This window comes from Carica papaya, chromosome 3 (assembly GCF_054855325.1).
Source record: "Carica papaya isolate Zhongbai chromosome 3, ASM5485532v1, whole genome shotgun sequence".
Classification (NCBI taxonomy): domain Eukaryota; kingdom Viridiplantae; phylum Streptophyta; class Magnoliopsida; order Brassicales; family Caricaceae; genus Carica; species Carica papaya.
Window position 1 is genome coordinate 31270588 of NC_142311.1, and position 72089 is coordinate 31342676.

General features: G+C 36.1%; 4 protein-coding genes and 1 long non-coding RNA gene across 9 annotated transcripts; 3 read left to right on the plus strand and 2 right to left on the minus strand.

Moving 5' to 3' along the window:
* Nucleotides 1–7527: 7527 nt before the first annotated feature.
* Nucleotides 7528–22051, plus strand: LOC110819888 (uncharacterized). Of its 5 annotated transcripts, none has more exons than XM_088216498.1 (13): nt 7528–7958; nt 8524–8629; nt 10253–10339; nt 10739–10785; nt 11379–11436; nt 12109–12222; nt 12638–12760; nt 18128–18194; nt 18732–18820; nt 20215–20319; nt 20417–20628; nt 21330–21525; nt 21804–22051. In XM_088216498.1, exons 2-13 carry the CDS (start codon nt 8548–8550, stop codon nt 21854–21856), a joined length of 1233 nt encoding a protein of 410 aa, XP_088072624.1. In that variant the 5' UTR covers nt 7528–7958; nt 8524–8547; the 3' UTR covers nt 21857–22051. The 5 variants fall into 5 exon arrangements, with proteins under 5 accessions (XP_088072624.1, XP_088072625.1, XP_088072628.1 ...); XM_088216499.1 differs by having other exon boundaries at nt 7528–7935; XM_088216500.1 differs by having other exon boundaries at nt 7529–7958; nt 12644–12760.
* Nucleotides 22052–27964: 5913 nt separating this feature from the next.
* Nucleotides 27965–32629, plus strand: LOC110819859 (tubby-like F-box protein 3). Its single transcript, XM_088216503.1, has 6 exons — nt 27965–28422; nt 30065–30152; nt 30394–30523; nt 30627–30806; nt 31026–31512; nt 32206–32629. The coding sequence occupies exons 1-5, from the start codon at nt 28129–28131 to the stop codon at nt 31495–31497; spliced, it is 1164 nt and encodes a 387-aa protein (XP_088072629.1). The 5' UTR covers nt 27965–28128; the 3' UTR covers nt 31498–31512; nt 32206–32629.
* A 324-nt stretch (nt 32630–32953) lies between these two features.
* Nucleotides 32954–34274, plus strand: LOC110819977 (uncharacterized). Its single transcript, XR_002540777.2, has 2 exons — nt 32954–33596; nt 33747–34274. It is a non-coding gene; the product is annotated as an uncharacterized LOC110819977 (long non-coding RNA).
* On the minus strand, nt 33991–37027 carry BMY3 (beta-amylase 3). Its single transcript, XM_022049335.2, has 3 exons — nt 36532–37027; nt 35370–35852; nt 33991–35198 (listed from the first exon to the last, which is right to left on the minus strand). Exons 1-3 carry the CDS (start codon nt 36805–36807, stop codon nt 34317–34319), a joined length of 1641 nt encoding a protein of 546 aa, XP_021905027.2. The 5' UTR covers nt 36808–37027; the 3' UTR covers nt 33991–34316.
* A 19510-nt stretch (nt 37028–56537) lies between these two features.
* On the minus strand, nt 56538–64426 carry LOC110819923 (putative serine/threonine-protein kinase At1g54610). Its single transcript, XM_022049270.2, has 8 exons — nt 63906–64426; nt 63347–63631; nt 62921–63238; nt 60481–60708; nt 59408–59508; nt 59085–59202; nt 56774–57201; nt 56538–56588 (listed from the first exon to the last, which is right to left on the minus strand). The coding sequence occupies exons 1-7, from the start codon at nt 64272–64274 to the stop codon at nt 56896–56898; spliced, it is 1725 nt and encodes a 574-aa protein (XP_021904962.2). The 5' UTR covers nt 64275–64426; the 3' UTR covers nt 56538–56588; nt 56774–56895.
* Nucleotides 64427–72089: the final 7663 nt, after the last annotated feature.

The window sequence follows — 72089 nt, forward strand, 5'->3', positions numbered from 1 at the left end:
ATTAAATGATTGATATATTATTTTTTTATAAAATATTATGATTTTATGTATATTTTTTTGTGTAAATATGTGAATTTATTAAAATAGAATTAAAAAATTTATTCAAACCAAATCGAAGTTGACCCGTTTAACATCTAAATATCACATTCTTTTGGAGATTAATTTGAAAAATGAATAAATAATCTAAAATTGGTGAAATATGAAATTGAAAAACTTTTGACGAGGGACCCACAATTAGGGCGGTGCCAACAAAAGCGCCCAGGGGGGGTTCCCAATCTGATTAAAGGTATGTACGGAAATTATGATGACATGCTGTAGTGACTCGCACACTTTCCTGCCGCGGTCTGCATTTTTGAACCAAAGACAAGACTGGTAGGTACACCAATGTTGCAGTGTATCTTCTCTTTTGGCTTACAAGGTAATCATTACTGTTTATTTACTCCCTACAATTTTATTTTTCTCTTTAAAAATCCAAATATTATAATTAAATTTATTATTTTTGAAGTAGTAGTTTAGTTAATTTGATATAAATTACGGTATTGTTTACATTAAGTGTACTTTTTTTTGTTTAGGTTATTATCTACTGTCATTAATTTTTTTAAATCATGTCAACAAATTTAAAATAAGTAATATAAGATATTGATATTTGACATACATGTAAATTCTTATAATAGATATTACATTATATTATTTGAAATATTATCTCTGGCTCTTTTACTCCTAACCAAATTCTTTACGACTTATGTGGAGTAGATACAATCCGTACTAGTATCTTACAATTTTCTTTGACAAAGTTATTTTGGTTCACGTTCTGATGAAGCATCTAACTCACAGTTTATCAATATTAAATCATATAGATAAGAAATATTATCTATTTATACAATAACATGCATGAAATTTAGATAATCAAATGTGTAAGTAGGTTTTCTCTATTCATTAATAATGATTGATTTATTATATTATTTGCAAGATCAAATTATTGACAAGCAATAAATAATTTTAAGCTACAGATTGCAATAATCGACTAAATATGATTCATCAACATGTCAAGTAAGTAATTGACGTAAGTATAAAATTTTCGAATCCTTATAAAGAGTCATGTAAGTGTTAGTAGTCAAATTAATAGATGATTGACATATTTATTAAATTTTTTGAAAGTGATTTCAATAATGTAAAAAAATAAACACTTCATTATTAACATTTTCGGTTGTTATTACTTTTTTTGTCTTACAAATTTACTTAAACACTCTCTCTATATCCATTTAAATGAACAATAAACATGTAATACATTTGATTATGAAATATTTATACTAAATATATTTTGTTGCTAACTTTTACGAAAAGTGAATGCTTGGTTCTCAATAAGTTATTGACCTAAATTATAAAACTGACTATTTATTTAAATATGAACTATTTATTTTAAGTAACTTAAAGTATCTTAGTATTTAAATATATTTTTTAAAACAATTTTAAACATATTATAAGTGTTGCTCTTGTAGATTAATTGAACTTTTATGTGCATTATACCTTATTCTTTTTGTTCCTCTTAATTTCCATGTCTATAACAAGATAGTATTTAAATCTTGAAATCTTTTAAAAGTTTTTAAAGATAAGGTATTATCATTTTTTCCATATATGGCAAAAAAATTTATGATTGTTTTGATGAATTGAGCCAATTCATTAATTTTTATTTGTAACTTCTGTTACGAGTTCCTCATGTTGGAAGAAATTATATACTTTGAGATGTTATCTTTATAATTTATGTGATACATTTATTTAAATTAAAAACTAGCATATTGTATTAATAACTAGTAGACTAAATCTTATATAAAATAATAGACAATCAAGAAAAAAATTAAAGAAGATTGAACATAATTATACTAAATCCCTCAATAATTACAAACTTGAACATATATCATTGAGGAATATTTCATTTTAGTGTATATTGAATTTTACTATAAATTAAAACTGTAACACCCCGATTTTTTTTTTCATGCCGTTACGATTACCTTGTTAACATACGTGGTATAATATACATCATCCCAAAAATAATTTCGGCCATCCATATAGAAAATGTTCAACACAAATCATTCAAATTATTAAATCCATTGTATATCTTTCAATATGGTAGCTTACAATTTCACAACTTTTTGTTTCAAATGAGTTACTTACTACTAATTATGTAAGTATTTCTTTTCCCTATCCATACTCCCTGCTTCGTCGTCTCTACCTGTTAAGTTCGGAAGTATGTAGCTCTGGTTCAGCTTTCGGTATTGCATCATCTGTAAATGATAGGAAATGAGTATACAAAAACTCAGTAAAGTAAACTCAAATTATAGACAAGGTACAAAAACTAGTTAAATGCCTATCCCCCTAGATCTCCACTTCCATTGGTCACGCCATATTTCCTACCCACACTCTTATCTCCTTGTTCGCCTACCCTTATTGTACCTACATCATCTCCTCAAAGAGAAACACCAACTCTCACACTTCTTACCATGTGAGGTCACCATGTTAGACCATCTCAACACTTCCCACGTACCTGTCCACACGACCCTGGTTCGACCACCCACCCACACAATCACTCCCAGATAAGCCCCTCCCTGTAACACCTCGTTTTTTTTTTCCTTAATGACATAAGATAAAGCACTCCTACGACTCGACACGCAAATCCCATGTCATTCTAATTATGCATAAGAGAAACTTGTCCACATCTCATTATTCCAAACTAAATGTACATACAATTCTACCTCTACATCACATGGCAACACAATATCATACATTTTCAGAAATCAATATCCATACTAAGACAACTTTTACAAACTACTTTACGCCACAAATAAAACTTGTGCCCTAGGGCACTATAGAGTGGGCTATGTTACCAGTAGCTCGGATTCCGACTTCGTTCCTACTCCATCTGTAAATGATGAGAAGTGAGTTCACATAACTCAATACGATAAAAATCAAGTTGCAGGTGTAGTATGCACTGACAAGAAATTCAGAAATGTCTATATGCAATTATCCTACCCAACCCAAAACAAATTATAGAACTCCCCTACAACTAGCCATCAAGATCCTACCCCAAAAGAACAATTCGGGCAATCAATAGCACACACACAACAACAATCCAACACCTCACATCATCAACATCGGCTACCCACACTCACCACACTACTTCACAACCTTACTAGGCCACCCACACACACAAGTATCATTAGCTCACGTCACCAACATCGGCGACTCATACTCTCTCATCCACCGCTCGACCTCATGAGGCCACGCACACACACAAGTACCTTCATTTCACGTCACCAATATCGGCGACCCATATTCTCTCATCCACCTCTCAACCTAAGTAGGCCACGCACACACACAAGTACCATCATCTCACGTCACCAACATTGGCGACTCATACTCACTCCTCCACTTCTCGACCTCATTAGGCCATGCACACACACAAGTACCATCATCTCACGTCACCAACATCGGCGACTCATACTCACTCCTTCACCTCTCGACCTTATTAGGCCACACACACACACAAGTACCATAATCTCACGTCACCAACATCGGCGACTCATATTCACTCCTTCACCTCTCGACCTCATTAGGCCACGCACACACACAAGTATCATCATCTCACGTCACCAACATCAGCGACTCATACTCTCTCATCCACTTCTCGACCTCATTAGGCCACGCACACACACAAAGTGCCATCATCTCACGTCACCAACATCGGCGACTCATACTCTCTCATCCACCTCTCGACCTCATTAGGCCACGCACTCACACAAGTACCACCATCTCATGTCACCAACATCGGCGACTCACACTACACCTCACCGACATGCCCCTACTCTCCCATCCTAAACCACACGTTACCATCTACTCTTGCGCCATTCTAATCCCAAGCAACTACACTCTCCGCCCCCTCCAACTTACCTCCCCTTACTGTTATGTTACACCTCCTCCCTCATCCGAACCTCATCACTCCCCGATTTCTATATCCTAGTCCTCTTCACCGTACGATCCAGTACTCTTCTCTCACCCACCGCCCTCACGCTCCACTTCCCCTATCCTTCTGCCTCCTTCCGTTTCCTTTATACTTTTGCCTCCCTAGGGCGGTTAGAAACCTCTCGACTCACTCCGTCTCAATCCTTACACTCACCCCTTCCACTGTACGCTCACTGAATACGTCGCCTTCCGCTCACGACTCCCTCTGTGCCTCCACCCAAGCACACACCTCTTCCTGTCATCTCAGATTTCCCCCCCGCACTCACTAGATTTCTCACTCACTCTTCCTCCCAGTGGTCCTCCTTCTGTGCTACTCGCACAACCTCCATTTTCGCCCACGGTTCCCCATACGCCCCAAACATCGCCATCCTCTCACTTCCCATGGCCTCCTCCGCAAACGTGCGAAATAATCCCACACTCGACCGCCTACCTCCACCTCTCAGCTCCGTCACACCACCTACGGACTCCGTAACCTGCAAATAGTTCACAACTCACACCACACTAAAGCAACTGAAATTTTCACCGTACATCCCATTTCCATCTTCCTTCCTTCTGCCGGTATCGTCGTCTGTCCACGACCTTCTTCCCTCTCCCTTCTCGCTCCCCTCCGCTCCGACTCTCTTCTCTCTCTTTCTGGAACCTTCATTCCCTTCTTCTTTTCCTCATTCTCGCTCTCTTCTTTCTCTCTTTTTCTTTTTTTTTTCTTTTCTCTTCTCCCTTTCCCGACCTCTCTTTATACCCTACCAGCTTACTCAAAACGATGTCGTTTTCCTCCATCCCAAAACGACGTCGTTTCCCCCCTTTCAAAACGACGTAGTCTTTTCCCCTCTTTAAAACGGCGTCATTTCCTACCTATATTTTTTATTTTATTTTATTTTATTTATTTATTTTTATTTTTATTTATTTATTTTTTGTTCTAATCACTACACCCCCACAGCTGTCACCAATATCGGCGACTCTTATTTGTCACCACTCGACCCCCAACCGGCCACTCACTCATAACCTTATCCATTTCTTCCCTCACTAATATCAGCGACTCAACTCATCCCCAATCTCATCAATCTGCAATCATAAACTAGTCACACACTCACACCGTTACCTTTCCGGTAACTCCCAATCCGTCACCAACATCGACGACTCAACTCATCCCCGATATCATCAATCCACGACTATAAACTGGTCAGACACTCACACCGTTACCTTTCCGGTAACCCCCAAATCATCGCCAACATCGGCGACTCAACTCATCCCCAATCTCATCAATCCACAACCATAAACTGGTCACACACACTCACATTGTTACCTTCCCGACAATCCCGAATCTATCACTAACATCGGTGACCCCAATCACCCCCAGTACCAATAACCAGCAATAACTCAACATTGACTTATTCAGCCACCAACAATATCACCAGTAGAGTTATACAATTTCCACAACAATAGTTCAACAACACACATACACGCATATTCAACAAATATAAAGATAATTCATACAAATATACATATTCAAAAAGTACATCAACTAGTTCATACTAACATCCACATACATGTTAATTCAACAGAAACCACATATACACTCATTATCCTCATCATATAACTTATACATACTCATATCCTCTCATTGTATCACCCTCTTATCTCTCCCAATTGCCCCTCCCGGGCCATACACACACACATTTTCTCTCATTTATCTATCTCTTCTCTCTTATCCCCTCTATGTGTCCCTCTTGGGCTACTCGCTCACACTAGTATAATTTCTTCTCACTCTCACTGTCATCTCTCTCTCTCTTATCCCCTCCAAGTGTCCCTTTCGGCTATTCTCTCATACTAGTATAATTCCCTCTCACTCTTACTGTCATATCTCTCTTTCAACTCATTCCAGTGTCCATCTTGAACTACTCCATCTCACTCATAACTCTCTCTCACGATTTCCCCAATTGTTCCTCTCAAACTGCCCTTACATTCACAATCGCCGGTATTAGTCCACTCCCAGCCTTACCTCAGAGGTCCTTAAATCTCCTCTCTCCTTGGCGATAAATATTCACCTATGCGTTTATTTTTACCTTTCCTAGCCTAAACTCTACGTTAATCGAACTTCCTCCCCTGATGGTGACGATATACATAGATTGCACTCCCGTTCGTAATTCCTGCACGGTTTCCTCACCTTAATCGTCTCCTCATTCTCCGGCTTTCTCTCAATCGTCGACCGATTACCTCCTTCCCTCTCTTCTCGTCTCTTCCTTCTCCAACTCCCTCTCAAATTTCTCTCGACTATCTCCTATTTCGACCGATTACCTCTTTCCCTCTCTTCTCGTCTCTTCCTTCTCTGACTCGCTCTCAAATTTCTCTCGATTGTCTCCTATTTTCTTTCCCTTTTCTCTTCTTTTTTTTCCTTTTTTTTTTCTCAATCTTTTTCTTTTTTTTCTTTTCTATTTAAACTTACCCTGCTAAACATCACAACTGTCCAATTCAATTTCCCAACCCTTTAATCTAAACCGTTTCTTCTCACCCCTCCCCCTCTTGCATGCATATATAGATATCATTATTAATATTATTACTTATTATTTATTATATATATATATATATATAACTTAGTTATTACAAAAACCTTCTTGATTGTACTTAAAAGCTATATAAACATAACATAGGGGTTTACAAAATAATACAAATGGGGCAAGATTGAGATGATGAAGCAAGAAGATTTTGATTGAGAGAAAAAGAAGAGATATGAGAGAAAATGAGATATAGTTATGATGATTGAGTTATTTTACAGAGAGAATAAAAATATTTAGATACATAAAAATAATATTATATTTTGATAAATTTTAAGGGTAGCATGTCATATTTGCTGAATTTGTATGATGAACTATATTTTTTGATAGTTGAATTTAATATGAAAAATTAATATTACAAAAGACTAAAATAAAAAAAAAGTGTCATAAATTATTTGTTTTGAAGAATTAGATACTAAAATAAAAAAATATTTAATTTATTATTATATAATATAGTGAAAATATATAGTAATTTATTTATGAGAGAATGACAATTCAGTTATAAATTTATTTTAAGTAGATTTGAATTTTTATGTTGCATTAAATTAAATATAAAATTTTAAATACTTGTTATAAAATAAAGTATTCATTTTAAATATGCCAAGATGAAGAGGTGTTAAAGTGTGTTTTATTTAAACTGTGTTTATGATAAATTTAGATTTTTTTTTTTTTTCAGAATTTATTTTTAAATACTCACTTATTTGAATAAACAATGATAAAATATTGTTTAAATAATAATTTTGATAAGCTTCAATATATTATTCAAAATTTACAGGAAATTAATTAAAATAAATAAAAGATTTTATAATTAGTTACAAAAAAAAAAGCCTTAGCATTTCAGTTTTCCAGCTCATGAAGTGGCAGGCTCAGGCCCATTAAACCGGGTCGAACCGGCTCAATTAGGCCGCAAAATCCATTTGTTTTTGTTTCAAAATTCAAATTAAGATGCTGATAGATTGCGGTGCACCGAAACGCGCACACGTACTGGATGTTACAGATCCCAGAAAAGAATAAAAAGACAGCAAGAGAAAAAGAAAGCCTTACTCCTGCCTCGTTTGCCATTTCCCTCCACCTCTCTTTTCTTCTTCTCCTCCTCGTCAAGGAGAGAGAAGAAGAAGAGTCGTCAGTGTACAGATTGTTCTGTAGATACATGGACGAAGCACGAAGCCGTCTCTTTTGTTGTATAATCTAGGGTTTTCAGTTTTTCACCATTCAATTTTTACTTCTCCTGTTCTTGTTCCCGTCCGGTTTAATGCACATTGTCTCTATACGGACGGCTTCATTCAAGATTGATTCGTATTTCACGGTTTCTCGTTGAAGTTCCGGTCTGAAGGTTTACGGGGCAGAGGATTTTCGCACAGACTGAGTTCGGTGTCTCTCAGTTAATTTGTAGGTTTTGATTTATTTGTGAGGCGATGACATTTAACATTTCCTAAAAAGATTTATTTATCTGTTTAATTTGCTATATGTGATGATTTGATTCTTACTTTTTACGTTTGGAAACTGTTTAATTATTTTTTTTAGTGTTTGACAGACAAAGCAGTTGATAGCTTTGGGTTGCATGGCTATGAAAATAAATATATTTGTGGAATGCATATGATTGTATCACGGTAACGCTGATTTTTTAGTGTTCTGCACACACCGATACACATTGCCTGATATGTAATTTCTTTGGCTTGTTAAGAAAGAGGGACTCAAGACATAACCCGCTGATTCTAGCGGGATGTAATCTATTTACCCCACTGATTCTAGCGGGATGTAATCGATTTACCTGGTGGCTAAGTTTCCACTACCATTATTTTTGGGGTTTTGGTTGGGTTCCGTCTTTGCTTCTGTGTTTCTGCAATTGAATGTGATAGATCTGTTATTGCTGTATGGCAATGTGACTGGTCCTATAGCATATTGTTTGATCATGTTCTCTCTTTTAGCTGATATTATTTGTTCTACTATATAGATAGGCACGTAGTTTATTGTCTCAATGGTATGTTCACTTGAAAGTGGGAGGATGGCGGTCATGGCTAGACTTCTTGAAGCTGGAGGTTTCTCAAAGAACATATCAGGTACCCCCACTCTCTAATAGTGTGGCTCTTTTTCTAGGAGAGAATAATAGAGAAATTTGATGGCCCCAAGCCATATAGGAGTTTAGTCTTTAAGAAATATTATTTAGGTTATTTTCCAGTTCATTATATTTGTTTTTCTAATCTTTTTAATATATAGTATTCCGATTTTGTTAGAAGCAATATTCCTAAATTAGCTTCGAAATTCCTAATATAATTTGGAAATACCTACCTACCACCCTATAAATATGATAATAAACTTTTGAGAGAATCATTCAATTATTTAATAATATATTTTTCAGAAGTTTTTAGCAGATTGTGTGATTCAATCAACTTTTTGGCATGATTACGAACCCTAGGTGTGATATTTAGGTTTTTTTTCCCAAATCTCTAAGTAAACAAATTAATCCTAATTTGTACTACATCAAGTTATTTGTGGATTTTGAGTTATTTACGCTTCTTAGGGTGGTGTTGGTCCTTTTGAGCAAGATATAGTCAAATGGTATCAGCAATTAGGAAGAAATGTGATTAGATTAGAAACTATTGGACAGAGAACATTCAAATTATTGTTTACGGCGATGTGGATGGGTTTAAAAATATAAGAGTTCCTAATCTTTACAATGATTTAATGGTGAAACAATAAATAGCAGGATTTTCAATTTCTTTCCTTTCACTTCTGCATTCCTGGATCAGATAATAGCTGTGCCAGAAACATTTATGTGGTTCCTTCTGATGGGAAAACAAGCTTGTACAAAATAACTCTATATAAAGAATTATTGGAAGTCCATCCACATCATTTCTGGTTTTAACTTATTTTGAAATGAAAATCAATAAAACCTACATGTTATTTCTAATATCTCAGCAGATAACATCTAACTTCCTACTTCATCATCTGTATCTAATTTGTCTGTTTCGCTTTATGCCTGTTGATGCTTAACAGAAACTTTTGGTTCATTTTCAGGAAATACATGAGCTGACAAATCTTTTATTTTATTTTTTGAAATATAAGAAAAGTATTATTATGCACAAAGGTGCCAATGAGGTACCGCACACATAAAATATAGTTATAAATCAATCAAGTGATTCAGGGCATCCCTAAATCATCCCAATCTTTGATGTTATGACATAACAAAATAGAGTAAAAAATGTGAATCCATCTATCTCTAATGTTAGTGAAATTAGTCTCAATATCCTCAAAAGCTCTCGTATTTCTTTCCTTCCACCCAACTCAAAAAATAGTTAGTGGAATAAGAAACAAATGTCTTTTTTTTTTTACAAAAACCCGCCCATGCCGACAGTTCTCTACTATCATTATCAGCCATCATCAAATTTAATCCCTGCAAGCCAAAAACAGTAGTCCTGATGAAGCAAATTTGTGCATAATTTATGTTTTACTGACAAATCTTTTATTTAAGAATCATCTTTAGGAACTTTAAAAATTTATGCCTCTAGGTCCTTACTGTCTTTATCATTGGTCGACTGGATTATTTGTTTATTTTAGTTTCTCTCCCTGAAAGCATCACTGGGTAAAACATGGTTTTTCATTTTCAGTGGCATTAAATTATTGTTTTATTCTATCTGTTGGTTCCCTTAATTCTTTGCTCACATAATTTCTGCCTTCGGCAGAGGAGGTTGGACGTCAGAAACTAGCAGCTCAATATATTTATAAAGAATTATGTCTGGCAGATGAAGCAAATTTGCTTGATGAAGAAGGTGATATAGACATTTATATTTTCCTTTTCCTTTCAACTTTTGTCTATCCTCTAAAAGCATAATGCCCAAGTAAGATGATTGAAGCTTTGCATGACTAATAAGTCGAGTTACGTAGCATATTTGGTTTAAGCTGGTTCACTTTTTGTTATTAGATGTTACAATTGTGGGCTCTTTAATCTAGATGTGTTTTTCTTTTTTTTTTTTTGGTTAATACATGAGGAGATTGTGGTTCTTCTTCCCTTAACAAAGGAAAAGGAGAGAAATTGTGTAAATTGCTGCAGATAAAAGGAGTCTTAGAATAAGGGATTATAACATAAAAATTTTATGTCCTTAATCTTTCTGCTATGCTTAGTGCCATTTTGACTCTATTTTTAATTGCTAGATTATTACTTTTTGCAGATATGCATGTCTTTGGTTTGAAACCTATGGCTGACCCTTTGAAGTTGGTAAGATGTGGTATACTAAAAACTATGGTTTATTTTGGAAATCTCAAAGGAATTTTGTGCAAAGTGGCACTTTTTTTGCAAGTGATATTTTCTTGTCCAACGGTCCTGTTCATTATCTTAGTACAGATCTATGCCTTTTTGACTAGGCTGTGAAATGAACTGGTTGGAAATGATTTCCTGCTAAAAGTCCTGGTGTGAACATGGTGATTGGTTATCAACGTGATCTACTTATTGTGAATATTTGACTTGCTTAAAGGCCACGACTGGTATACCAAGGAGGGTAATCTAAGGAAGTTTCACCCTACCTACAATGGTTTTTACAATAGCTTGAGCAGAGGATTCCACTACTCTACCCAGGCATGGAAATCTAATTCTTCTTTGACAGGGAGAATAAACATTACTCAAGCTGAGTGGTGTAAGCCAAAAACAAAACTACTTTAGTCTATGGCTTTTTTACCTATATTAAAATATATCAATTGTTTACTTTGCCATTTCTGTTATTGCTTATGATTATTTACATGCATCCTTGGTATCTGCAGTAAGCAAGTATTGCTTTGATTTTAATTTTCTGACAGTTCAATGTTACTTTGAAGGTATGCTGCAATGCCTGTAAAAGGCCTGTTAAAGCCAGTCAGTATGCAGCTCATGCAGGTTTGAAGGCTTTTCACCTTTCCTTTTTTCTATTTTGTTTGGTGCAATGTTTTTATAATGTCTTTCTGGGGATGATAACATGGCTAAATATATTCTCCACTGAAAGAAGTAGAAGTACAAAAATATGTGGAGAAATAATTGCAAAATGTTTGTAGTTGAAAATTTGTAATTTGGATGCAATAAATCTATCATAAAGCATCATCTCTTTTACTGTTCTAACTCTAATATGGTGTCAAACATCACTTTTTTTACTCTCAATGAGGGTACAATGTAGATTTTGAAGAGGTTTGGTATAAGGGATCCATTTGTTATTGGTGTTTGTTGGGTTTATATTCCTTTTTAGTTGATATTCTAGAGGTGATGCCTTGGTTCTTCTACTGTTTGTGGCGTGATGGTGTCACTAAAATATCTTATTCTTGGCTCGCATTTTATCTGAAGCATCTTTACTTTTGACTATTAACTATGAAGTCATGTTTTTTCGGTATTTGTTCCTCAAAAATGTTGAGTCTGCATTCATCCCAAGTTGCACATGTTGCTGGTTGATCAATACATTGACCTTCATATGATTGTTGACTGTGAACTGATTATTCACTGGTCCCAGTTTGTGGTGTGATGGTGCCGGTGCTTTGCTGAATTGTTTCTTTCTTTCTTTTCTTTTCCCTTATTTTTCAGAACTTTGTAGATCATTAGATACTGAAGAAGAAGCCATTCTGGACAATGATGGCAGTACTGGGCACAGGAAGCCTCCAAGAAAGGAGAGAAAAAAGTTACTATCTTCTTATAATAGTATCTTTTTCCTTCTGTTATGTTTATTCATTTTGAGTACTCCAGAATCAAGTTTAGATAGATTTGATATTTCAATTGTATGCCCTTCTAACACAAATTTGCTGTCATTGATTATTAATTAACTGAAAATGAACAAAAGGTAATGTAACTAAAAAGAATTTAAATAAGATTTTGTTGTTGCATAAAAGCAGGAACATTAGGAAGATCAAATCTTCAGAACATGGTTTCATTCAATCAAAATCAATGTTCAATATTTTAAGTTTTATAGGAAAGAAGGATGCTACTTTTTAAAAGAAAGTAACTAAAGACTTCATGAATTGACTAAAGGAACTTTCTTATATTTTATCTCACTAGGCACTTAACTTTATTATATTGTTTTTATGACATTTTGTTTGTAGTTCTTAACTTTCAATGGACCAAGCTACACTAGTTGGTGATCAAGAACAATCCAGATCAATAATTGGAGATGATACCACTTTCTCAGAATCTCAAGTGGATGGGCATGTTGAAAATGGTTCCTTCTCCATCAATGCAAAAAGTATCTAAATTAACCTGTTACTTTTTTCTTTTCTGATCTCATGCCTTTTTCCATGTGGAGTTTCAGTGGTAGTCCACTCCTGTTTTATTCTTCTGGCTGTTAATTTTTGTTTTTTCTTTATCAACAATGGATACTTCTAAGTATGTTGGAGAATAATCTTTTATAGGATGTAAATTTGCCTCATCTAAGATTGTTTAAGATAGTTATCAATTTTTGCAGTGTGCTATAGAACAGAAGAGAAATGGCAAACACTTGGGTCATGTTCAGACCCTGAAAATATTTTCCTTTTTTATTCTGTTTTCTGAACTATTTTTAATTGTTAAACAATACAAAATGTGTTTAACTTCAAAAAACTGAAAAGACTTTTTTAGAAGTAAAGATATTGTCACTTAAGTGGGAAATAGAGAAAGTTGTTGTCATTTTTTTCAACTTGACCTGTTTGAAAATCTTACTCTTCTATTTTTTTGAAAGAAAATTTTCGAAGAATTGAACATGATTTTTTATGGGTTTCTTGTTCCCTTGGTAAATTTCCGGGTAAATTCACAACTTTGCATGATTGCTTTTCCTCTTGACTTTATTCTTTCCTCCAAAAGTCCCAACTGGCTCTGAAGTTTTGTTGTAGATGGGAACATTAAGATTGTCTTAATTAAATTGTTAATAATCATATGAGCTTTATGGATTGGTCCTATCTGGATGGGAATGGTTTTAAATATCTTAAATTATGAAGTAACTAGGAATGTTAACTATATTTTGTCTTGGCGTGTAATATAGAGCATATTGGCATTTTCCCCCATTTAAGTGAGGAACTGAAATAGGTTGGTGTTAGGAAGTATATATTATGTAGGAAAGTGTATTTTTGTATAATCTGGGTAAAGAGTATACTAGTGAAATACTCATACATGCAACTAATTGTATATTTCCTTTTATTACCCTAAGAATATGTATATATAGGACCCTCTAATTCAATAATAAGAGAAGACATTCTGTTCTTCCACAAGGCATTAGAACTGTAGGAAAAAATCGTAGCACTTTTTATGAATCCTAATCAAAGACTTTGATAAATAGGGTAGATAGAAGTAGAATGGTAGAAAGTATTGGCGTGTAACTTGGTAGGGGTGTTTGAAACTCAAGGACCTAGGAAGGTATTTTGTAACAAGGTAAGTTTGCAGTTAGAGCAACTTCCCTTCAAAACAATTTTGAAACTTGAGTTGTGAACATAAGGGATTAGACAACTTCCAAAAGATGTCTATTATTCTTTTTGGCTATATTATTTTGTTGAGGGTATCAACACATGACTTTGATGAATAATGTCCTCTTTTTCAAAATACGTACTCAATTCTTTCTAAAGTTTTCTTTTGTTTTGTCTATCTTTGGCATTTGTATTTTTGTTCAGAATTGAGTTTGGACCATATTGTTGAATTTTTTGAATATATGACCAACTTTTGGTTTTTTTTTCATAAGAAATGACCATGTAATTTGTACATGATCATCTACAAAGGATATAAATCATATGGTATTAGTAATATTGTTGTTTGTAGATGGTCTCTTGACATCACTATGTATTATGAGATATATAGTATGAGTATATTTTGATAATTGACATACTTTATAATGATAGTTTTTCGTATTTTTATTTTTGAATAAAGAGGAAAACAATTTTTGAAGATACACAAAGTTTGAGTGTGCTGATCAATAATGCTATAATATGATTGTATTAAAATTGTCAAAGTAAGTTGAAATATCTTGAGACTCAATATAATACTGTATTAGGTGATTTTCTCCTGAAAAATTCATTATTCTTAAAGAGAAAGAGTCCGAAATATAACTTAGCATTGCCAATTGTCCTCCTTGAATCCAAATCCTAAGTTTTAACAACATTTAGCAATACATTTATGATCTTGAGTAAATTTGCTTATTGATAACAAGTTGCAATCTAAAGTAGGTATATAAAGTATTCCCTTTAAGGTTAACTCATTGATATGGAGATATCACATATTTCATACGCTATTGAGTGAGACCCATCCGCTAGTTTTACGGTGAGGTTCTCATTACATAAATTATATTCTTGGAACAATGTTTTGATTTTCAACATGTGGTCGAGTGCCAATGAGTTAATGATCCAAGTATTTTTTACTTTCTTAAATGACATTAAGAGCGCTAAAAGGAATTATCTTTTTGGATTATTATCCCAACTATCTTATGTTGTTATTGATAGAGTTTTAATATAGGAACATTTTTGAAGGATTTTTATATGCTTTTTGCTAAATGGGTATGATTCTTTAGTGGAGACAACTTCATTAATAAAAGCACGATTTCCCTTTATTTGTCTGTGATTGATTTTATTATCTTCAAATTAGCTGGTTTTTCATGAATTTTCTAACAATTGTTTCGAGTATGACTTGGTTTTCTGCAATGATCACACCAATGTGTTCCCTTTCTTTACCGATTGTTAGAGTTGGGTTGAGTGCCCCTGGCAACAAGGTAGTGTTCTGTACTGGAATGAGATAAGCTCTAAAAACTTTACTCTCAGATATAAATGTACTTATTGCATTTAGAAAAAGGATGAGAGAATGCAGACAGCATCCGCTCCACTCAATCTCAAACTTTGTAACATTTGAAAATGGTTTTTGTTTCATAAAAACTTTCTGATGAATCTAAAATATTATCCATTCCTAATATACTGAGGTTCTAACCATTAAGAAACAGTAAAATGCTAAAAAAGTTGAAATGCAGGCTTTGGTGAATAATCAAATGTGGGAAGCGGCAAACCAAAGGGAAAAAACTAGTAGAGTGCAAATGGATATTTATGATACAGTATAAGCTTGATAGATCTAGAGAGATACAAGGCAAGATTGACGACCAAAGGATATATACCAAAACTTATGAGATTGATGCATCGGAGATATTCGGACCACTAGCAAAAATGAATAGGATACATGTCCTATCATTCATCACTACAAATTTTAATTGGCAGTTGCAACGGTTCAATGTGAAGAAGTCCTTCATGCATAGAGAATTAGAAAAAGAAATTTATATGGAAATCCCTTTGAAGTTTATTAGAGGCATAAAGGCAAATCAAATATGCGAGCTAAAAAAGTCACTATATAAGCTCAAACAATCTCCAGGGTATGGCTTGGAAGATTTGAAAGAGTTATGCTAGTTATGGGTTACATGCAGAGTTGGGAAAAAAATCATACCCTGTTTATTAAACATTCTAATTTAGGAGGAGTCACGACCCTTCTTTTGTATGCAGATGACATAATAGTGACAGGTAATGATGCAGGAGAGAGAATAGTGCTCAAGACTAGATAATTTGAAATCACAAAATTAGAAAAGTTGAAGTATAATTTGAAATCACAAAATTAGAAAAGTTGAAGTATAATTTGAAATCACAAAATTAGAAAAGTTGAAGTACTTCCTTGGGATAGAAGTTGCTTACTCTAACTATAAGATATTTATCTCACTATAGAAGTATGTCAAGACCTTTTGAAGGAGACTATCAAGCTAGCATGTAAACCTATTGGTATCACAAAGTGGAATTGACAGAAGAAGACTCGAATATTAACAGGAAAATGTAGCAAAAACTGGTTGGAAAACTAATATAGTTGTCAAACACAAGATTGGATATCATCTAGACAATAAGTGTGATAAGCCAATTCATGCATTAAGTCCAAGGTGGTACACTTGCAAATTGCATATTTGAGCACCTCACAATTTGAAGAGTACACTAGAAAAATGTATTATGTTTAAAAGAAACAATAGGTTGATCATTGAAGTCTACACTGATGCTAATTATGTAAAATCAGTAGTGGACAGAAGATCCACCATTAGTTACTATATTTTTATTGGAGGAAACTTCATCACTTGGAGAAGCAATAAACAAAATGTAGTAGCCCGATAAGTGCAGAGTTAAATTTTTGGGCAATGGCTCAAGGAGTGAGTGAACTTTTATGGCTGAAAATAGTCTTGGATGATTTGAGAATTGAATGTGATGGGCCTACTAAACTTTATTGCACTAACAAGTCAATAATTAGTGTAGTACACAATCTGATACAACATGACAGAACCAGACATATTGAAGTCGACAGACACTTTATCTAGGAAAAACTGGATAGTGGTGTGATTTGTATACTTTACATGCCCACTATCTCACAACTTGCTGATGTGCTGGTTAAGGGTTGAGTAATCCGGGATTTCATATGATAATTATGAAGCTGCAAATAGACAATATTTATTCACCTGCTTGAGGGGAAGTGTTGGAAAGTATATATATTATGTAGAAAAGTGTATCTTTGTATAATCAGGGTAAAAGATATACTAATAAAATACCCATACATATGATGAATTACATGTTCCCTATTATTGTCCTAGGAATGTGTATATATAGAGTCCTCTAACTCAATAATGAGACAGGTCATTCTATTCTTCCACAGTAGGCTGCTTGCTTTAGAAGGTTGTTGCATCATTCTTTGCCGGTCCTTCACGCAAGAAAACTGAAAAACTGGATCCTATCGTGAAAGAGACTCGGAATAAAATGTGCCATGTGCTTTTATAAACTGCCAAATTATGTATTTATTGGGAAAAGAAAAGGGTTGCCATATTTAAAATGTGGGACTTGCTAGTGAATCAGTTTCACTGGATTATTTATTATGTTATTATGGTGTGGTATGACCTGTCAATACGGACCTCCCAAGACTTATGGGCCAATGACCAAGATTTTTTCTTCATTTATTGTTCTTTTTCATGAAGCGCGCATTTCTAAGTCTTAAGAAGTGCAAAAATAACTATTTAGGAATCAATATTAGGTTAGAGCATCATTAATATGCCTAGTGGTAATAATGTTAGAAAATGACAACGTAACACCATGAGATAGTGGTTGCTAGACTACAAAGGGAGAGAATTTTCATTATCAAGGACAGACGGGCTATTTTGTTACACTTGCTGGTATTGCCTATATGCTTAGCATTTGGATCGATCCAATTATCCTTCAGTTGTTTCATGTAAAGACTTCATGCTTAAGGTACTCTAATCAAGTGGAGAAAAACTTAAGCCATTAGAACTTTTAAGAACATTTTCTTTGGCTGAGTTCAAGATCTTCTGTATTTGCTATATAGTGTGAAAAGGCTTTCTGCTGTGAAGCAGCCCACAGGGGAAGGTACCCACAACTGTATATGAACTGTTGCCATTACTTTATAAGTTGAGTTGCACTTCATATCTTCCCTGATTTGCATTTTTTTTCCTGCTGACATTTGTTAAATTTATACAAGTTTCTTGGAGATTTTTACCCAGAAATTTGCTTAATTTGCTACATTCCTATTTCCTTTAGGGAGTTTAATGTGGATGTGGTTTCTATTATGGTTTGTTCAGGAGTTAGTCTTGAGAATACAGACCGTGAAGCCTCTGTCGTGCCGCCTCAGACAAAACGATCTAAACTGTATGTTTTCTTTATTCTTGTGGAGTTACATCAATTCGACTTATAGTTGTCTTCATATTTTCAGAGGACAAGTGAAAATTTGAATTTTGGACATGCATTGTATGTAGCATGCTCATTCTTTTTTTAACCTCTCCTTTCTCCAAGTTGCCATTTGTTTTTTTCTAAGTTCTATAGCATTTTTAAAGGGAAAATCTCTTTCCTCACTTCTGGGGTTGAAACATGGTTTTTGATTAGCTTAATAACTACATACTATTTTTTTGGAAGAGAAGATCAGCAGAAGCTGAGGAGTGACGTTCTTCTCTTCTTCTATAGATTTAGGCATAAAATTCATGGTTAATACTTGCTTTTGTTCTGCCAATACTGCTATCTAGTTCAAGGAAAGCGTGCTTTCATGAGCTTAAAAGTTATAGTTGAAGTTACAAAACTGAGACATATTTTTTGAGACTGAAATAATTGGAACACAAGTGTCAAGGTATTTGTTATTAAAGCGGTCACTTTTGTTCAGTGCATAATTTCATTTGTTCTATTTCCTTGTAGGGAATCGGGGAAATGTCTGCCACTGTCAGAAGAAATGGAAACAGATTCTGGTGTAACAAAAACTATAAGCACTCAGGATATATATATCTGTAAGATGAGATCTTTTTCTTCCTTCTGTTTCTTTCAATTCATGGGCAGGATACACCTAAGAAAGATTAAGCTGAGAGACAATTAACGTTTCTCATTAAGTCTTATAGAATAAGAATCTGCCAACATGTTTTTTGTTGTATCTTGTTGAAATACTTGATCCTGCATGCCTGCCTATAGAGGATATCCTTATTTGATGCACTTAGTTTGATGGTTTAGGACTGAACAGTCTTTGGTCAAATGATGCTGGTAGTGTTGGTAAGGGATGTTGGTAAAGTATTCTGTAACCAATTTGGTAATAATAAGTGATGTTGGTAAAGTGTCTTGTAACCAATTTTCTAATGATAAGTGATGTTTGAATGCAATCCTTCTTTTTGGCAGTTGTCCAATGACCTCCCTACAGCTTCTACTATTATAGCATTTGATTGACTTCTTGAGCAGTATTATTTTTCTACAGCTCATAAGTTGAAAGCATTGTTCAGGTTTGAGTTTGTCATGATCATGCAAAAGTACAGTTTTTTCTCAGGAAAAATGAGCATACAGAAACACAGAAATCTACATCTCAAGCTGTTTTTCCTAGTTCCATGTCATATGGCCATAATTAACTACTGATTTCTGTTAATACTGAGATCTTATGCTGAATTTGGTAAAACATCTCATAGGCGATTATGTAGACGGCTTATAAGTTCTTCATGATGCTTTTACAAGAAAGGGGCTTTTGAAACAGCAACTGCTTGATGGCAGCAAGGCCTTTTGCTTATCTGGAATGAGTGAAAATCGGCAGCTTAATATTTGTGTGTGACTTGTGTTTTGTTTGTATAGGCCACTTTTCATTCTTAGAAAAGTTATCACTGCCTTTCCATTAAACGTTGTCTTTTGAATTTACGCAATATTGGATGAATTGGAGATACAATAAGTTTTGGACCATGTTATTTGTTATAATATAAAATGCTAAAATTTTGTCACTTGTATAAGTTTTGATAATTGGTCCAAAACATGGTCTTAGAGCTAGTATCTTGAGTTCAAATTGCAAGGGCCTTATCTCCTTGCTTTTTTCTGTTTGTTATTAACAATTTGGTGTTTGTTGTGCATGGTCCCTAATTGTGTGTTTAGCTTGTACAATTAGGATTGTGTTCTCATGTAAAACTTATTATGTTGCTTGCATGGAAGATGTGTTCAATATGGAGGGAAGCCTCTTAATGCATGTACTTTTCAATTTATGCACTATATTTAAAGGCAAGGAAAGACTGAAGAACTTATCATACATCAAATAGATGTCTTTCTCACCAGTGGTGAATCACCTATGATATACTGAAAATTTCTAAATACTTATATTGATTACACCATTCCTAGATGTGTCTTTCTGATCTGTAAGCTTTCTTGTACTTTGGTTCAGCAAGGGATATATCAAGACAAACATTTCCAAGAGTTGTAATGCCTAATGATTATGGAGCCTGTAAAAACTCTGGTCGAGTTCAAGAGTGCTGTTTGCCAGCAAAGGGTAATCCCTAAATCTTTTGGAAGGCTTGACTTATATTTTCCAAATGATAATCATCCGAAGAGAATTTGTCAATAACTATCTGATGTTATTCAATCAGATGTTCCTGCTCCTCTTGCTACTAAAATTTACTACTCCCAAAGAAACAATAATCTTAGCTCGGCATTAAGACTTTTGTTCCAGGAGGTAGCAACAAAGGAAATTGGCAACATGGTGAGTCAGCAGTCATCACAGAGAGACACAATGCAATCACAAGCTTCATCTCGGAGAGGCTGTTCATTTGATCGAGTTGGAGATCTTCTTCCTCAGAAGGTACTGCTAGCACCAATCTCAGAAGCTTTCTGCAGTCATTATGATTTGTTGTCATGTATCCTTTACAAAATATTTGGTTCTTGTTGGTGCTGAACCTCTAACACAACATCTCTAGCCCTTGATGTTGTATATGTCATAGTAATGTAATGTTCAGAACTCAGGAATACTTTGCGAGAAAGTGACCAATTAAGACTTTATGCTTGGGGGTTGTTACCATGAAAGATAGAGAAACCCAGCAGCATCAAACATGTTGGACTATTGGACTATCCTGATAAGGGCATGTTTATGATACATTTCTTTTTATTTAGGAAATCAATGTAATTCAGCAAAATTAACTCCTAACGTGGTATATGGGTAGACTAAATTTGTTATCGACCAAATTGTTCCAGTGTTGCCTGTCTTCTATTTCTGCTATAGTCAATTTTTTAATTTCATTGTCAATTAGAACTTTCTTTTATAGTTAAATCACTACGATTCGTGTTAGTTCTACGATTCGTGTTAGTTCTTATATTGGAATTTTCGCTTTCACTACTATTTCCACTTTCACTACAAATGTAATTATAAATGTAACTGTCATTGTAATTATCACTACCACTTAAAATATAACTATCAATACAGATTTGAGAACGAAGATAAGAGTCAATGCAACTATTAATGTGATTAGTCGTATTTGTTGGAGTATCTATGTTACTTAAATGCAGGAAGATCCTTCTACCTGGAAAGATGATCAATTTCTTGTGCAGAATTCAGAGGCATGCTCGGGTGCATCTGGAGAATGCTTGCAGGATTTCTCGAATCAGTTTTCTGTTGATGATGTTCCAGGGCCTCAGGTTGCATCCATAGGATTGATGAGAAGCCAGTATCTTTCAGATCCTTATTCCTTTTCAGGGAATTCAGGTAATTGATTAATTTTTTTTTTTACTTGTTCAACTATTTTTGCTGTTTACATTTTCTTTATGAGGTAAGCTTAAGAATTGGTCAATTCAGTACTTTGTTCATCTAAAGGATTTCAGCACTTAGTGATATTAGATGTCTCAAGATGGTAATGGAATTATTATAAAATGATATGGTAACTTCCACTGGCACTTGTTCATCTTATGAAGTTGTTTATTTTTCTACTTAATGTCTGCTAAATAAGTACATCATACACATGAATGTTGTCTCCGGTTTTGTAGGAAAACTGCTGGGGACTGTGCAGCAGCAAAATGAAAGTGTTCATGTTGTATAGAAGCCCCAGTGGGGATTTTTCGCTAGATGAAGATGTATTTAACCCTATACATGAGGTTAGGATCCATTTTTGAAATTGCGGGAGCACATTACTGCAATTGTTCATTCTGGCCCTCATTAATGTTGTTCATCTGAAGTTACAACAGTCTGCTGTTTGTACAGTACGAAAGTAGAAGAAATCTTTATCTTACTCTAATACTTGTATGAGCAGCATTGTCTTTATACTATTAACTTATTATACGGTTTTGGATATCTTGAGGTCTAATAGTAGAGTCTTAGATCGGAAGATGACCTGGAGTTTAAGATCCTTTTTTTGGATAGGAAAAGAAGTGTTACTAGGAGAGGAAGAAAGTAGTTTAAGTGGATGATAAGACATCTTCCTCGAAGCTTCAAACAGAAGAATCGAAAAAAATAAACAATAACTTAAAAATACAAAAGACCAAGCAGAGGGGTGTAGACTCCAAAACCCTTGTCACTGCAAGATTACCGGCTCCCAATCCCTCATTAGGGTTGAATGACCAGTACAGTGGTAAAGAGTGGAGAAGGGTAAGTGTTGGGACTAACATGATCTAATTTCTCGATTTGTAATTGATGGTATGTGACAACTGAAAAGAGATTTATTAGATATGTCCCTTGACTGTTGTGGCTGTCGAAGGTTGGTGAGAATGGGACATGGTGCTCCAATTCAACAAGATATCAAGTGAGAACTTCCACTGGGTGGACCTGCTAGAGTCCCCACCAGCAAATGCCAATTATGCAGTGTAACAGTCCATACGTGATAGCAACAGAATTGGACACCTTAGTCGTTGTGGACAGGGTTTATTCACTTATACTTATTCGTACATATATTTGGTATTCAACAAAAAAAAAAAAAAAGAAGTAATTCCCATCTCTAGTGTTATGCAATTTTGCTACATCTGGATGGATTTGTCTTTTGTGTGAAATGATAGGTTCTCTCGTCCAATAAGGATATCCCTGGTTTTGGGGATTTTTGCATGCTAAGCATAAGCAGATTTTTTGGAGGAGATTATGCATGCACAGATTTTGTTACTGTCAATTGTAAGATGACATAGAAGGTGTGGTTGCTTGTTCTAGGTACCTTAGCTCTCTAATATTCTGATGCCTTTTAGGAAACCCTGAATTCGACCTTTGACCTTAAAGTTTGTTATTGAATATGATCATGATCCTGCGAGTATATCATCATTATAAATGTTTTACCACGATAGCAAACCATATATTTGGGAAGATGATTAGTGGCTTTGCTATGCTCTTCTGCTGATTTATCAGTCAGCTTCTGTTTTATATGAAGTTGCTTTGAATTTTATAATAGCGTATAGATGCTTTAGTATGTGAAGGGTGAATCCATTATACGTTTGTGCAAGTGAATGATTTGAGGATGAAGTGTAGTACTGTATTATATCAAACCGTATCATATGTGCCTGATCATGTTGTTCATATGATTAATAAGTTGGTGTCCAGCTGCTTTCTACAAGACCACCATGCTAGGGATTGAAAACGAAAGTCACATTCTTTTATGTCGGGTGTCTACTTGCTTCAGAACTATCTACTTCGGTCAAGTTGACAAGAGAGGATTCCGAGATCAATCTACCTTTTTTTTTAATCAAAGAAAACAACCTCTATCACGTCTCTTTAATGAATGCTACATTAGTTTTTTTGTGGGTGTTATATTTTGCACAGTATATATACATATATATATATATTTATAATACGATTTTATGTTATTTAGCAATTTGGTATGATAATTACCCTATATTTAAGATAATTATGAAATATTAAAAAATTACTGAGACCCGATGGTTAATACTTAGCGTAAAATGGTGACTTCGCATCTCTTTCAACGGTTTGGCTCTCTCTCTCTCTCTCTCTCTCTCTCTCTTTCTTTTCATTCCGTGCTCTTTGAGGTTAAAGTTGACGCTCAACTAACGTGGCAGCGTGTAAGGTTAAGGATTGGTTTTCTGAATGACTTGTGGGCGGATAAAAGAAAGATAAGGGATGATTTCCTAACAGGAGGCCCTACATCCAGACAATAAAAGAAACTACGAGTAAAGGTGAGCAGACTTTCACTTGATTTATTTATGGGTTGATTCATGATTTGCCTCAACATGTTTAGTTTCATTTTCTGATGTAGGTTGCCAACCGAGTAATTTTCTTTTTTTCTTTTTCTTTTTCTCCACTTTGAATTGTCATGTCTAATATTGATATTAGTAGGGGTTAGTTAAGTTAATCACCCTGGACTTTACCTTGTTTTTTTAACACTTGATGTCTTCAGTTCTTAAAAATCTACAGTTTTCTCCAATATTATAGTTATCCCTTTCCTCTCAAAGAAAAAAACAAATGAATTATCCCTTCAATTAGTCAACCATTAGATGATTTTTTGCAAACTCATCCTATTATCTTAAAAATCCAAAAAAAAAAAAAAAAAAAACTCTTCATAATTATCTCTTTGAAATCATTTCATCTCCTAAATTAGACTCTACCCATGATCCATTATGTTTGCAAACTCGTACTTGGCCAAGATATACAATTTTATTTCATTTAAGCTATTTTTTTTTTCCATATAATATCAATTTGATTGTATTTAAAAAATATTAATTTGGTAAAAGAAAAGACATAGTCGAACGTTAACTTTGTCTTATTTAGTTCTTATTTTGGATTAGTATGTGTCTAAACACATAGTGAGAGAGTAGTTGAACAATTCCATAATTTTTTTTTTTTTGAGTTTTTAAAGTTTTTAATTAACAACAAGGATGTACATATAATTTTAAAACAAAGGGTGGTGGTAAATATATGTTAGCCTAAACTAGAAGTTGGATGGGGAAATTCACACTTAATTATCATTAGCCTTCAATTAAAGCGGTATAACATCCCCCACTTTGTGGGGTTTAAATTTGGGATTCAAACTCTAGGGCATGTCATGGAATTAGAGGGGAAGAAAAGAGAACAGGGAAAGAGATGGGTTGTGGTGGGAAGAGGATACAAGGATGAGAATTTAGATTTTTTTATCGGATTGATTTAATTTTTTCCTATTCAATTCTGACTTCAAAGATTGTAATATTTATAGAGAAGAAATAGAGGGTAGGTTACAGTTTAATTATTTTTTTTTTTTTTGCTTTTACTTCCAAAATAAAATTCTCAAAAAGAAAAAATCTCTTCTCTCTATTCCTCTCCGTTTACCTCCATTAAAGCATATCCTTAAACTTTGTAACTTTATGAAATTATGAGTTTGAAGTGGGCAGAAAACTAACACATTATAAGTTCATTTGCTTTAAATTTAGGTTCAAGGAATTCGCCATTATTGCTGCAAAGGACTGGAATCGTCACTGAGAATTTTTTTCTTCTTTTTTTTTTTTTTAAAGTAAACCGATTTAGTCGACAATAGACGTGGTGTCTGATGCCTTTACCTTATGTCTTTATTTTGTCCACGATGGTAACATGTCATTGGGTCTGCTAGGTGTTGCTTCTACTATTATTCTTGTTTTTTAACACTGATTCTATTTAGTGGTTTTGGTAGAATTAACTATGTTCAAGGAGCAAATATTTTTTACTTCTTTCTACCCAAAAGTTACAGAAACAGTTAATGAATTTTTATCATCATATATATATATATATGTTTGTAAAATTTGATGGGTATATTAGTTTTTATTTTAATTTCTTTTCAGATGTTTTTAAAATGTAACTTAGTTATGTCGTTTTTAAAGTATCTTCAAAAATATTGTCGTCAAATATTAATGTTATCCAACATATAATTTCACAACAATTAACAAAATCAGTTTCTCAAACTCACAAGTTATAATTATTTTTAGTTGCAGTTTGTTTTTGTAAGTAATTATTTTCCAAAAGAGATTGGGAGTGAGGGTAAGATGGCTTCCAATGTGCATATGACAGTAACTTTTATACAAAGGACAAGATAATAAAGTTTCATCTCAAATAAAAATAAGATCATTTACACCCAAATGCTTGACTTACAGTATGAAAATATCATCAGCCTCTGGGGACAACAGAAAAAACATATATATATATATATATATATATATATATACACATACATACATGTACGTACACAGAGATCCGCAGACAAATGGATCCAAAAGATGCATGCTCAATCGATATGGGAGGAAGAAGAGGTCTTAAGAAGAATGCCTTGGATAAGACTTTTGGAAATTTAGGAAAATTACAAACTTTTTTTTTTTTTGTTTTGTTTTCTTTTTTCATTTAACAAATTCAAATTAAAATAATTATTATGCGTAGGTTAACAACACGTGTCAAAAAATTTTATACGTGGCGTATGAATTCACATGGTTAATTATTAATTATGAAAAAGAATTAATTTAGTCGTTATTTCAAAGTATATATACTAAATTATATAAAAATTAAAATTGAGACGTGAATCAAATTTAATAAAAATAAATAGTAAATATATTAAATTAATATTTTTTTATATTAAATATCACTCAAGACACTAGCAAAAAATAATAATAATAATATAATTTCACTCATGGTGAATTGGTTTTATTATTAGTTTTTGTCATAATTAATATTGATTACTAAGTTATTTTACATTTTTATATATAATTATTAATCGTAAAAGAATATTTATATGTGTTTGTACTTTTAAATTAAAAGTAATAGTTTTATATGAAATGATAAAACAATAAATTGTGAAAATATTATAAAATTTAAAATTATTATTAAAGAAAACTTGATGATTAAAATTATAATTCATCTTCTCGTAATAATTCAAGTTAGGGAGATGACATTGGTTACTAACCAACAAAACTCTATTTTGCCAGGGAACAAAATTGCAAAATAATAAATAAAAACAGTAAAATTAAATAGTTATTATTTTATATGGTGTAATAATAAATTGTATTATTATTGATATGTAAATAATATTATGTAAAATTTTATTTTTAAAAAATAAATAAACAAGTAAACAATTTGGGTGTGAACTTGTAGTCGTCGCCCACGGACTGAGAAACTGAGATTCAATTATTTATATTATAATTAAAATTAAAAAAAAAAAGTAAATAGCCCTCGTGGGTTATTAGTCTTGGGACCCACCTACTAGATATTTGAAGATATCACCGTAGAGAAATGGGCCCCATCCCCTTAATTTCATTTTCAGACTTCCAGAATTTTCCTTTTTTTTTTTTTTTTTTTCTCCCCATCAATTTTTATTTTTTCTTTTCCGGAAAATATCTTCAATAGCGAATTACTATAAAATTTATTTAATTAATTAAAAATATCTTCTTGTTTTACATTAGATAATTGAAAATGACAAATTATAAGTTAATTAATTAATTAATTCTGATGTAGCTCATAACATTTTTATCACATATGGAAATTTTTTTTATAACAATTATAAAATTCAATAAATTGGGCTTTAATTATATGTGTTAAAATGAAAAATATCTAAAGGCAGAGAAAGCTTTTCAATTTCTTAATGAGTATAAAAAATAAAGTAGAAATAGAAAAATAAGAAAGGGACCCGACGTGGGGGCAGCATTCGTATTTAATGCTGCCACATGAACTTTATCCTAACAAGCGAACATAGACAGATACATATAAAAATATGTACATAAAGCCCAAAATATGCAGCACATAATTTAAAAATTAAGAAAAATAAAAATAATTTAATTTTTTGTTACATAATTTTCAATGTGACAAAAATTACGAGTCCAATGAATATTCTCCTTTTGAATTAACAACATGGTCAAATGTCAATTTGGCCGTTTTAAAAAAGTCAATTTCTCTCGGCGTAATTTAATTTCATAAATGAAAGGTAAATATATAATTTTTATTCAGTTATAATTAATGCAGATATAAAATTATTAAAAATATTTGTAATTTTTAATTAAAATAAATTAGAGCGTATTTTATCCTAAATTTCATGTTAATATATAACTGTGATTTGGTTTTATCTTTTTTAAGCTAATACTATATCATAAAAATTTCAAAAATAATTTTTTTTTCTTTGGTGAATATGTTAATTTCTACAATGATATTTTATTTTTAATTAAAAATTAAAAACGTTATCGTAGAAACCGAGAAGATGTATAATAATACGAATAATAACAATAATTCCATTTGTCATTTTTCTTCTTCTCCTTTCTGATAAACATCCCCCCTGTCTCCAACAGAAGCCTAACCCCTCCACACCTCTGCACTCGTTCAAACCATTACCAGACACAACCATTTCACCGCTTTTATCCCTAATCCCCATATTCCTGATGATAGCGATTCCACACTGATATGGCGATAACCAGCATAATCCACGAGATGAGGTTCAGGCCGCACCGGGTCGTCCAGGATACCACCGACCCGGCCGCCACCCAGGGCCACGGCAGTTCCCTCTGGGCTAACCTTCCCCAGGAGCTTCTGAGGGAAGTGTTGTTGAAAGTGGAGGCATCGGAGAGCAGCTGGCCTCCTCGGAAAAGTGTGGTGGCCTGCGCCGGCGTTTGCCGGAGCTGGCGTATCATCACCAAAGAGATCGTCAAAGTTCCTGAACTCTCCGCTAAGTTGACCTTCCCAATCTCCCTCAAACAGGTATCTACTCCGTGCACACAGGCTTTTGCATATACATATACACGTATGTTTTCTGGTTGTGTTTATTGTGTATTCTATGTTTGTGCTCTTGTGTACGCGTGCCTTTTTGCTGAAACTGATGGGTGTTTTGCTTGCTTACAATTATGTTTTGTGCTTTGAAAATTTAGAGCGTCAATGTAACCTTTCTCTTCTGGTTCAGCTGAATTGAATTCTACTTTTTCTGAATCATTTTCCTTGGTGGTGATTTTAGGGGTAGCTGTCAATAATAGACACTTGATGCTTGCTAATCTTAACTAGATAGGGCCTAGGTTTGCATATTAGGAAAAGTTTTGGGGAGGATTTGATTTGTCTGGTTTAAGAAACTTCATTCTTTGTTCCAATATGGCGCCGGGATATGTTCCAAATCCATTTACCTACACTTAGATTGGTCTTAGTGAGACGTGGGTGGATCTGGGACCAGCATGACTATTTCTTAATCATTTTAAGCTTTACAGAGGAAGTTGCCTAAAAAACTTCCAGTGGAAGTAGTGCATGCTCTTTTTAGGGACCACCCTTTAACAATTGAAATACAGGTCCACTCTAACCTTTTTATCAGCCTTCTTGAATGTTGATATTTTCTTTCTCAACCTTTTCTCTAAGTGCTCTTATTTTACTTGATCACTTAGACTAAGAGGATCTTTTTTGTAAACACTTTTTTGAGCAGAAAAGCGAAAGAAAGCAATAACTTCATTGAAAATGCAATAACTGCTTTTTTTTCTTTTTTCAGGAAGCACTTTGGTTAACAACAAAAAACTTCTATTTTTATTATTATATCAAATTATTTAATGTTTTTTAATTAAATTAATTAGTCGAATTAAGTTGCAGCATGTATCAAATAATTTTTACCAGAATGCAACGAGTACTTAAGTACTCGGGTTAACAATGCAAACCTCTAGTTTTACCTTCATATCAATTTTTAGTTCAATCAATTAGTTTATGAATTTATAGAATGTATCAAATAGCATTACTGAAAAAGTAAAGGGAAAGAATGTGTCTCAATTGTGCGGTCACGAAAAGAATGAAAAAAGATATATTAAGATATGACTACTCTTAACATTGTTAGAACTTAGCATATTTTGTTATCTTATGGTGTTATTTCATATTTTTTACAAATCTATAATGCTGATTGAAAATAAGAGTAAGAATGACTAAAACTTAAACATATTTTATTATCTCATGGTATTATTTGATATATCTTGTATATCAATGAAACTAAGTTGATTCAATTGAGATAAGTCAGCAATTTGATATAATCGGAAATCACAAATAACAAAAATGAGAGTGGCTTTATGATCTTTAATTCTAAGCACTTGTGTCTAAAGATGTCATTGTTTGTAGTTTAAATAATCACTTAGTGCTTTAAGTTGCTCTCAACACTCACAAACACCTTCATAGATGCTGTGTCTATATGACAGATGCTATATGTAAATTGTGTTGGTTGTTGATCATAGTATATTGTTCCTTTGGCCTTGTAGCACACCTTGTAGTTTTTCAAGTATTACATCTCAAAGCATTTTAGTTTGAATTTGTGATCAGCCTGTTGGCTTCTTCCTCTACCATCCAAAATTCTGCATTTATAAAAATCTTTGCTTACTTTTTGCAGCCTGGTCCAAGAGATTCTCTGCTCCAGTGCTTTATAAAGCGCAACCGTTCGACCCATACATACTATCTTTACCTCGGCTTAACTAATGGTGAGCATCTGGCATCTTGATATGGCCTCATTTTCCTTTTTTCTGTTTTTCCAGGCTTCTAACATATGAAGGTAGAATTATTTTTAAATGTGAATTGTGTTTTGAGATTATTCTACTTGTATCTGATTGGTTACGAGTTGATTCACTTACTTGCTATACTAGATGAGACGGAATCTTTTACCTATCCTCTCGTTAAGCTGGGATCTCTAACTCTTGTAACTTTTTTTACATTCTATTTCAGCACTAACTGATGATGGCAAGTTTCTTCTTGCTGCCCGCAAGTGTAGACGCCCCACATGCACAGACTATATTATCTCTTTACATGCCGATGAGATGTCAAAAGGGAGCAATACTTATGTTGGGAGACTCAGGTGATTCTAAAAATAGAGATGTGAAGTAACAAGTGTTTTAGTTTTTTTTATGTATTTTTTTGGGAGACTCAGCCTAACTTTTGGTATTTTTTTGTTTTGCAAGATCAAACTTTTTTGGAACGAAATTTACAGTCTTTGATTGTCAGCCACCTCATGCTGGAGCAAAGATGACTAAGAGCCGCTCCTCTAGGCTTGTAAATGTGAAACAAGTTTCACCTAGGGTTCCTTCTGGAAACTATCCAGTAGCTCACATCTCATACGAATTGAATGTGTTGGGTTCTAGGTGAGTTTTTTGCTTATGAAACTGATTCAAGATTTTTCCTGCATTCAAGAACTAGACAAATTGTTCTAAGATTCGCCTGCATCCTTTCCAATATGAACTATAAATTTTCTCCACAGACATATATACGATCATTCGTAATAATCTCCACATATCTTGTCTAGTTATGATATCAAGTTCTCTGCTCGTATTGTTGAATTCTTTTCTGTGTATAACAATCAGAGGTCCCAGGAGAATGCAGTGTATTATGGATGCAATCCCTGTCAGTGCTATTGAACCAGGAGGAGTAGCCCCCACACAGACTGAGTTGTCTCTTAGCAATTCAGATTTCTTTCCATCACTCCCATTTTTCCGTTCAAAATCAATTCGCATGGAGAAATTTCTATCAGGACCTTCGGCTGGTCAGAAAGATGCGCCGTTGGTGTTGAAGAACAAGTCTCCCAGGTGGCATGAGCAATTGCAGTGTTGGTGCTTGAATTTTCATGGACGTGTTACAGTTGCTTCGGTAAAAAATTTTCAGCTGGTAGCTTCTCCAGAAAATGGACCATCTGGACCAGAGCATGAAAAGATCATCCTCCAGTTTGGAAAAGTAGGGAAAGATTTATTTACAATGGATTACCGCTACCCAATCTCTGCATTCCAGGCATTCGCAATCTGCCTCAGCAGCTTTGACACAAAGATTGCTTGTGAATGATACGGGGTCAAACAGGTTTGAATTTACTTGACTAGATGCTAATACTTCTAGAACAAGCATATTTGTTGAAACATGAGATAAACTTAAAAAACAGGACTATGTCAGCCTCCTTTTGACTGTCTGCATACATGTTCCCAAGCCACTTGAACCTTGTGCGTATAAATTATAGAAACGTTCTCCCATATACATGGTCAAAATGTAAACATCTAAAATTTTCATCAGATATTATTTTATTAAGGTCAATTTTGAAAAAGAATAAATATTAACTGTAAACCCGAGCCATGGAACCCTAATAACAAATCAAAGATGAAGTTTTTGCATAGATGTCCAATGGCACTACAAGGTGCCATTGCAAGCCTCAATGTCACTCTACCAACCAGCCAACAAATGCTGCAATGCACCTTTCTGCATCTTTTAAGGCTACCTTCACTACTGCCTCTGGAACTATTGCACTTTAAATCTTTGACCACATTTCCTCAACCATTCTTGTTTAGTCTTTCTGAAGTTAAATGTAACAAGCAGATGTTTATCTATGAGCGGCACTTTTCTCTAGTTGTGAGAAAATGCATTGATCTTTGACTTTTCAGTTTAATCATAATCAGGCTCATTGATGGTTTACTAATATTTGGTTGTTTTCATCGTAATTGTTGAGAGTTAAGCATAGATGTTTCTGATACTAAATTCTTTTCTCCTTGGGTCCTGTTGCAGCAAAGCAGGAAGGTCTAACTTCGAATGCAATAAGATATTTGATGGAGGTGATGGTGGTTTCCGAAGCCACCATTGGTGAAAGGAGAGGAAACTGCTATTTTACTTCAAGTTTTCATGGGTGTCTTGGATGTTAGACTTGGATGAAACTGGGTGGGAGACCTTTTGAACATCAGAGAATAGTTGTCCCCCCATGCTCTGTAATTTATCTTTTCTGTACATAGTTACCAATAATCGTGAAGATCCTCCTAGTTCATTTCTATTTGCTATTCAATCTCTTTCCAATCCTCCGAGATACTTGTGCAAATTCAGTCTTTATGTCGTATACGAGCAGTAGGTTTGTTTTTCGACTTGGGATCTTTTATGTAAATAAGCAGTTTTTTTTTTTTTTTTGTCTTAATGAACAAGAAAGATCCTTGAGCTTGCATACTTCCTGTCATCTACATATATACACACTAGAGTAATTGATAATCTATTTGTGTTGTAGACAAAAAGATTGGAAGAAGGTGGTGGTTTTGAGATGACAGATGTTTGATGTCCTTGTTCCAGTTTTGTTTATTTATCATGATCAAGTTCTTGTCTTGGAATTGCACTTAAAAAGAATAATTTTTTATAAGTAAAAGATTGATTAATTTCAATAATTAAGTAATAATAATATAATCAATTTTTTAGAAATTGATAATCTATTTCAGTCGATCCGCGTTTTGACTTTTGATTTGCACCAAGTAAAAAAATAAATAATTTAATGATAGATAATATAATAACAATAGTATTATGAGGAGGCGACAGGGCGAGCCAATTCGGAAAGTTGGGCAGCTATTTATAATAAATTCTAATGTTCGGCTCCAGCCCAGCCCACCGGATTTGCCCGAGAGTCTGTATCGGATCCTCGGAGGACCCGACTCTAGGCAAATCTATAAAGAGGAGAGGAAGGAGAGGCAGGAGAAGAAGTGGCCCAAAAGATTTTCATGGAAGTCAAGAATCCGGGAAAATTCAAGTGGAAAAAGACAGACCGGATCCGATATCCGGAGAAAAACGTGGTGAGTATACTGAAAATATTTGGAGGAAATGGGTGGTCGGTCGGACTGAGACGGAGAAGGGAAGGGTTTTGAGGAAGGAGAGAGAGAGAAGAGAGGCTGCCAAGGCAAGGAAAAGTCTTAGATGAGTACGAATCCGATGCCAATTACAGGTTCTTGTTTGATTGCATTGTTGATTTCTTTTCTGATCTTCTGAAATCCGATGTGACAGATTTTACATCACCACCAAAATTTTGATGAATACCAGTATTACTACCAGCTTGAATGTCTGTCCAGGTGAGTATGATGATATACATAATGTTACGGCGGTGCTCAGTTTGTGAAAGTTCGAAGAAAAGGATCAGAGATCATGGGAAGGTGGGCATGATGGGATTTGTTCATTACATTACGTGATACATAGTTCTTTAATGAGTTTTAGATATTCAAGAGTTAAACTATGGATTTCCTTCACCAATTCCTCGTGAAATTTTCTCAAAATACTTCTATGGATTCATTTCGGTTTTGAAGGTTGACAATGTGTTCCTAAGCAAGAGTGACTGCCCAGTAATGATCATGTTCATCAAGGATTCTGCAGGCTTGATAAAGAATATATGGGTCTTTTGTGGGATCAATTTAAATGTAGTCGTTAGGGACATATATGTATGATATGGTCATCTTAAACCAGCGCAGTTCATCAAGGGATCAGATTCAAGATTCTCGCAAAACCAAAGGTAAACCCCAATACTTCCCAAAACAGCATTAAGTTCGATACTGAGAGGGAAAAAACAGGGTAAGGTGTATAAAATACTCCTGCGTGGGGAAAGCCCGAGGAAAATTGCTGGTCTACTGGTAAAGAATCTAAAGATCTTCCAATGAAGAAACAAGGTGAAGCTCAAGACAAATTCAAGCTTGCTCCACTGTTTTCTTCTTATATTGTTCTTTTCAGTTCTTGGGTAATAAAACTTGCCCATAAAAATTATATGTCTTGCTTCAATGTAATATAATAATGCTAGTCATCTCCGGTATGCTATGCCTAATAAATCTCCTCTACATACATGATACAATCGCATAGTAACTATTTACTTGCATTAAGTCTCCCTAAACTGCCTGCATATGTATGCTGGAGCTTGAACTCGTACCTAGAGATTCAGTGACTTCCTCTTCCATTGGTAGATCATCTGAATGCAACTCAGGTTGATTAAGGCTGCGGACAAACTCAGTAAACTTTGGAAAATGATCTGGTGAGAAGAAATAAGCTCCCATTCTTTGGTAAGTGAACAAGTCTATAACATTCTCATCGGATATGTTTTTCTTGATTTGTTCAAGTCCAGCGGGAGCACCTGACACTGATGCGTTCTGCCCAGAAACCTCAACGCCATGTTTTCTGCATGCTCTTCTTATTTGTGCAAGTAATAACTCAGGACTTGAGAGAGATTCACGTGGTTGGTGCTCATCTGACAGGTCCATTCCTGGTAAGATCATTTTGCAGGAATTCCTTGCGAACATCTCCGCAACTGCTTCATAGCCATCCCTATTGGCTGTATTGTAGAAGCCGGCAGTCAATTCAGATGGGTGTGACTGGGTTTTATACCATGAGTGCATGAGAGGGACTTTGCCAGAAACTATTACTGAAGAATCACTAAATGTCAAAGAAGCAAGGGAGAGCAGGCGATCTCCATGAGCTATTAGCAGATTTGAGTACCAAGAAAGGAAGAAATCACCGTAAGGAGATTCCCAGGATCCCCCATTCTTGAAAAAGTTAGTTGAATCAGGTGTCTGGTTGTAGCTGGGTGCATCATGAGGACCACCAAGTCCCCATAAAGGATTTCCAGAAGCTTCAGCATCATGTTTAAGAATGTCAAGCATGTTTCTGTCATAACACTGGAATTCACCAACTCCAGGGATTGTGTTGCTTTTGGGTAACTGGTGGTGAGAAGGATATCGAAGCTCCCCATCTGGCCCTAGACCCATTGAGATGCCCTGCAAAGCAGCAACAAGGGAATACCACAACAGCATAAATACCCTAAATTAGACCAAAAGCAGCAGTGAATAACTAAAATGGTAATAATAGATAGCTCCATGTCATGAACTATTGGTAGCTCAAAATAGTTTAGTATCGTAGTTTTCCCATTATGAGATCATAGTTCATACCGTGATTGTGCTACCCAAGAAAGCCGAGAATGAATCCTTGAAACTCTTGCAAAATTCACTGTAAACTTCAATGGGAGTCTTCCCATCAAGAACAGGAAGATTATCAACAGATAGGGACAAAAACTCTTTGTAATGCTGCCCATACCGATCAGCAAAGTAAATGCCAGGTTGGGCTTCACCAATCTGGGTCACCCACTCCGGAAGTGGTATTTTATGCTGCTTAGATCCGTGGAAGCATAATGATACATGAAGTTTCAGGCCGGCTTTCTGAACCATCTCTGCAAGAGCAAGGTAGCTTGACCATTGGAATTTCCCCATGGCTTCTTTCTCAGCCACTCCCCACCAGACTGGCAACTCAACACCTTCTACTCCCAACAGCTTCAAAGCTTTTAATCCAGCTGCAATGGCTCTCGCATGGTTTATGGTATTGCAGTCAGAAACTGCATCCAGAGGCAGTCCAACAAACAATCTTATGCCATCATGCTACAAAAATTAATGGCAGGAAAGTCTCATTAGAATCGGTTTAACATATTCTTTATATATATGTTGAGAAACAGTTGAATCAAATTCTGACAGTACATACAAAATGATCAAACAAACTATTAATAAATTTCTAGGAAATTGACTCAGAAAATATCTTCTCATTCACGTTTGCATCTGAATGGGTCTTGTTAATAATAAATATAGCCGAAACTAGAATATCACCTTAACTCAGTAAATGAGTCATGATCTTTCAACCTCTATCCGATCCATTTATAAAAAATTCAATTTATTTAGACTTATTTGACCTTTCTATCTTAAATAAATCAAATAAATTAACAAATTCAAACTATCTGTTTATCCTATATGTTATATATATTAGCATATACAGCCTATTATATATGTAGTATATCTCTTCCAAAAACAAATCCAAATCTTTTATCTAAATGACTAACCCAAGCTTTAGATACATTCCCTTGATTGGGTTGTCCTCTTCTTCCCGGTTCCCCTCTTCTTCTTTATTTTCTTCGTTGTATTGCAAATAAAAACTTTAAACATGGTAATAAATTATTGTCTTTTTCCTGTTTATCGAAATTCCTCCCAAACATAACGGATTCACAGATATCCTCGGCAGTTAAAAACATTTTAAAATTTTAAAAAACAAGAAGGAAGAGGAAATTACCGGTCTGGATCTGGTAGAAGATGCTTGATTAGAAACTGTATCGGATTGGACTGCGTTGGATCGTACAGCTTTCAACTTGAATCGTAGTCCGGCTTTACTCCACGTAGCAGTTCGTCCACGGAAACGAACACTGCTTGGCCTATGAGACAACAACTTAGCACCGTAATCACCATTTTTGCCGTAATTACTCTTCGCAAACCACAAATTTAACTCTCTGTTCGCTAAATCTGTTCTGCAAATCTTCGTTTTGGAGCTACCAGTCACTGAGACCTCCATTTATTCACAAATATTGGACAAAATCAATAAAAAAACCCCAATTTTCGGTCAGAAAAAAACCCAGACGCAGATAAAAATGGTAGATGAAAGGAAGAAAGGAGCGGATAAATCGATTTTTGTGGAAGGATTAGTAGATGTAAAGGAGTTTAGAATTTTAAGTTGAATTACAAGGACAACTTGTTTAGAATTCTATGAAGAACAGCTCGGGGATTGTTTGGTTACCATGTTTGCCTTATATAACCCGAGAGCCGAGATGCGGCTTTTACCAGACCAACCAATAAAGTGCCTGAAAGGACCGCCACGTGGCATCTCCAACGTGTGCCAAATTCCCGCCGGATAATTTTTAACGGGGTAAAATATATACTAATTTCTACTGGCTTATTATTATTATAATAATATTAAATATTAAAATAGATCACTTGCTGATTCATAGGGAATCTTATCCACAAACTCATTTCTTATTTTGTTTAAATAAATAAATAATAATAGTTAACCATATATTAAATATTATTTAATTTTCACATTATGTTATTGTTGACAAAAATCATAGTGTGGGATGACTGAGGAATTTAATTTAGGTCACAAATGTATACTAGACTTGACTTATACGCAACATTTACACATATCATTACTCAAATAATTCATGGGAAAATATTAAAATATATATAATTAATTAATTTAAATATTAAGAGAGAAGAAAATTAATAAGCGGGGAACATGGACAGCTAGACTCTTTGTTTCTTTGTGCTCATTTTTGTTTCTATGCATTAATTAGATGTCACAAAAGTAAAGCCCAGGGTTTTTTTTTTTTTTCCAACATTTTATTTGTTTTCCACTTTTTATAATGTCCAAGAAAATTATATCATTTACTAATAATTTATATGCTCAAGAAAATTTTCTATGGTCTAAATAAATAAATAAAAGTCTTGATAAAGATTTTTGTCTTTAATTAACAAAAATACCCATTTACTTATTTTGTTTGTTTATTTATGTGTCTGAATCCAAGGGTATTTATTTTATTTTTTAAAGAGTAATTATGATATGATTTTTTTAATTATTATAAATTTATAAATATTTCTTATTTTTTTTTTAAAAAAATTAAAGTAAGTTGTATATGATATATACAATAATTGATTATTTTGAAATATTGATATGTGATATTATTATCGGTTATTTATTAAATTTTTTTTTTGATTTAGTTCATTTTAATTCCTAAATATTTATATTGTTAATTTAGATGTCACACGTCTAATTTATTGAAAAGTAATACATTTTGATTGGTTTAATTATAAGTTATTATCACATTACATTATTATATAATCAAATATTTGATGTTATATTTAAAAAAATTATTTGTAAATTTGTTTAAATTAATTTATAAATTAAAAAAATCATTATAAACTAACAATAAATTTAAAAATAATATATCGATTTTAATGATAAAAAAGAATTTTTATGTAATACAATATATATATTTATATAAATTGAGCGATAACACATAAAATTTTTTTATAATATTTAATAAAATCCAAAACGTCTTATAAATTATTTTTTTGGTTCAAATATAATCTGTATTTTTAAATTTTATCTTAATAGATCTTTATCACTAATGACGTATCTAACACTTTTATAAAAATATTTACTTAAAAAAAATATACTAACGTGTATATTAAATTTAAAAATATTATTAATATGTCAATTACACAATTAATTATTTTATTAATAGCATGTTATTTTGTAATATTATATTTATATGTGTTGTTGAGTTAGATAATTATATTTAAATAAAAATTGAAAAATATTAAAGCATAGTCAACTTTAAAGATTTTTTTTTTAATTTTATTGAAAAAAATTTGAAAATTTGAATTATATTTGAGTTAAAAAAATATTTTATATATAAATTTAAACATGTTGAAAGGTCTTTACACTTTTTGATGTATTATTGTTTTAAAAATGAGATAAAAAGATAAAAACTAAAGTTATTAATTATAATTTACCACAAATATTTTAGGGTAATGCAAAAACCTGGTGGATAAGACCGCCGACGTGGAAAGTCAGAGAGCCACGTCAAGTAACGATATAACTGGCCACTCAGATCTGAAGGTGGCAGTTGATTTTGAATTGAATGATTTAAAATTGCGGGAAATTCAATGAAAAGGACAGGAGAGTTACCGTAAGAGTGACACGTGGAGGCTCTTGGAAAGTGTCGCTGAGTCATCTCCAGATCAGCCTGTTCCCCTACTACAATTTATTTGCAATTTTTCGATTTCTTATTTTTTGTGAGGCTGTATATTTCTTGGCAAATGAAAAATCAAAAAACATTGTGCTGCATGTCTATGTGTGTCTATATATATCTATATATATATATATATTATATTGTGTATGTGGGTATGATGAGTTTGGCTAATATATGTGATATAAAATGATGAGTTTGTGCTGGCGGTGGTGTTAAGGCATTGTAAAGATTCAATAAAAGCACATGGTATGTGCATTGTGTTTTATGCATGTACCACTTAGATTTGCTGATGGAGGTTTTGTAATATCCGAATCTAAAATTTAGTGATTAATTTTAAAATTTAAAAAATATATAAATATATAATTTTAAAATTAATAAAATTTTATTTAATATAAAATTAAGAAAAAAATATATTGACAATGAAATTAAAAATAATTTTTAAAAAAATTGGTCAAAATTTAGATTTGAATGGTATATTTAAAAGAAAAATAAAAAATTGTGGGTCAAAATATAATTTAAAAAAATTATGCTACATAAGACTGCCCAGTCAGCAGCCCCGACGAATCAGAGCATGCCACGTGGCAAGGCACGCTGACTCAGTGCCACATAGGAACCCATGATGGCAATCCACGTGCCTGTGATCGGACAATCTGGAAGCGTTTCCGCGCGCGTGGACGGTCCGGATCCGTTCCCTCATCAGGCGCGATTAAACACGATGAACGGTCCATATTCGTTCCCTCTTTAAACGCGATCGGACGGTCGAGATCAAATCACAATGAACAGTTCAGATTCATTTCATCTTTAAATGCGATCGGACGGTTAATATCAAATGCGATAAATGGTCCAGATTTAAGCGAGACGGGTATAAATATCTCGCATCACACCGAATCCAAACCCTACTCGCCAGTCTCCCGCTAGAGAAGAAGAACCAATTGTTGGAGAAGGAAGCCTACCACCGCTTGTTGTTGCGCTGGAGCCACCTCCGACCACCAAAAAAGATAAAAGTTCTCATATCCACTCGAAATTTGATTCTGAGCGATCCCATGGCTAAATCAGAGCAAAAAGAACCGGGGATAAGACAGAAACTGCGGGCAAAGCTCGGTAGCGCTATCATGGGCAAAATTCAAAACCGCCTCCGATGAGCTCCTTCTCGTTTTTCATTTCGTGCGATTTTTCCACTATTGTGTTCACCGTTCTATTTTCTACAGGTTGATTAAAGAAAAATACCTAGTCACGAAGGTGAACCAGCGGAGCCGTTACACCAAAAAATTCCACCACCGGTAGGTTTTTGTTTTTTGACTTTTTTCAGCCAATCGAAGCCCCCAAACGTGTTTTCTTGTAGAGATGGGTATAAAACCGACCGAAATCGGCAAAAACTAGCTGAAAATGGCCAGACCAAGGCAAACCGCCACCGCAGATGGCAGTGTCGTCGCTGTGCTGGAATTCTAAAATTAGCAAGAAAAGGTTTTTAACACCGATTTTAGATTTTTTAGGATATTTTTAGGTATATGAAGTGTGTTTTAATCTCCACAAGAAAATTCAAGAAACCTGGGGACTGTCAGTAGACGCAGTAGAAAGTTTGGTACTTCAGACACCGATTCAGGTAAGAATCTCTCATCTTATTCCCTATTACGGAATTAAAGCTTAATAATAAGCAATATGGTGTTTTGTGTAATTTGAAAAAACTTTAAAAATTATTACAAGTTAATAATGGAGCCAGAAACTAGTTAGTAATTTATTTATTGTCCTATTTAACTGATTGTTGAATTTACAGCTTTAAATATTTGATGATATACTGGAATGGTTAATTAATTCAATTGTGCTTCCTTAATATATATATTGCTTGTCGTGCGTGATTTACGGTTGATTTGTGAAATGGGTAATTATTATACCAACGAAAAATTGATTAGTAATATGAATTAATGAGTGGTAGCCTTACTAGATATCCTGGGAGATAGTGGACAGACCGAGTACATAGGGAACCCTACCATTGAACATTGCCTCATAGCATAGGGGATATCGAGAATTAGTATTTTTGGCGCTCATATTGGACGGAGTATGAGGACGGCTCGATTCACTCTCATATTGGACGGGGTATTGAGAAATGGTATTTTTGGCACTCATACCATACGGGGTATGGGGACGTCCGCTTAATTGACAATGTTGAATATGGATTCACGCGTAGTAGGATATGTAATACCCAAATTTTATTATTTTTATTTTTTAATTTATTTTAATTTATATTAGAATTTTAGTTTAATATTTGATTTATAAGGTTTTAATTTAATTTAATTTAATTTAATTTAGTAAAAATAAAAATAATAATAATGATAAAATATGGTAAAATTATTTTTGGGATTTAATTGAAATTGATTTTGGAAAAAAGTGGTAAAAATTTGGATTTTGTGGGTGTTTTTGAAAAGAAAATCAGAAACCAGGGGTCAAAAGAAAATTTAAGAAAGTTGTGCCACGTCAGCAGCCACGGCAGCAACCCAGTAAGCAATCCCGGGCAACCAGAACACGCCGCGTGGCAAGGAAGCTGACGTGGGAGGCCACGCGGGACAGAACCACATGGGCGATCCGCGTGCACGCGATCGAACGGTCCAGATCTCACGCGTGCGGACGGCCCAGATCTCACGCGCACGGACGGCCCAGATCGCATTGCGATGGACGACCTAGATTTATTCCCATTTAAATCGTGATCAGATGGCCCAGATTAAATCGTGATGGACGGCTGAGATTAAAAGGGGAATGTTATAAATAACCTCACCCACACCCGACCCCAAGCCCTAGCCGCCAGTACCCTCGCCGGAGAAAAAGAACCAGTCACCGAAGGAGCCGGCCACCGCCACCTGCCGCCGCACCGGGGGGTTTTTCGACCGCCAAACGAGGTAAATTTTCTCCCATTGGCTCGTTTTTTGATGCTGAATCCGCCTATGGCCAAATCGGAGCCAAACCACCGGCCAATCAACCGAAAAATACCGCCGAAGTCCAACGGCGCTGCCGTGGCTCCAATCAGTTTTGCCTCCGATGAAGCCCTTTCTGGTTCCCGTTCGATGCAATTTTTACACCACTGTGATCACCGTTCTTTTCTCTACAGGTTGACTGGAGTAAAACATCAAATCGCAACACACGTAGGAGAAGTCGTCGCACCCGAGAGCTCAACCGCCGGTAAGTCTTAATTTTTCGTGATTTTTTGGCCCACCGAGGGCCCTAAGGTTGTTTTATCACAGAAACCAATGCAAGTTTGGTCAAATTCAGCCGAAAACGGCCAACCCGAGGCGTATCACCGCCGCGGGCGGCAGTGCCGTCGCGGATGGCGATGCTGTCACCGAAGCACAGCGGAGCCGCCGTGTCGGAATTCCGATATTGGCTGAAAAGGGGCCCTGGGTCTGATTTGGAGTTTTTTAGGACACGTGCAGGTACCGGTAGTGCATTTCAGTTTCCCATGGAAAATTCAGGGAATTTAAGGACAACCTGTAGGCGCATTGTAAAACCGATTTCAGATTCCAAAACAAGTAAGGATCTCTCACCTTATTTCCTATCACGGCATTAAAGCCTAATAAATGATAAAGTGGTATTTTATGACTTAATTGATATGTATAATTGATTAAGGTTGCCAATGGAGCCCGAATCTGATATATTTTTGGTCAGGTGTTGTTTGTTTTATTTTGCAATTTTGAATGCAGTATGGTGCCTGATGTGTTTATTCTATGGTTTCGTATACATGAATCACGGTTTCATTTATTATGCTTTGAATTATTGTGAACCCGATGTTGTGTTGCCTTTGTTTGGTGTTAATTACTGGTTTACGTGTTTATGTTTGATTTGATAATTGAGACCAAGGAAAATGGGAAAAAGGTTATGTGAATTGATAAATGGATAATGTGGACAGCCTAACTAAATATCCTGGGAGATGGTGGACGGACCGGATCCGTAGGGAACCCTACCGGGAACGTGGTCTCTCATATCGGACGGAGTATGGTGACTTTATGTGTTTTGGCGCCCATACCGGACGGGGTATGGGGACGGCCCTGGAATCAGGTTATTAATGTTAATGATTCACGTGTAGCGGGGACCCCCTATGGATCCCCATGGATACTAGTAGGCTGATAAAAGAGGAGAAATGTTGTCTGATTATTGAAGTACAAAAGTATAACATGTGTTATATTACAGAGTGTGCATGATTTTATGATGGTTATAATATTATTGTTTTCATATGTTATTTTCATAAATCTCACCGAGGTAAGTGGACAGTAAAGATTTTTATTATTAATAAATGAGTTTGTTATAAGTTATGCTCCATTGGTCGTTTTTGTTTTCTACCAACCTTTACTTCTGTGACAGTGAGATAGTGTGATGTCTTTACTGGGCTAGTGTAGCTCATTCCTTATTTAACCATTTCAGATAAGGAGGATTTGGTTCCCGAGCCCGTCCCGTAGGAAGACGGCGAGTAGACGTCAGTTATCTATAGCATTCATTACTAGTATTTACCTCAGTTAGTTTATTCTTTCATACGTTGAATACATTTTTGGTTATTGTGTAAAGGATGTTAATCAGAATTTTTATTTCGCTTCCGCACTTAAAACTTTTAATACATTCATTTCTTTTAAATTTTCGGGGCCGTTACAGTTGGTATTAGAGCCGCGTTCCTCGGACTCATCCCTTACACAATAATGCTTAGAGAAATACCCACCGATAAATCGTTACTTAACTCTTCCCTATGAAATGCAAGTGCAAAGAAATGAGGAGAGGAATACCCCCACTAAATCGAGCAGCCCGGGATGATTCGCTTCGGGAAGATGTGGACAGAATATTTGAGATGCTGGAAAGGATCATGGCAACCCAGCAAGGTCGAGAAGAGACAAGAGAGTTACCCGAACCTCCCCCACTACCACGGGTTGAGCCACCGCTACAGCAAACGGATCCCGAGCCATCCTGGCACGAGCCTGCTCAACCACAGTACCACCCAGCACCACCGCCGCAGTATGAACTGGTGCCCCCAGCCACTGTACTACCCTGCACCACCACAGTACAATCCGGTGCCCCCACCATTTCAGTAGGTGCCACCACAGGGCCCCCCAGTCTATCCCCAGCCGGGCCCAGTCCCTCTTCCACGGGACTCAGCTCCTTCATTGATCGACCCAGGCTATATAAAGAGGTACAGGAGGCTGAACCCTTCCACTTTTGCAGGGGGATCCTCTTTCGAAGATGCCCAGTACTAGTTGGCGGAGACTGAGAGAGCCTTCAAGACCTTGGGAGTGGTTCCTGAGCAGAGAGCTGCCCTTGCTTCCTACATGCTGGTAGGGGAAGCAGGTCATTGGTGGGAGCTCAAGCAGGCCACCCTGCTTACACCAGCCACTTGGGAGCAGTTCTTAGCGGCCTTCCATACGGAGTATCTCCCTGAGCACATCCGACACCTGAAGGAGATGAAGTTTGTTCAGCTGGTCCAGAGAAACATGACGGTATCGGAATATGCTCGTAAGTTCCTAGAGCTGGGCCGATACTCCCCGGAGATATTGATGGATGAAGGCAGGAAGGCCAGGAGATTTCAGTGGGGCCTCCGCCCAGAGATTAAGCAACACTTATTGGTACTGGAGCTCAAGACATACTCAGTCGTTCTAGCAAAGGCACAGATTGTGGAGAGGAGTTTCAACACCCGTCCTCAGTCAGCAGGGAGTCACCGACCCTCAGCTCCACCCCGCAGACCAGCACCTACTACGCCGGTCCAACCAAATAAGAGGCCCAGACCAGTGATCCAGGCCCCTCCTCAGGCTCCAGGGGCAGCACGTGGAAAGATCTGCCAGCACTGTAGCAGGGATCACGGGGACCGACCATGCTACCACCTCAACAACACCTGTCGCATATGTGGTAGTGCCTAGCACTATACAAGAGAGTGCCCGAGGAACCAGAACCAAGGAATACCTCCTTTTCAGGGTAGGGTTTACAACTTTACCCAGCAGGACGCCGACCCGGGCGTGGTACAGGGTACGTACACTATCTGTGACCATATTACTCATATTTTATTTGACACTGGTGCATCGCATTCATTTGTTTCACATGTTTTTGCTTCCAAACTTAATGTATCACCTGATAAACTTGATTCATTGTTGTTTGTGTCTACTGCTGGGGTGAAACACTATTAAGGGAAGTTATCTACAGGGCTTGTGCCGTGGAGATAGCAAACAGGAAACTGAGTGTATACTTGATAGGGTTGGACACAGGGGATTTTGATGTAATCTTAGGAATGGATTGGTTAGCGGCGCATCACACCACTATAGATTGCTTTAACAAGAAGGTTGTATTTAATCCTCCCAATGAGGAGCCATTTACAAATTAATAAAATCATTTAGTACTTATTCCTTGATGATAAGTTTTCTTAATTTTTTAGTACCTTAATCTTGCTATTTTCTCTAACTAGGCAAGCCCAAGAAGGAAATTTGTATCCAAGAGATTCCGGTAGTTCGAGACTTTCTAGATGTGTTTCTGGACAAACTATCCGTACTGCCAGTGGACAGGGAAGTCGAGTTCACTATAGACTTACAGCCAGGCACCCAGCCCATTTCGGTTGCTCCTTACTGCATGAGCCACATTGAGATAGAAGAGTTGAGGCAACAGATCACTGAATTGCAAGACAGTAGTTTTATTAGACACAGTGTGTCCCATTGGGGTACCAGAGTCACTTTTGCAAGGAAGGGAGATAGAACATTGAGACTGTGTATTGATTACAGAGGATTGAATAAGGTTACGATCAAGAACAAATATCCCCTTCCTAGAATTGATGACTTCTTCGATCAGCTGCAGGGTGCACAGATCTTCTCTAAAATAGACCTGCGATCAGGCTACCATCAGGTGATGATAAGAACAGAAGATATCCCCAAGATGACCTTTCGAAACAGGTACGGACATTATGAGTTCCTGGTCATGCCATTTGGGCTAACCAACGCCCCGAAAATCTTTATGGATCTGATGAACAGAGTCTTTAGAGAGTTCTTGGATCAATTTGTTATCGTGTTCATCGATGACATCTTAGCCTACTCAAAAAGCAGAGAAAAATATGCTCACCATCTTACCCAAGTTTTGCAGGTCCTCAGAAACAAGAAGTTATATGCAAAGTTGAGTAAGTGAGGATTTTGGCTTGAGCATACCGCCTTCCTAGGACACATCATATCAAAAGTAGGAGTATCAGTGAATCCCGAAAAGGTTGAAGCGGTACTTGGCTGGGAGAAGTTGATATCAGTTAAGGAAATTCGGAGTTTCCTGGGGATGGCAGGTTATTACCGCAAGTTTGTTGAAAGATTCTCCAGCCTGACAGCTCATCTAACCCGACTCACAAAGAAGAATGCCAAATTTGAGTGGAATGAGAACTGCCGAAGAAGTTTTTCAGAATTAAAGAAGCAGCTGACTACTGCACCCGTACTGGCTTTACCGAGTGGATCGAGGGGATATACAGTTTATAGTGATGCCTCCTATCTAGGCCTAGGCTGTGTCCTGATGCAGCATGGAAAGGTCATAGCATATGGGTCCAGGCAGTTAAAGAATCATGAGAAGAATTATTCCACCCATGACTTGGAGCTTGCCGCAATCATACATGCCTTGAAAACCTGGCACCACTACTTATACGGAGAGACTTTTTAGATCTATACCGATCATAAGAGTTTAAAACACATATTCACTCGGAAGGATCTCAACATGCATCAGAGAAAGTGGATGGAACTCCTTAAAGACTATGATTGTGATATCTTGTACCATCCAGGTAAAGGCAACGTAGTAGCAGATGCTCTCAGCAGGAAAAGTGCAGGTATCTTAACCCATTTGATGGTTTCAGAATGCAGGTAAATTAGGGCCACACAATAGGTTCAACTTCAAGACTTGAGGAGAGTCACATGTTTGGGTCGCCTGACAGTCCAGCCCGAGTTAATCCAAAGAATAAGGGAAGCCCAGTCAGTCGACCCCGCCCTGGTAGCTTGTAAGAAGGATGCAGAACATGGAGTGAGCTCAAAATTTCGAATCTCTGCCGATGGATTACTTCGTTTCCAAGACAGGGTGTGTGTCCCAGATGACAGTGAGTTAAAGAGAGACATCATGACAGAGTCCCATAGCTCGAAGTTTGTCATGCATCTAGGAAGCACGAAAATGTACCAAGGCATGCGACCCCGGTTTTGGTGGAATGGGATGAAGAGAGACATAGCCGACTTTGTATCCAAGTGCTTGGTATGTCAGCAGGTCAAGGCAGAGCATCAGCGCCCAGGTGGGCTACTTCAGCCGTTACCGATTCCAGAGTGGAAGTGGGAACACATCACCATAGACTTCGTAACGAGATTACCCAAGGCACGTTCAGGACATGACGCCATCTGCGTAATCATTGACCGGCTTACCAAATCTTTCCACTTCTTGGCCATCAGAATGACCGACCTCTTAGACAAGTTAGGATGACCATCTACCCCTAATAGAGTTTGCCTATAACAACAGCTACCAAGCAAGCATCGGCATGGCTCCATATGAGGTGTTATATGGGCGCCCGTGCAGATCACCAATTTGTTGGGAAGAAGTGGGCGATAGAAGATTGTTCGACCCGGAGTTAGTAGAGGAGACCACGTCTAAAATAGTTAAAATCAGAAAGAACATTCAGACGGCTCAGAGCAGGCAAAAGAGTTATGCAGATACCCGAAAGAGAGATCTAGCGTTTGAGAAAGGCGACCGGGTGTTCCTTAAGGTCACTCCTTTCAAGGGGAATAAGTAGGTTCGGCAGGAGGGAAAAATTGAACCCCTGATTTATTGGAACTTTTAAAATCTTAGACATGATTGGTATTGCTGCCTATAGACTAGCACTGCCTCCATAGCTCTCCAAGGTCCATAATGTGTTCCACGTATCCATGCTATGTAAGTACAACCCGGACCCCACTCATGTCTTGGCTCATGAATTGCTTCCACTCCAAGAGGACTTATCTTATGAAGAAGTATCAGTCGGTATCAGGGACAGAAAGAGCAGGATACTCCGCAACTGGAAAATATTATTTATAAAGGTCGTGTGGCAGAACCACACGCCAAGGGAGGCTGCCTGGGAGCTAGAATCAGATTTTAGAGCCCAGTAACCCTATTTGTTCGACCAAGAGTAAGAAGCAAATTTGGGGGACCAATTTCTTTAGGGGGGGGGGGGGGAGAGTTGTAACACCCAAATTTTATTTTTTTATTTATTTTAATTTATATTAGAATTTTAGTTTAATATTTAATTTATAAGGTTTTAATTTAATTTAATTTAATTTAATAAAAATAAAAATAATAATAATGATAAAATATGGTAAAATTATTTTTAAGATTTAATTGAAATTGATTTTGGGAAAAAAGAGTGAAAATTTAGATTATGGGGGTGTTTTTGAAAAGAAAATCGAAAACCGGGGGTCAAAACGCAATTTAAGAAAGTTGTGCCACGTCAGCAGCCCCGGCCAACCAGAACACGCCGCGTGGTAAGGAAGCTGACGCGGGAGGCCACGCGGGATGGAGCCACGTGGGCGATCTGCGTGCACGCGATCGAACGGTCTAGATCTCACGCGTGCGGACGGCCCAGATCTCACGCGTGCAGATGGCCCAGATTGAATGACGCACGGAAGGCCCAGATCGCATCGCGATGGACAGTCCAGATTTATTCCTATTTTAATCGCGATCAGACGGTCCATATTAAATCGTGATGGACGGCTGAGATTAAAAGGGGAAGGTTATAAATAACCTTACCCACACCCGACCCCAAACCCTAGCTGCCAGTACCCTCACCGGAGAAGAAGAACCAGTCACCGGAGGAGCCGGCCGCCGCCACCCGCCGTCGCACCGGAGGGTTTTTCGACCGCCAAAGGAGGTAAATTTTCTCCCCTTGGCTCATTTTTTGATGCTGAATCCACCTATGGCCAAATCAGAGCCAAATCACCGGCCAATCGGCCGAAAAATACTGCCGAAGTCCAGCAACGCCGCCGTGGATTCCCTCGATTTTTGCCTCTGATGAGGCCCTTTTCGATTCCCGTTCGATGCAATTTTTACACCACTGTGATCACCGTCCTTTTCTCTATAGGTTGATTGGAGCAAAACATCAAATCGCAACTCGTGCTGGAGAAACCGCCGCACCTGAGTGCTCCGCCGTCGGTAAGTCTCAATTTTTCGTGATTTTTTGGCCCACCGAGGGCCCTAGCGTTGTTTTATTGCAAGAACCAATACAAGTTTGGCCGAAATCGACCGAAAACGGTCAACTTGAGGTGGATCGCCGCCGCGGGCGACAGTGCCGTCGCCGGAGCACGGCGGAGCCGCCGTGCCAGAATTTTGATATTGGCCGAAAAGGAGGCCTGGGTCTGATTTGAGATTTTTTAGGACACGTGCAGGTACCGGTAGTGCGTTTTAATTTCTCGAAAAAAATTTAGGGAATTTAAGGACAGCCCGTAGGCGCATGGTAGAGCCAATTTCAGACCCCGAAATAAGTAAGGATCTCTCACCCTATTTCCTATAACGGCATTAAAGCGTAATAAATGATAAAACGATATTTTATGACTTAATAGATATGTATAATTGATTAAAGTTACCAATTGAGTCCGAATCTGATATATTTTCAGTCAGGTGTTGTTGGATTTATTTTGCAATTTTGAATGCAGTATGGTGCCTGATGTATTTATTCTATGGTTTCGTATACATGAATCACGGTTTTATTTATTATACTTTGAATTATTGTGAACCCGATATTGTGTTGCCTTTGTTTGGTGTTCATTACTGGTTTACATGTTTATGTTTGATTTGATAATTGAGACCAAGAAAAATGGAAAAAAGGTTATGTGAATTGATAAATGGATAATGTGGACAGCCTAACTAGATATCTTAGGAGATGGTGGACAGACCAGATCCGTAGGGAATCCTACCGAGAATGTGGTCTCTCATATCGGACGGAGTATGGTGACTTTATGTGTTTTGGCGCCCATACCGGACGGGGTATGTGGACGACCCGTTTCACCCTCATACCGGACGGGGTATTGAGGTTTATGGTTTTGGCGCCCATTCCGGACGGGGTATGGGGATGGCCATGGAATCAGGTTATTAATGTTAATAGTTCACGTGTAGCGGCAACCCCCTATAGATCCCCATGAATACTAGTAGGCTGATAAAATAGGAGAAATGTTGTCTGATTATTGAAGTACAAAAGTATAACATGTGTTATATTACAGAGTGTGTATGATTTTATGATGGTTATAATGTTATTATTTTCATATGTTATTTTCATGAATCTCACCGAGGTAAGTGGACAGTAAAGATTTTTATTATTAATAAATGAGTTTGTTATAAGTTATGCTCCATTGGTCGTTTTTGTTTTCTACAAATCTTTACTTTTGTGACAGTGAGATAGTGTGATGTCTTTACTGGGCTAGTGTAGCTCATTCCTTATTTAACTATTTCAGATCAGGAGGATTTGGTTCCCGAGCCCGTCCCGCAGGAAGACGGCGAGTAGACGTATAAGGATTTCATAGTTTTATTTATAGCATTCATTACTAGTATTTACCTCAGTTAGTTTATTCTTTCATACGTTAAATACGTTTTTAGTTATTGTGTAAGGGATGTTAATCAGAATTTTTATTTCGCTTCCGCACTTAAAACTTTTAATACATTTATTTCTTTTAAATTTTCGGAGCCGTTACAGGATATTCCTATGAGTCCTCAGGGATACTAATTGGAAAATAAAAAAGAAAAGTAGTTGATGTTGCCCATTTGAAATTGAGATTGAAATGTTATTTGAATTATTGTATCTCTATAGGTTGATTTTTGAAACCTCACAACAGGAAATATATGCAATAAATGATTTTTACTTATGATAAATGAATTTATTTAAATCAAGAGTTCAATTGGTTGTTTTTATGATTTTTACCTACCTTCAGTTTCTATATCGGTGAGTAGTGTGATATTCTTACTGAACTAGTGTAGCTCACCCTTTTATTAACTATTTCAGATCAAGAGGACTAAGACCCAGATCTCAATCAACAAGAGGGTTGTGAATAGTTCACTACCCGAATTCCTTCAGAAGCTAGTGAAGGTCGTCCTAAAATGCTTAACATATAACACCCACCAAAACCTTTTTTTTTTCATTTTTTATTAATAAATATAATTATTTATTTTATTTTAATGAAAAAATAGAGTAAAATTGATTAAGGATTAAATTGAAAATAATTTTGAGAAAAAAGGGTGAAAAATTAGGTTTTGGAGGAATTTTTGAAAGAAAAATCAGAAACTGAGGGTCAAAATGTAATTTTAAAAAAAATTACCACGTCAGACACCCGGTCAGTAGTCCCGACCAACCAGGACGCACCAAGTGGTAGAGACACTAACGCGGGGGGAGCCACGTGAGCGATCCGCGTGCGCGCGATCGAACGGCTAAGGTCCATTCCCGCGCGCACGGACGACCCAAAGTGAATCTCGATGGACGGCCCAGATTGATCGTGATGAACGATCCAGATTCACTTTCTATTTAATCGCGATCGGACGGTCCAGATCAAACGCGATGGACGATCCAGATCAAAAGCGGATGAATATAAATAACCTCATCCGCACCTAAGCCCTAACCCTACCAGCCAGAACCTCTCGCCGGAGAAGACAACCCAGCCGCCAAGGAGCAGACCGCTGCCACCCGTCGTCGCACCGGAACCCTTTTCGACCGTCAAAAAAGGTAAAAATTTCTTATTTTGCACAAAATTCAATTTTAAGCCCACCCATGGCCAAATCGAAGTGAAAGAACCGGCCAATTGGCCGAAAAACACCGACGAAGCCCGGCGGCACCGTCGTGGAGAATTTCACAAACCGCCTTTGATGAGGGCCTTCCCGATTCCCGTTTCGTGTAATTTTTCTACCGTTGTGATCACTGTTTTCTTCTCTATAAGTTGATCAAAACGAAACACCCAACCGTAACGTGAGCCGGAGGAGTCGCCACACCGAAGAGTCCCGCCGTCGGTGAGTTTCAGTTTTTCATATTTTTTCGGTCCACCGATGCCTTTTAGGGTGTGTGCTCGCAGGAATCGATACAAAATCGACCGAATTCGGCCAAAAATGACTGAAAATGGTCAACCCGAGGTGAACTGCCATCGCGGGTAGCGGCGCCATCACCAGAGCACGACGGAGCCACCGTGCCAGATTTTCAAAATTGGTCGAGCGGGCTCTGGGACTGATTTTGGGTTTATTTGGAACATTTGTAGGTATTATAAGCGTATTTCAGTTCCCATAGAAAAATTCAGGGAAGTCAAGGATCGCCCGTAGGCGCAGTAAATCGTTTAGCTTTTTGGTGTCAAATAGAGTAAGGACCCCTCACCCTATTCCTTATCATAGAATTGAAGTTTAAATAAATGATAATACAGTATTTTGTACAAATTAAATAAATGTGCATAATTAATTACGGATTGCTAATAAAGCCCGAACCGGATATTGTTCTCTATTGATTTATTTTACAGTCTAAAAGTATGTTAGTATCTGATTTATCTATTTTATTATTTAAATGCATGTATTACTGCCTTACCTGACTATCATTTGATTTGGAATTTGAGACATGATTGCATTACCAGATGTATGTTTATTTATTTATGTGATTATGTTTGATTAAGTAATGAAGACTAAAGAAAAACAGGAAATGGGTGTGATCAAATAAACAGATAGAATGATAGCCTTACTAGATATCTTGGGAGATGGTGGACGAATCGGGTATACAGGGAACGCTACCGTGAACGTTGTCTCATACCAGACGGGGTATGCAGACTTTGTAACTTGGTGCTCATATCGGACGGGGTATGAGAACTGCCCGTTTCACCCTCATACTGGACAGGGTATTGAAGTTTAATGTTTTGACACTCATATTGGACGGGGTATGGGGATGACCCTATAATTGATATTGTTAAGGAAAATGGTTCACGTGTAGTGGGGACACCCCTATGAACCTCCATGGATACTAGTAGGCTGGTGAAATGAGAAACAGTTATGATTTGGTGTATTGTTAATGGATATGAATTTATGATATGTTTTATGTTGCTGATTGTTCATGAAGTTATAATTTGTATGGTATTATTATCTTTATAGGTTGTTTTTATAAATTCCGCTATGATAAGTGAACGGTAAATAATTTTATGATTGATAAATGAATTTGCTAAATTTAGTGTTCCATTAGTTGTTTTGATTTTATACTAACATTTACTTCTTTGTCGGTGATATAGTGTGATATCATTAGTGGGATAGTATAGTTTATACTTTATTTAACAATTTTAGATCAAGAGTACCTAGTTTCAGAGTCCGATCCGCAAGAAGATTGCGAATAGATGCTAGATACTTTCTATTTTCCATTACTTTTCTTATTTCTCGTGTTTTTTTTCATAGTACTCATTCTGTAATGTTGTTTAGTACTTTTAAATTATTGTGTAAGGAATGTGAACCTTAACATTTTATTTCGTTTCTGCACTTAACTTATTATATATTCTCTTTTGGATTTACATGATCGTTACATAGCATATTCCTTTTTATTTGTTTTCTTGATTTTGTTTATTCTTTTAAAATGATTATTCCTCTAATCTTATTGAGGATTTTAAATTATTGTATAAGAAATATAAATTCTAAGCTTTATTGTTTCGTTTTCAATTTAATTCATGACTTTATTTCCTTTTAAGTTATGGATCTCTATATATTTTGTATATCTCTCTCTCTACCTCTCTCTGTATATATCCACGCAATCATCCTCCCATCTCCTCTAGCCACTTACATATATATATAATTTGTTTCTAAATTTTCTTAAAGACTTTACATTTTCTTCAAATTTTAAAAAAATAAATGAAGTTATCAACTTTAGATGTCATTTTGCAATTCGATTGGACCCATTAGTTCGTAGTAATTGTTTTTCGATTTGGACAATAAATTCCACAAATTCAAGAGCAATCTTGTCCAAGAAAAAACAATGGTTTACCTTTGGGTCTAAAAATTAAAATAATGAAATAATAATAATATTTTATGCCACCTGCCAGAAATTTTGACCTTGTTATTGTGATTAGAGTGTTTGGTAAACTAGAAAGTTGTCTTAAATGGAAAATTTTAATCCCATGTCCTTATTTTATTCGAGCTGTCAAACTCTAGTGTTTGCGTTCCGTGCGTGTGTATATATATATATGTATGTACACACATACATACACACACACACACACACACGTATATACATATATGTTCGTCAAGTGCGGCTGTGACTTTGTTATGGATACTTTTAATTGGTTACATCCAACGAGCAAAACATGGTAATCATCGAAAATTACTTGCTAAAAATTTGGGTCATTTTATTTCTCAACTAAATATCTCAGCGAGAGACTATATACTTTACAGGTTTTTATTTGATTTAAGTTAAACTAACTAATTAAATGCATGTAAACTAACTTGGTTACTCCCCTTACCAAAGAAAAAAAATGATTTAATAAATTTATTATTATTATTATTACTACTTGACCACAAATATATATTCAATAATAAAATTTAGGTGCAATATAAAAATTAATTTGAATTTTTATTAATTTCTGAATAAATTAAATATGAATTTATAAGTAAATTTTGAGACAATTAATTTCTACTGTAAACAATATTTTCTTAAAAATATATGTAAAATTTAAATACTTTCTGAACAATTCATTAATACGTGCGTGTATATTACGAATATAAATATAATTAAAGATGAACATGTGACTTTGAACGATTCGTGCCGTGGGATTAAGACTACACAATAGACCATCTTAATCACGTATGGAAAATAAAAATGCCCCAAATAATTAAAATAAATCTAAAATTTTAGTAATAAAATATATTTCTTTAACCGAGATATTTGTGATTTAATAATTACGGTGTACATTACATGTTACATTTAGAAAATTAAGCATTAGGGGTTGATTTAATAACAACTTTTTATTCTTTTATTCTCTCTTTTGATATATTATGTGGCATTAAGTTAGATACATGAATTACGTAAATTTTTGTTTCAGATGCTAAGTGGATAAAAAATATATATATATATTTTAATTTTTAATATAATAAAAATTAAAAATTAAAAAAAAAATATAATTTATTATCTATCATGTGGTAATTTTGTATTAAAATTAAAATCTTTTCTTTATATGTCAAATGCTATATAATATAGGATATAAAAATTTTATCAAACTAAAAATAATTTTGTGTCTAATTCATTGATTTTTTTACAAACAGTCAGAGGTTGGAATTATGTTCAAAACTTAGAAATTTGCATTTTTTCCTTAAGAAAAGGGATAATGGTACCGCAAAAAGATTTGCCTATTTAATAAAGAGTAAACATTTGTAAGATGAAGAAATCAACCTCATCATATAGATAAAATGACACTTGACCAAAGTGTACAAGGGTTTTGAGCAAATGATCCTCAATTGAAACAATGTAGCAATACATTATATTTAATCGTCACTAAATCTTCTTATCACCCGGGTCCGAGACTTGTTTCTAAAGCAAATCTCAAAATTTTATTAGAGTGCTTCTGCACTATGAGTATTGGAGAAGACCCAATTGAATAACAAAAAGTATACCTTGTCAAGAAAGGAAATCCAACAATAATCTCCAAAGAATTCAAACAATCCTCGTATGAATGAAGTTGATGATGGTAGAAAATTCCTTTTAAAAGGATTTGACAGGATACTTAAATATAATCCTAAAGCATAATCCGTCTACCATTCCTCACCTTGAATTGAATATAACCATAAATACTCAATTGTTTCTAACCCACCCCCATCTACAGGAGCCAAAAGCGCACCTTACCTGGCACACAACACAACTTATCTTTCAAACTCAAACTTGGCTTTAGGCTCTAAAGAACAGAAAATTTCCCCTTCATTTAAATGTTTCCTCTTTGCCAACCACACTGTTCCATCTTTAATCAATATTCCCACAGAATTACCATTTTAATGCTAGCACCTAGAGGCAGCCAAGGAGTTTTAGTGGGAAATTTACTGACTTGAGTTAACCCAATATCCTAGCCAAATCGTCACCGTTAACTTTTTGTCTCACTCAAGTTATATATAAAAGCAATCTAAAAACTCAAAATTAGAATTTCGAAAAATAGTGATTGCTAACATTTTATTTTGTCCCTTACTATTATCTGCAATTTTTATATAAAATGAATTGATTGTTGTTGTTAAATTTTATTAAGGTTAATATTTTTAGTTACTGTATATTTTAAACTCCATTAAAAACAAAATGTATATAAACCAAAATGACAATGCCCTAAATCATTAAAATAAGTTTGACATGGATTTTTGGGCTTTTTATAAAGGGAAGTATGTGTTTGAGACATTTCGAGTATCCTTTGTTTACAGGGTAGTGAATTTTTTGGGACGGAATTATTTGCGAGTATTATTACTATTATCATCACCGTACAACGCAACAAACGAACACTACAAAAAATTGAAAAAACACAGCTCAGCAACAACTTAAACAGAAGAAGACTTAGAAGAGCACCTATGCCAACATTGACGATCAAGGTGAGCATAATATAACCTACGAGAATCAAAAAAATATCAGGATTTTCAGGACTAGTTTATCGGAAATTTCACTGACTTGGTAGAGTTCTTCGACACAGGAAGATGCAATGAAACATGTACAACAATGGATAAGCTTTGTCAAAATACCCAAAAAGAAAAAATATATATAACAATAGGAATAATGAATACAAGGTATATTACCTCTCAATGGAATTTAACTGGCTTTCCCGGCTCGGAACTAAGAACCACCGACTCAGCAGCTTTTGCCGCCTCATGAATTGTATCGAGAAAACAAGAAGCTATATTACATGCTCTCTCTTTTGCTAGATCCGAGTAGAACTCTTATCTTTCTCGGATTCCTTCTTGGATGATTTTTCATCACCTGCCGTGTGTTTCTTTCTCCTCGGAGCACCCACAGCAGCTGAGTCTACCAACGGGCCAGACCAAGTCTGGATAGATGCTTTGGGATATGAAAAATTTGTTGAACTGAATGGTACATCAGGGGGATCAAAAGCTGGATCAATATGATGTGAAGAACCCAAAGGATAACCCAGAGTTCCATCTTGGTGTGGAGGAGGAAATTTCTCACTCTTGCTCTTTGCATTTGCATGGGTTATAAGTCGCCGCCTCTGTCATTAGGCATGAATTGCCATTATCAAAGATGATTAACAAACCACATCAGACAGAACAATAGAAGTTTTTTCTTGAAAAAATTATCAATCTACTCTTTAAAACTATTAGTTATATTACAATTGCGTCTCAATTTTCTTTTTCCATTATAATTTGGCATGACTTGATAAAATTATTTCACAGTTAATAAAGCTTCTCTATAGAATCGATGGTAAATTTTTTCTACCTCATTTGGGTAACATAAAAAATGACTCAAAAAGCATAAAACTTCTATTAAAATTGAATAAGGACTCAAATCTACAAAGAAAAAATATCCAAAAGACTAATTATTGCTGGCATCTTCTTATTACCCAATGAATGTTAATATAATCTAAATGTTTAAATAAAATAAAGTTATTGTTCTTATTAAATTATTAAGGTTAATACTCAATTGTTATAACTATTTCAAAAAAAAATTCCAGTTGTTGTAACTTATATACTCTTTGAAAATAGAATATGCACAAGATAAAAATATTTTCTACAATTTCTATCAAAATATTTAGAATTATATATAAATAACGAATTGAAATTATTTTGAGTTTAGGACCAAATTGTAATTAAAAATTTCAGAAACTAATTGCAACATGGTTTGTAATTCATAGATAGATGCACTACAGAGATAGGGAAGAGTCACAATAAGAGAGAGAGGCAGCAGACTTAATTGCTCAAATCAGAAAAATAATGTGGTGCCTATCTACGTCCCATACTTCCACACATTCTACTATAAATAAATTAATACAACCGCAGCTACTTGGTTTAGACGTGTGCCAGAATGCTGACACCAGTTCTGGCAATTAAAACTCATCTACTGTACATCATTTGAAAATTTATAGATGGAGGTGGGAATCCTTTTGGGACAGCTGTAAAGTTGCTTTCGACATATCAACATTTTGCGCGCAAGATATTTTAAACGGTTTTCAAGAGTATATCATATATGTAATGGACTAATAACCAGATCTGGACAACTGCCACGTTCTTAATCTCTAAAAACTTGCCACAGATTTTTAATCATTGCCAAAGACAATCTTAAATTAAAAAATTAACTGAAAATCTGTTAAATGTCAAAAAGATAATTTTGTCAAAAGAAATTATCAATGCAGCTTTAAGCTATACAAGCTTAAAGCCCTAAAAAAATCACGGTTTGATTAGCATTTTTATTTTAACTTAAAACAAAAAGTTTCAAGTGATTCCACGATTACTAAAACACTTCATAGCTTTTCCACTTTTTTTTCCCTTCTCACACCAAACCAAGATCGACTAAGAAAGAACAACTCTAAACACGCTTGAAGTCTATGAGTCCTCTGCATTTAGAGATATTAATAGTAGCCAGCACAGTGTATTTGCCATTGGGATGTCCTAAGACCCGAGGCCTATGAGAATTTGACTTTCAGAGACCCGTTGAAATACCTTCAACCTCCCACCAAGTTCTAAAAATGTAAGCTTTCACTTTTTACTCTTCCATTAGGGAAAAGAATGCATGGTGTATGGTTTCTAAACTTTCCATTTGTTTCTGCGGAATGAGAAACTTTTGGAGACTTGGGAATGGTAGGTTAAGGTTTCCCACAACAAATTGGCTGGTTGAAAATTAATGCCTATATAGCGACCACTGTTATGATTCCTATATTGGTCACGTGCATCTATTTATTTCTAGACAGTGATAGAATATTCAGATGAGTGAGAAATATCTTTCTTGGTCTTAAAAAACAGCAAAAAATGTGGCTGAAAATAGAAAGGGTCAAAGTAGAATAAGTAGAGTATACCACATTTCAGCAAATGCATCCAGTGAGAATAAAAAAATGAGGACAAAGTAAAACTCAAGATCAAAGCAACTTATCTGACATACATCTAGATTTGCTTGAAGCTCGGCATTGGCTTCAGGAGCAGGGATTGCCCGCACAGCTCGATCGCGTGGACGGGATTTCTTCACCCCATCTGCATTAGTTTTGCCAGCTGCTCTCAACCTAAGTCATGAAGAAAGAAATATGTCGGGCAACAGATTAACTAGAAGGAGTTCCAAATAAAACTATAAATTGATTGGAAGATGGAAAGTTCTAAAATGTTTGCAATGTATTTTCTATCTATTTTGATGCAGTTCATGTTTCTTTTTTTTCCCCAAAATCATGACTTGAACTTCTCAAAGAGCATTGTCAGTGTTAGAGAGATCACCTTCTAGCTTCTTCATCTCTTAGCTTAGCATCCATCTCCTTGCTGGGAGGATAGTTTGGAAGACTTGAGGGATCACAGGCATAAGGCTTTGTTGTAAAGAACTGCAAGAAAGGGATCAGAACACCAGATATCAACATCAATGTTTATGGAATACCAACATGAAAGCTTTTCTCAAATAATTTACATGTCAATCAGAACTCAAATCAATATTTATTTCCAACCAAACCATTAAACTTGGTCTTGGAAAGGGAACACTATCCACTAGCAATTCACCATTTAATAGGTCATGCTCAACCAACAGAGCTAGGAGCCTTTAAGAAGAAAAAAAACAACAATAACAACAAATAAAACAACCTTGAGTGTTCTCATTCAGCGAGTTTGAACCCATAAACAGTGAATGAATATTTTGTATTTGCTATGAGTTCCAAAAAATATTCCAAGGAAAACAGTTTGGAGAAATTTCAGATACAAACTACAATTGGTGAGTCCACAAGATAAAATAAATTCCTTATTGCCAAATACTATGGCCTCGTTCTCGACATGGAAACTAGAACAAACATCAAGACTATAGCAGCCTTATGGTCTTCTTCATGCTTATGCTCCTTCAAAAGATGCAGCAGTTCTTTTCCATGAAAATCATTTTAAAATGCAAAGACATTTTCAGCCAAACTATAATAATGTTTTAAAAGTATATGTAAGAAATCAAAATATAGCAGCTTTTGGAAAACTTTCTTTGCGTAAAAATGTGACTAGAAGCTTCAGCAATGAAAGTAATTCTCAGACTGCATTGAAAGATGCAATAATATCCAGTGGCCTTGATCCATCCCATAACTGTCTAACAAGAAATGAGGTTAAAAGCCCCATCTTAGGCCTAGTTATGGAATTTCATGTTCATATTGATAGATGAAAAATCACATCAACCATCAAGAAACAGAATGTTATATGTATAAAAAGCTAACTTTCTAGTGTTCTAGAGGTAGACTAATGAAGAAAGCAGTTTTCCAGGTAAAAGTACATAAAAGAAACAGTAAAGAGACAGAACATAGTATGCATTTAAAGGCAGCAAAGCTCACTTCACTCTTCAATGCAGCAGTAGCAGTTTGACGTTCAACTGGATCAATTGTAAGAAGAGTCTCAATTAGTGGCAGCGATGATGGGGGGAAATCTTTAAAAGTCTCCACTATACATCTTTTGTATGATTGTTGGGGCTTAAATATGGTTGCATGTGGCAACTTTGACTTTTTCCAATATTCTTCAGAAGGAGAACCACATAGTTTGAATATCTTGTGCAATTGTTCCACCTGTAAAAGCAGTAGGTAAATAATAGGAGAAACAGATACTATTGGTTGCATCCACAACTACTTTATATTCCAAAAAATTTGTAGCATCCACAACAGTTGTATGGAGGACAACTTTGTTTAGAAGATTCCAACAACCCAGCATAATTGCTCCACATCTTGTTTCTAGGAACAGGATGAGCTCTAATCATGCAAGCAGACTATTGATGTCAAAATAGTTTGGTAAAACATTATGAATATAGTTCTAATCTCTTTAATTTTCTGAACCCACAGATATCAGAGTCTTGAATATTGCTTTGTTATAAAGCACTTGAACTCTTTCTTTTACAAAAAATATGCTCTAGACCTCTTATATGTCTCTGAGCGAGAAATCCTTTCAAAATCTTAATTAGCAAAAGAAGGCATTGGAAGCCCGGCATTTATAGACACCCATATGGTAGCAGTTTGTGGAGATTGATTGCCTGAGATTGGGACTGATTCATGAACATGGTGGTTTTGAGGGTTGGTAATGGACAGTCTGTGGGTCTTTGGGATGATGGGTGGTGCAACAAGAGAATGTTGAAAAGTTGGTTCCCTCACATTTACTCTTTGTTCAGACAAAAAGCAGTGGTGAATGATCTTCTGATTTGTTAATTAGGTAACCAGGTTGCTTAGAATATTCAACTCTTTAGAAATCATAACTATTTAGAGTTTGAGGAGTTAGTGGATTTTATGGCTCTTCTAAATGCCAAATTGACCCTCTAAAGGATGAAGACCTCAGATGCATCTCACCAAGAATGGGGAGTTTTGGGTGGTCTTTTTGCAAGAATTTGTGTAACCAAAATGTTGAGGCCTTCAGGTTCCCTTGGAAGAAAATCCATAAGCAAGTATTTTTTATCTAGGGAGGAGCATGGTAAAGAATTTTGACCACGGATAAATTGACAAGCAGAGGCAAAATCATTCGTCTTAGATTGTTTTGGGTCACCAGTTCCACGCCCTAAATATTTCGTTTATAGCTTGATGACATGGATTTGGGAGTTTTGTAGATTTTCTGGTCTCTAATCTCTGTAATTATTCTTTTTAGTGGGTGGCACCCCCTTGGGGCCTTTTAATAATATCTTCACTTTCTTCTCTCAAAAAAAATCTTAATTAGCAAGATAATGATACGAAGGAATAAAGGACTAAGTGCTTATGAAAATGAAGTAGATAAAAAAAAGAAACTTATTGCGTTGGCAGGGGAACCTCAAAGTATGAAACTGGGAAAGACAATATCAGCAAAGTTCTATCAGTTTTTGCTCAATAAATCCAATTTGATAGGAAGTTTTTTATAGGAACTGCATGGAATGTACTGACAACAAATTGAATGAATAAATCTGGAAGAAGATAAAAGTGTTACTGCAGCTGCCATGAAAAACAAAACCCAATATTCCATGGAAGTTATATCCAAGATATTAAAATTTCACTAATAAGTATCTTTTAGCCCTCAATCAAAGATATGATGAAAGAGCAAGCAAATACTGATCATACCTTTCATTATTTTGGATAGAGAATAACTGCACAAGATGTCTAAAAAGAAAGCAGTGATGACTGAGGGGGTGAGGGGTTGTATAGTGGAAACAAGACCCATAGATTATGATTTTTAAGGACCGCAACATCACAGGACGTTAATAAATCCAAGATTATTCATCAATCCTAAACAATATCAAATAGTTTTATGTCTATCCAGGGGCAGAACCCCACCCCCCCAACCCCCTCACCCACCAACTTAAGCTTTCTTGGTTGTAAGAACTGATTTTAGAAAGTTTCAAGCATACAATCAGAGCCTTTTTTAAGTACTGGTATTTAACTTAAAATGATGAAGAAAACATCTGTTAAAAACTCTATATTTGCTAATACGTTAAAGGTTATAAATTCTATATTTTTTCAGAAGTAAATTCCCATTTTACAGAAGAAATTAAAATCGAAAACTAATTTAGATTTAATATTCTTGAAGATTGATGAAGGCTATTATGTAATCCGGAACCAAAAAGGAGATGATAACCTTTGACTAAACATTTTTATTTTCTAATCCTTTAGTATAAGCATGCAGTCATTCATACCCTTCAAACCATGCAAGGATCTCCATCCCACTCTCAAGGTGGTTGGCTTAGGGACTACTTTGGTCTATGTACAGAAAGGTTGAGGGGGATATCAGAAGCTTGGTTTTATTGAACAAATGAAACTTCTGGAGAGGTACCTCTGTTCGTCCTGGCATGATAGGCTTCCCAGCCAATAACTCAGCTAGGATACAACCAGCACTCCAAAGATCCACACCTACGCCATAATCAGTAGCGCCAAGAAGAAGCTCCGGGGGCCGATACCATAGGGTAACCACCCTACTAGTCATCGGCTGCTTGTGATTAGGATCAAAGAAAGAAGCCAACCCAAAATCAGCAATCTTAAGAACACCACCATTGTCTATAAGAAGATTCGACCCCTTAATATCACGATGCAGCACATGGCGGTTGTGACAGTGTTCAAGCCCTGATAATAGCTGGTGCATATAACATTTCACCTGCAATATGAAGGTATCAAAAGGTAAGTAAGAACACTAAGGAAGGAAATTAACCGAAGAAGAAAAAAATGAGAAAACAGGAGCACAACTAGAGAACAATTACAATACCTGAGACTCTGTGAACTTGATTCCTGGGCTTGCAGCAAGTCCTGCCAAATCATGCTCCATGTATTCAAATACAAGGTACAAACTACATGACATCCTTGAAGTTACCAAACCTTCCAATTTAACAACATTAGGATGATCCAAGCGGCGCAAGATCAAGATCTCCCTGGCCATGAATTTAACACTCTCAGGCTCCAAATTGTCGAATCGAACCTTCTTCAATGCAACAATTTTTCCTGTCAAAGTATCCCTAGCTTTGTACACATTACTATACGTTCCTTGCCCAATCTAGTAAAAAATCATGCAGAAATTATAAATCAGTCAACACATTTTTCATCCAGTAATTTAATATACATGCTGCAGTCTTTGTTTCTCTCAGCAATAACCATACTACCTAACCAGGGCAGAGATGGCTACTTATAGAAAGTACCAAAAAGAAAAACAGTTGCGTTTCTTCTTCCCTACATTTTCTCGACAGTTCAACACTATGAAACCAATTCCAAAAGGACACTAAAACTATTTCTGTCAAAGAAGAGTGGAAAGAGATAATAAATCTTTTTACCTTATCAAGTTTCTCAAAGGTGTCTGCTCTGCGAGGCGTCCAGCCACTTATAGCTTCACCAGCGACGGCGGAGAGCCAAGAGGGCCAGCCGGCAGCCACCTGCTCGCCGTGCACGTTCTTTGGCGGATTGCTCAGACGCGGATTTGGCCTTGACGACCGCCTCCTGTCTTTCTCCCTTTCCCTGGGCCTCACACATCCTCCATCCTCCCCGTCCTCTCCCTCCTTTTGTTTATTGCCACCGTTCCTCACCTCCCCCTCCGCGTTAACCCTAACCGCATCATTCACTTCCTTCTTCCTCCTATCTCCCTCTCGCTCTCTCCCTCTCTCCGCAAGCCTCGCCGATGCCTCTTTCCCAAACACGCACCCCATGTCTCCCTCTATACAGCACCACGACCACCAAAACACTCATTTTCCATCACATTGCCTCACCTTCAAGCCGCATTTTCCTTCCATCCAAACACCACCATGAAAATGACAGGCTCAAGTATAGTACCGCAGCTAAACCAGTGAACGCAACACTGAAACCCTAAATCAAAAAGGCTGATTAGATTATTAAGAGAATGTGTGTGCGCATACGCTAATTAAAGAGGAGCTTAGCTTTTTTAAGACAAAAGTAGAGAGGAGTAATGATTTGAAGCTGCCCACAAACTGTGCCACAGAGAATGAAGGAAAATATAAATATATGCACAAAAAAGAAAACTAGAAGCAAGAAAACAGTAAAAATAAAACAAGCTTTTCTCTGGTTTTTTGTGGATTGAAAGTTGCAGTGATGAAGATGAAGTGGAAGATCGTTAGGTAGATAATCAGATTCAAGATTTTTGAAGCATGTTAAGCGCAAAAATTCAATAGAAAAATTAAAAAAGAAAAAAACAGAGTGGATCTGTTTATGCTGATACTTTCTACTGACTGTTTCCCTTTCTTGTCATGTTTTTTGACTCTCTGAATGGGGAGAGAGAGAGAGAGGTCAATTTTTTTCTCCATTCGAATCAAATTTTTTGGGGTAATGATTCAGTGCAAAAGTTTCAGTTTTATGCATTATTCTACCAATTACAAGCTGCCACGTGGAGAAAGTCAAACCTCATGTGTAATCGGTGACGTGGGGTATGATGATTGGGTCATACGGATAGTGGGGAGCACCGAATCATGAGATACAAAAAAAAAAAAAACGGTGTCTGATACCAGTTTTGCTCATGTCCTCGGTCAGGTGGGCTTCATTGCATGGCGTGTTCACCGTTGACCAATAAAGTTATGACACTTGTACCAAAGATTAAAAAAGCCAATATTTATAATAATTATTTAAAAAAAATTACCTATGATTCTTTTATATCATTATACGAGCAGGCTTACTTCTTTCTTCTTAGTATATATTTTTTTTGTTTGAGTAGCTTTTTTTTTAATCTACATACCCATATAATAAGATTGATATTAAATTATATAAGTACATAAAATTTGGATCTAGCTAATTATACTTTTTATTATTCTAAAAATATATAATAACTATTATTGTTTACACATATATTTCAATTTTATTTAAAATAATAATTACCGCTAACTATTAATAAATCCGATATTTTAAATTTTAAGTTAATTATGTTTTGGAATAAAAAAACTAATTATTATATATTAATCCCATAAATATAGTATAATATTCTAAATATATAAAACTGAGTATAGAAAATTATATTATATTATTGTAGTGAATTGTTTAATTTATTTAATAGAATAAATTTTTGGATAAATTTATATTTTATATCCTTGGATAATAAATATGTTCAAAGTATTTTTTTTAAAAAAAAATGCAATGTAACGGCCCCAAAAATTTAAAATGAAATGTATATATTTATTATAAGTGCGGAAGCGAAATAAAATAGATTATGATTAACATCCCTTGTACAATAATTAAAATGTATTAAATATATGAAAGAATAAATTAACTGAAGAAAATACTATGAATGAATATTATAAGGAAAACTAATAAATCTTTAAGCTTCTATTCGCTGTCTTCTTGCGGAACGGGTTCGGGAACCAAGTCCTCCTGATCTGAAATGGTTAAGTAAGGAATGAGTTACACTAGCCTAATAAAGATGTCACACTATCTCACTGTCACAGTAGTAAAGGTTGTTAGAAAACAAAAACGACCAATGGAACATAATTCATAACAAATTTATTTATTAATAATAAAACCCTTTACTGTCCACTTACCTCGGTGAGATTCATGAAAACAACTTATGAAAACAATAACATTATAAACATTATAAGATTATGCACACTCTGTAACATAACACATATCATACTTTTGTATTTCAATCATCAGGCAACAAATTTATCAGCCTACTAGTATCCATGGGGATCCGTAGGGGTTCCCGCCACACGTGAACCATTCATGTTAACAACTTAATTTTAGGGTCGTCCCCATACTCTGTCTTGTATGGGCGCCAAAATAATAAACCTCAATACCCCGTCCGGTATGAGAGTGAAGCGGGCCGTCCCCATACCCCGTCCGATATGAGCACCAAAATATTTAAAGTCTCCATACCCCGTCCGATATGAGAGACCACATTCCCGGTAGGGTTCCCTATAGACCTAGTCCATCCACCGTCTCTCAGGATATCTAGTGAGGCTTTCGACTTATCCATTTATAAATTCACATACTTTTTTCATTTTTCTTAGTCTCAATTACCCAATCAACATGAATACGTAAACTAGTAACGCACACTAAACAAGACAACACAACATCGGATTCACAATAATTCAAACTATAATAGATTAAACAGTGATTCATGCATATGAAATCACAGAATAAACAATCAAATACTATACTGCATTTAGACTGTAAAATACATCAAACAGGAACAGACCGACAAATACATAAGGTTCGAGCCCCATTAGCATATCTATTAAATTCATAAAATATTATTTTATCATTTATTAAGCTTTAATGCCGTGATAGGAAATAAGGTGAGGAATCCTTATTTGTTTCGGAGTCTAAAATAGATTTTTTACTGTGCCTACGGGTAGTCCCTAGATTCCCTAAATTTTTCACCAAAAATTGAAACACACTTTTGGTACCTGTACATGTCCCCAGAAAACCCAAAATAAGACCCAGGGCCTATTCGACCAATTTTATAATTTCGGCACGACGGTGATCCGCCTCGGGTTGGCCGTTTCTGGCTGTTTTTGGCCAGATTCGGCCAAACTTGCATTGGTTCCTGTGATAAAACACTCATAAGGCCCTCAGTGGGCCAAAAAAGTACAGAAAACCTAGACTTATCGGTGGCAGAGCTCTCGGGTGCGGCGGCTCCTCCAGCGCGAGTTGTGATTTGGTGTTTTGCTCCGGTTAACCTGTAGAGAAAAGAACGGTGGTCACAGTGGTGTAAAAATTACATCGAACGTGAACTGGGAAGGGCCTCATCGGAGGCAAAAATCGAGGGAACCTGCGACGGTGATGCTGGGCTTCGGCGGTATTTTTCGGCTAATTGGCTGACGGTTTGGCTCTGATTTGGCCACAGATGGATTCAGCATCGAAAACCGAGCCAATGAGAGAAATTTTACCTCGTTTGGTGACTGAAAAATCCTCCGGTGCGGCGGCGGATGGCGGCGGCCGGTTCCTCCGGTGGCTGAGTCGTCTTCTCCAGCGAGGGCTCTGGCGGCTACGGTTTGGGTTTGGGTGTGGGTGAGGTTATTTATAACATTTCCTTTTAATATGAGTCGTCCATCACGATTTAATCTGGGCCGTCCGATCGCGATTAAATTGGGAATAAATATGGGTTGTCCATCGCGATGCGATCTAGGCCGTCCGCATGCGTGAGATCTAGGTCGTCCATGCGCGCTTTTGATCTGGGCCGTCCGTGCGCACGGGAACGGATCTGGATAGTCCGATCGCGCGCACGCGGATCACCCATGTGTCTCCGTCCCGCGTGACTTCCAGTGCGATCAGACATGTGTCTCTGTCCCGTGTGACTTCCCGCATCAGTGACCCTGCCACGCGGTGTGTCCTGGTTGGCCGAGGCTGCTGACGTGGTACAATTTTTTAAAATTACGTTTTGACCCCCGATTTTCAATTTTTTTTTTCAAAAACACCCTCATAATCTAAATTTTTACCCATTTTTCCCAAAATCATTTTCAATTAAATCCCAAAAATAATTTTACCCTATTTTATCATTATTATTATTTTTATTTCTATTAAATTAAATTAAAACCTTATAAATTAATTATTAAAATAAAATAAAATCAAATAAAATTCTAATAATAAAAAAAAAAGTTTTGGGTGTTACATGCAATTACATAAATTTTTAATTTCCTAATTAATATTAGTAGTTAATTTTTTAATGAACTCAATTGGTTTTACTCAAGTTAGTTTATTTATTATGTAACAGCCCCGGAAATTAAAAAGAAACGCATATATAAAATTGTAAGTGCGGTAGCGAAATAAAATATTATGATTAACATCCTTTACACAATAACTAAAACGAATTAAACGTATGTAACAATAAGCTAACTAAAGTAAATACTAGAAATGAATACTATAAGGAAAACTATAAAATCTTTAGGCATCTACTCGCCGTCTTCCTGCGGAACGGGCTCGGGAACCAAGTCCTCCTAATATGAAATGGTCAAGTAAGGAATGAGCTACACTAGCCCAGTAAAGATGTCACACTATCTCACTGTCAGAGAAATAAAGGTTGGTAGAAAACAAAAACGACCAATGGAGTATAATTTATAACAATTTCATTTATCAATAATAAAACCCTTTTATTGTCCACTTACCTTGGTGAGATTCATGAAAACAACTTATGAAAATAATAACATTATAATATCATGAAATCATACGCACTCTGTAACATAACACATGTCATACTTTTAATATTTCAACCATCACGCAACAAATTTCATCTTTTACCAGCCTACCAGTATCCATAGGGATCCATAGGGGTTCCTGCTACACGTGAACCATTCATGTTAACAACTTAATTCCAGGGTCGTCCCCATACCCCGTCCGGTATGGGCGCCAAAACAATAAACCTCAATACTCTGTCTGGTATGAGGGTGAAGCGGACCGTCCTCGTACCCCGTCCGGTATGAGCGCCAAAATATTTAAAGTCTCCATACCCCGTCCGGTATGAGAGACAACGTTCCCGGTAGGGTCCCCTATGGACCCGGTCCATCCACCATCTCTCAGGATGTCTAGTGAGGCTGTTAACCTATCTATTTATCAACTCAATCACATTCCTATTTGTTCTTAGTCTCAATTACCCAATCAAACATGAGTACGTAAACTAGTAACGAACACCAAACAAGGCAAACATAACATCGGGTTCACAATAATTAAACCATAATAAATTAAACAGTGAATCATGCATACGAAGCCACAAAATGAACAAATTAGATACTACACTGTATTTAGACTGTAAAATAAATCAAACAGGAACTGACCAAAAATATATCAGATTTGAGCTCCATTAGCAACCTTAATTAATTATACATATCCATGAATTCATAAAAATACTGTTTTATCATTTATTAGACTTTAATACCGTGATAGGAAATAGGGTGAGAGATACTTACTTGTTTTGGAGTCTAAAATCGGGTTCTCACTTCACCTACGGGCAGTCCCTAGATTCCCTGAATTTTTTTGTAAGCTGAAACACACTTCTGGTACCTGTACATGTCCCCAAAAAACTCCAAATCAGACCCAGGGCCTATTCAGCCAATTTCAGACTTCCAGCACGGCGGCGATCTGCCTCGGATTGGTTGTTTTCGACCATTTCCGGCCGAATTCAGCTAAACTAGCACTAGTTTCTGCGAGAAAACACATGTAAGGCCCTCGGCGGGCTGAAAAAACACAAAAAACTAAGACTTACCAACGGCGGAGCTCTCGGGTGCGACGACTCCTCCAGCACAAGTCGCGATTTGGTGTTTTACTCCTGTCAACCTGTAGAGGAAATGACGATGGTCACAGTGGTGTAAAAATTACATCAAACGGGAATCGGAAATGGCCTCATCGGAGGCAAAAACTGAAGAAACCCGCGGCGGCGCCGCTGGGCTTCGGCGGTGTTTTCTAGCTAATTGGCCAGTGGTTTGGCTCTGATTTGGCCACACGTGGGTTCAACATCAAAAATCGAGCCAAGGGGAGAAATTTACCTCGTTTGGCAGCCGGAAAGTGCTCCGGTGCGGCGGCAGGTGGCGGCGGTTGGTTCCTCCGGTGGCTGGGTTGTCTTCTCCGGCGAGGGCTCTGGCGGCTAGGGTTGGAGTTGGGTGTGGTGAGATTATTTATAACCTTCCCCTTTTAATCTGAGCTGTCCATCACGATTTAATCTGGACCGTCCGATCGCGATTAAATTAGAAATGAATCTGGACCGTCCATCGCGATGCGATCTGGGCTGTCCGTGTGTGATTCAATCTGGACCATTCGCACGCTTGCAATCTGGGCCATCGACGCATGCGTTTGATCTGGGCCGTCCGTGCGCGCGGGAACGGATCTCAGCCGTCCGATCGCGCGCACGTGGATCGCCTCCGTGGCCCATTCTACGTGGCCTTCCCGTGTCAACGTATCTGCCACGAGGTGTGTCCTGGTTGGATAGAGCTGCTGACTGGGCTGTTACGTGGTTGCTGACGTGGCTCAATTTTTCTAAATTACATTTTGACTTCCAGTTTCCGATTTTCTTTTCAAAAACATCCCTAGAATCCGAATTTTCACATCTTTTTTCCAAAATTGTTTTCAATTAAACCCCAAAAATAATTTTATCTATTTTTATCATTATTATTATTTTTATTTCCATTAAATTAAATAAACTAAATTAAAACAATTATATTACTACTTAAATAAATCAATTAAAATAAAATTAAAATAAATTAAAATTCTAATAATTCTAATAATAATAATAAAAATAAAATTAGGGTGTTACAACTCTCCCCCCTTAAAGAAATTTGGTTCCCCAAATTTGCCTTTTACTCCTAATCAAACCAATGGGGATACTGGGCTCTAAAGTCTGATTCTAGTTTCCATGTAGCCTCCCTTGGTGTGTGGTTCTATCATACTACCTTTACAAAGGATATTTTACGGTTGCAGAGCAACCTACTCTTTCGATCCGTAATGCCGACTGGTACTTCCTTGTCGGATAAGTCTTCCTGGAGTGGGAGGGGTTCGTGGGCCAAGACATGAGAGGGAGTCCGGGTTGTACTTGCGTAGTATGGACACATGAAATACATTGTGGACCTTGGAAAGCTCTGGAGGAAGTGCTAGTCTGTAGGCGGCAGTACCAATCCTGTCTAAGACTTCGAATAGCCCAATGCATCGGGGGTTCAATTTTCCCCTCCTGCCAAACCTACTAATTCCCTTGAAAAGAGTAACCTTAAAGAACACCCGGTCGCCTTTCTCAAACACTAAATCTCTCATCCGGTGTCCGAATAACTCTTCTGCCTACTCTGAGCCGTCTGAATGTTCTTTCTGATTTTAATTATTTTAGACGTGGTCTCCTCTACCAACTCCAGGTCGAACAATTTTCTGTCGCCTACTTCTTCCCAACAAATTGGCGATCTATATGGGCGCCCACATAACGCCTCATACGGAGCCATGCCAATGCTCGCTTCGTAGTTGTTGTTGTAGACAAATTCTATCAGGGGTATATAGTCGTCCCAATAGCCCCTAGAGTCAAGGACACAAGCTCGGAGCATATCCTCAAGTGTACGGATTGTCCTTTCTGATTGTCCATCAGTCTGAGGATAGAAGGTAATACTGAGAGACAGCTTTGTTTCCATGGCCTACTGAAAGCTACTCCAAAACCGAGAAGTGAACCTGGGGTCCCTGTCGGATACCACTGTCACTGGAACTCCATGCAATCTGACTATTTCTCAGATATACATTCTTGCCAACTTGTCTAAGGGATCGGTCATCCTGATGGTTAGGAAGTGGGAAGACTTGGTAAGTCGGTCAACAATTACCCAGATGGCGTCATGTCCTGAATGTGCCTTGGGTAATCCCGTTACAAAGTCCATGGTTATATGTTCTCACTTCCACTCCAGGATCGGTAAAGGCTAAAGTAACCCGCATGGGCATTGATGCTATGCCTTGACCTGCTGACATACCAAGCATTTAAATACAAAGTCAGCTATGTCCCTCTTCATCCCATTCCACCAAAACCAGGGTCGCATGCTTTGGTACATTTTGGTGCTTCCGGGATGCAT

What these genes read in the sequence shown, in the direction of transcription:
- LOC110819859 (XM_088216503.1), top strand. Translation starts at nt 28,129, where the DNA reads ATGGCGATAACCAGCATAATCCACGAGATGAGGTTCAGGCCGCACCGG. An exon ending in ACTTATGTTGGGAGACTCAG is followed by an intron (nt 30,524 to 30,626) that starts GTGATTCTAAAA and finishes TTGTTTTGCAAG; the next exon opens with ATCAAACTTTTTTGGAACGA. An exon ending in TTGAATGTGTTGGGTTCTAG is followed by an intron (nt 30,807 to 31,025) that starts GTGAGTTTTTTG and finishes TATAACAATCAG; the next exon opens with AGGTCCCAGGAGAATGCAGT.
- BMY3 (XM_022049335.2), bottom strand. Translation starts at nt 36,807, where the DNA reads ATGGAGGTCTCAGTGACTGGTAGCTCCAAAACGAAGATTTGCAGAACA. An exon ending in CTTCTACCAGATCCAGACCG is followed by an intron (nt 35,853 to 36,531) that starts GTAATTTCCTCT and finishes TAATTTTTGTAG; the next exon opens with CATGATGGCATAAGATTGTT. An exon ending in TCTTGGGTAGCACAATCACG is followed by an intron (nt 35,199 to 35,369) that starts GTATGAACTATG and finishes GCTGCTTTGCAG; the next exon opens with GGCATCTCAATGGGTCTAGG.
- LOC110819888 (XM_088216498.1), top strand. Translation starts at nt 8,548, where the DNA reads ATGGTATGTTCACTTGAAAGTGGGAGGATGGCGGTCATGGCTAGACTT. An exon ending in CACTCAGGATATATATATCT is followed by an intron (nt 18,821 to 20,214) that starts GTAAGATGAGAT and finishes ACTTTGGTTCAG; the next exon opens with CAAGGGATATATCAAGACAA. An exon ending in TTCCTTTTCAGGGAATTCAG is followed by an intron (nt 21,526 to 21,803) that starts GTAATTGATTAA and finishes CCGGTTTTGTAG; the next exon opens with GAAAACTGCTGGGGACTGTG.
- LOC110819923 (XM_022049270.2), bottom strand. Translation starts at nt 64,274, where the DNA reads ATGGGGTGCGTGTTTGGGAAAGAGGCATCGGCGAGGCTTGCGGAGAGA. An exon ending in CCTTTGAGAAACTTGATAAG is followed by an intron (nt 63,632 to 63,905) that starts GTAAAAAGATTT and finishes ATTTTTTACTAG; the next exon opens with ATTGGGCAAGGAACGTATAG. An exon ending in AGCTTCAAGCAAATCTAGAT is followed by an intron (nt 57,202 to 59,084) that starts GTATGTCAGATA and finishes GCCTAATGACAG; the next exon opens with AGGCGGCGACTTATAACCCA.